The 70,231-nt window shown below is 48.5% G+C and overlaps 2 protein-coding genes, 1 long non-coding RNA gene and 1 pseudogene across 12 annotated transcripts in view; 2 read left to right on the plus strand and 2 right to left on the minus strand.

Annotated features, from left to right (window-relative positions):
- Positions 1–4,601: 4,601 nt before the first annotated feature.
- Positions 4,602–18,067, minus strand: LOC120500214. Its single transcript, XR_005627048.1, has 3 exons — positions 18,001–18,067; positions 5,253–5,345; positions 4,602–4,793 (listed from the first exon to the last, which is right to left on the minus strand). It is a non-coding gene; the product is annotated as an uncharacterized LOC120500214 (long non-coding RNA).
- An 8,083-nt stretch (positions 18,068–26,150) lies between these two features.
- VSX2 (visual system homeobox 2) lies at positions 26,151–47,611 on the plus strand. Its single transcript, XM_039705459.1, has 5 exons — positions 26,151–26,589; positions 27,752–27,836; positions 30,630–30,753; positions 45,917–46,097; positions 47,065–47,611. The coding sequence occupies exons 1-5, from the start codon at positions 26,151–26,153 to the stop codon at positions 47,394–47,396; spliced, it is 1,161 nt and encodes a 386-aa protein (XP_039561393.1). The 3' UTR covers positions 47,397–47,611.
- A 3,492-nt stretch (positions 47,612–51,103) lies between these two features.
- Positions 51,104–70,231, minus strand: part of ABCD4 (ATP binding cassette subfamily D member 4) — a 28,188-nt gene continuing 9,060 nt past the window's right edge. For 2 of the 10 annotated variants that reach the window (XM_039705032.1, XM_039705033.1), the window contains 11 exons: positions 69,998–70,119; positions 69,058–69,149; positions 68,778–68,867; positions 68,305–68,513; positions 67,922–68,013; positions 67,709–67,745; positions 66,579–66,628; positions 66,245–66,297; positions 65,824–65,900; positions 64,565–64,680; positions 63,731–64,422 (listed from right to left, as the gene is read on the minus strand). In XM_039705032.1, the coding sequence (XP_039560966.1) occupies positions 64,330–64,422; positions 64,565–64,680; positions 65,824–65,900; positions 66,245–66,297; positions 66,579–66,628; positions 67,709–67,745; positions 67,922–68,013; positions 68,305–68,513; positions 68,778–68,867; positions 69,058–69,149; positions 69,998–70,119 (1,031 nt within the window). In that variant the 3' untranslated portion in view covers positions 63,731–64,329. Of the gene's footprint in view, positions 51,438–52,658; positions 52,864–63,728; positions 64,423–64,564; positions 64,731–65,823; positions 65,901–66,244; positions 66,298–66,578; positions 66,629–67,708; positions 67,746–67,921; positions 68,014–68,304; positions 68,514–68,777; positions 68,868–69,057; positions 69,150–69,997; positions 70,120–70,231 lie in introns of those variants that run through there. The other 8 variants (XR_005627067.1, XM_039705034.1, XM_039705028.1 and 5 more) reach the window with 8 other exon arrangements.
- LOC120500322 lies at positions 51,594–63,300 on the plus strand (annotated as a pseudogene).

Below are 70,231 nucleotides of genomic sequence, written 5' to 3' on the forward strand. Positions count from 1 at the left end.
GCCCCTCCCTGCAAAGGGTGTCATCGGCTGGTGTGAGAGGCTGCGGAGCTGCCGTGCTGGGGAACAAGTGGGATCCTGGCAGCTGGTTTGACCCCGAGGGATTAGAGACTGCCCCACCTTCCCAGCTCACATGGTGGCACATGCTGCAGCCCAAGAAGCCCCTTTTTTATTCCTGCCTGCCCTGTTCTCAGTCAAGCGCTTATTGCTGCAGCAGGAGGCTTGGGCAGGGACCCCTCTGCACACATAATGCAAGAGCCATGAGATGCTGAGGTGCTCACTGTCCCCTCTGTCCCCTTGCCAAAGCCACTGTTTTCCAGAGCTTCTCCTGCACCTGCCATCTTAGGGAATCACCAGATCCTTCTGGGGGAAAACCTCCTTTTTTTAGGAATCGGGAACTCCAATATCCTCACTTCCTTCATTTATGAGTGTTGTTTTTCCAGACCCCTTTCTGCATCACGCGTCTTCCTTTGGCTGAAGCACTGATTCCCGTCTTTGGGGTCCATCAGCGCATTCACGAGGACCAGGCTGGAAGGGATGCACTGCATGATGGTGTCAGGGATGGTGACATGAGCTGCTGGCAAACAGCACTCTCCAGCAGTTCCCTGCTTGTTTGCCAGCATGCTGCACACTGGTTTCACCTGCTCATTCCCAATCAGAGCTGGAGTGCTCACATCAAGGCTGACTACCCATTTCTACTATTAGCGGCCTTCTTAATCATTCATAACTCTTTTGGCTGGGGAGTGTGAAGTTCTTGAGATCTGCTCTCTATCCATAGAAGCAATGGTTGCTTTGACTGTGCTGTGTTTGAACAGAAATGGCCCAGGGATTTATGACTTTAAGTGCCCAAGCCACAGAATCCTTATCCCATTATAAACCAAAACTCTATGTTCATGGAAATTAAAGAAAAAACCCCAAAACAACAGACAAGCAGGCAGTAGAATTTTGTTAGGACTAAAATGATGAAGCAACTTTCAATGATCCATTGAAAATCCATTACAACAAGGGCTGAGTTGTTACAGTTAAAGAGATGGTGCTGAGAGAGGCAGTGTTACTGCTGCTGGGGTGCTGCTGCTGCTGCCTGGAAACCTGCTTGCTGAAGGGACTGCATGGTGAGCAAGTGTGCAAGGCACCTTACAGTAGAATGCTGCCCCACGGGGAAGCCAGGGGCTTGGCTGGGACTGCACATGGCCACCTCTTACGGGAGCACACCTGGAGCCTGGCTGCAGAGCTACGTTTGGAGAGGAAGAGGAGGGGTACAGGGGCAGGGGCAGAGCTGATCAGAAGAGTCCAGCGGCTAGTTCAAGCTGGAAAAAGATATCCATTCCTATCTCTGACACTGTTTGAACTTGACTGGCCACTCAGCTGTATCAGACTATGCTGTCCTGCAGGTAGTGCCCCAGCTGGGAAAATGCTCTTCTCTTCCTTGGCACTGTTATAACAAACACCAAAAAAGGCTGGGTAAGCAGTGAAGCTGTGCCATTCTCTGAGTTTGAAAAAGCAAAAGCTATAACTATTTCATTAATTATTTTGGCCAATGAGTTGGAAACAACAGCAGGGAATTCACAATCACTCGCCTGTCATTCTGTCTGTACACAATACTGTTTGCAAGGATCATGGCCACCATCTCATTTACTTTGTGCAATGCCGTAACATTGAGGCTGCCCATGTTTTGCTTTGGTCATTCCTTATTGCACTGCCTTGGCAAGCAGCAGGAGTAGTTTGAGGGGAAGGCACTGAAGCTCTAAACAGGAATTTCTACAAAAGCCATGAGCTTCTCTGGACTTAACAGCTAAGTGGAGCAAGGTGGAGAGTGAGATCTTCCTGACCAATCCTTCTGTGTAGCTCTACTCCAAAAAATATAAATAAAGGACTCAGGTTAGAAAGTACTTACAGCATGCATAAGTGTTTAAACATTCTCCTGCATGTGTTCATTACAACACAATCTGCAGTCACAGATCTCTAGTGTTGCAGTCTCTTCCTGGCCACGCATGAAACCAACTTCAGTAACATCTGGGTAACCACTGAAAACAGCAGCCCCTCCCCAAGGCCAAGGGTTTTGGGCTAACCTCGAGCAGGCTGCCTTTCCATGGGGCCCAGGCTGCCTGCTTGCCCTAGGCCCCATGGAAAGGTACACAGCAGCCTGTCAACATCAGGATTTAAGAAACGCATGAAGGAAAGTTACAATCAGTTCCTGCTTGCCCTGGGCCCCATGGAAAGGTACACAGCAGCCTGTCAACATCAGGATTTAAGAAAAGCATGAAGGAAAGTCACAAATTTCAGAGCTGTTCAGTGTCACACCTGGCGAAAGCCTCATCCCGCATGAAGGAAAGTTACAAATTTCAGAGCTGTTTTCAGTGTCACACCTGGCGAAAGCCTCATCCTGGCACTGAGAGTGTGCACACACGAACACGTGCAAGTCTGCTTTACAAGGTGCAAGCATGTAACTGGGCAGGCATCCCAGGGTCTAGGAGCAGCTGTGCCCAAGCCAGGAGCTTTGAGGGTGACCAAGACAAGAGGCTGGGTGTGGAGATGCTCCGTCACAGCTCCATGCTGCCAGGAAAGAGAGACAGCTACCAGGCAGAGCAAGCCACATCTGTCCCTGCTTGTCTGTGTAGACACACACTGAATAACCGCGGCTGCTTCCCAGAGTGAGTTTCTAGGCTTCATTATATTTTTACTTGTCTTGCAAGGGACAGAGCAAGCACTCTGATAAATGAAGAGAAAGGGCTGCTTGCTTTGCAGGAGATTTATGTGACAGTCTCTCTCGCTCTCTCAGCCCAAGAAATCCTGTGCTGTTCCTCACAGTTGTCATCCCTAGACAGCTGCAGACAGGGTGCACTGCACTTGGGGAGCCAGCAGATGATCACACTGTCATTGCCCCTGCACTCCAACCAGCAGCGTTCACCTGCTGGGTCTGGGTGCTACTGAAAGGCACACTGTGCTGGTTTGTTCCCAGTGTTGCTCCAGTGACCTGAGCTAGCCTTCACAACCCAGGTGGCTTCAGGAGACCCTTGTATGTATTCAGGAGACCCTTTGCATCACTGTCAATGCCTGTGAGCATGGATGCTGCACAATCCCTGCGTATGTCAGTCCCTCACCCACTGAGGATGCTGAAAAAGCTGCGAGTGTTGGTAGGTTCACGATGCTGGATGGGGACACACTGCTAAGGAGGCAGAGGGCACAGATGGCCCTGGGCCAGGGGCTGTGCACAGGAAGGCAGCAGTGGGTCCAGGGTGTGCTGCCCAGCGTGCAGAGACTGTGGTGGGCAGCAAGCAGGGACCATATGGAAGGTGCTGCCAAACGAGGCCGTTGAAGCAAAGGCTGCAAATGAGTTTAGCAGACAGATATTTTGAGGAGGGGGAGGCAGAGGGAGTGGAGGAGAGCAGGAGAAAGGGAGAGCTCAACACCACAACCAAGAGGGGCCTGCCAGGGCCACACAGGCCTGGTGGACATTGCTCCATCTTCCCTCACCACACACCTTTTCCCAGTGCCTTAAGATCCCTCAAAGGAAAGAGGGGACCATCCAGTGCCTTAACTTTAAGATCCCTCAAAGGAAAGAGGGGACCAAGGTGTTGTGGCCCCTTCTTTGTTTTTAATTACTTCTCATTTTAATCTTGATTTGCATGTAGATCTCTCAGAACTGGGCCAGGGACTCTACAAAGCCCTCGTCAGCAACTCCCCCAATAATAAACAGGAAAAGGCTTAAGGGGCAAATCACTTGCATGTTAATGAGACTGTTTGCTGGAGTCAAGAGAGAAAACAGCAAACAAACAAATGGACTGAATTCCAGCGGCAGCTGTTTGCTCCTTAATCTCGGCTTGTCAGAGCTGCCCTTTGATGGGACACAATCTACACAAACGATTGTGCTAAATCTTCTAATCTACGTCCTCATTATTACATCCCTTCTTACGCATGTAAATCAGGGACAAACTCATTTTAATATTTAGATAGATTATGGAAGGGAAGGGGAGGGGATTGGAGGGGAAAGGAGCTGCTGGTGGTGTCTGCTCCTGCCGGTTAGGAGGGGTGTTAATAAGGAGCACAGGGAGGGGAACTGTCTGCATAGAGCCCAGGGCAGCAGCAGCAGCAGGAGGAGCACCTGTTGTCAAGGCAAAATGGGGAGCATAAAGGGGCAAGGTCACCAAAACTGGGATTCTGGAGAAGACATGGGCATGGGGCAAAGTTGGCAAGGTGATGTGACAGGGCGCTGAGCAGGACCTCACCCTGGCATTCCCCAAGCCCTTACCCATGCACTCAGCCCCTGCTTTGTCGAGGTGGGATGCTGGAGGAAGGTTTGGTGTTGTACCTGGGGGCTTAGTGGTGGCATAGTGAGAGGTGACAGGGCCCACTGTGGGGGCACACCAGCGCTGTGGCATTATCCCTGGGTACCTTGCAGTGCAGGGCCTCCTTGCAGCACAGCACTGTTGTCTCTCACCCCTCCTCAAGCTGCCCTCACTGTTAGTGAGCTGAGCATCAGATCAACCACCAGGCTGGAGAAGCAGGCTAACACCTCACTGTAGAATTCAAGGATGCAGCCTCGCTGCCTCCACATAAATATCATCAGAGCTGTGGTTATGTTATTTAATAATGCTCAAAATAATTGCCGTTACAACAAGTACAACTGTGGGGAAAAGAGCTCTCCTGCATTTCCTTGCCTCTGGCATCTCCTAATCAATTGTCAACCTACAACCTGCCCCTTAACCTTCTTCTTCAACTGCAGCAAACTCATGATACACCAGCCTTATTTCTCTGAGCCCCTCATCTTCCTCTGCTCCAGGAGGGGCTGTCATATCCTAAAATAGGAAAAAAAATTAAAACAATCTGGTTAGTTCACAAATTTGCCATTGACCTCACACCTGTGAAGGAAGGTGCAGAAGATAAGCAATAGCTTGGTGTACAAAAGGTGAGTACAGAAGAACAGCAGAGGCAAGCTGAAATATAATCAAAAAGGCCAAGCATAAAATAAGTTTGTAAGTAGCAGGATAATCAAAGGGAACAAGAAATCATTCTGCAAATTCATTAGTAGCTCTGTAAATTCATTAGTAGCAAGAGGAAGACTAAGCAAAATATTGGATCTCTGCTCAACAGGGAGTGAAAATTATTGACAGAGGATAATATTAGAGAAACTAATAACAGTGATAAAGCAGTAAAATCTTGGCATAGAATAAGAAAAGTGTATGGGAGAGGTAGTGTTATTGAGTTAGGTGCATTCAGATTTATTTGGCATAACGAGTTTCCTTGAAGGTGCTTACAAATTTGGCTACAGCAGTCTCAGAGTCAGTAGTGGCTGTCTTCCAGAACCTGTTGAGATGTAGTGGAGTACAGGAAAATCACAGGCATTGCTCCTACAGAAGTGAAGGAAAGGGTGATGGGTAATTATACACCAATCAGCTTAATTCCCTTTCTCATTAAAATTCTGAAAAAATTACCTAGTTATCTCTAAATATCAAAGGCTAAAATGAGGCAATTGTTTTCAGTGTGAATTTGTCAAGGATCAGTCCCTTTCAGTCACTCTAATTTCTTGCCTGTAGCAAGGCAACAGGTCTTATGGATAAAGAACGAACAGAAGAGGTTGAGTATTTTTACTTCTATAGACTGTTTAGGCTCCATTTCAAAAGCTATCCTTGTGAGTAAACTAGGGAAATATAAATTAGCAGTAACTAACGTTAGATAGATGAAAAATTAGTGGAAAAACTGTGCTCAGCAAATAGTCCTCAATGGTTTACTATCAAAATAAAGGCTGTAGTGAGAATAGCTTCATGAAGATCTGTTCTGAATCTGGTTCTGCTCGCTGGATGAATTAACAACATGGATAACAAAAGAGGGAGTGGCCACATCAGGAAGACACAGACCTGGAAGGCACTTTAAGTACACTGAAGGACAGACTTAGCATTCAAAATCATCTTAGCAATTTCAGAAAGTAGTTGAAAAAACGTAGATGCAAATCAGTAAGAAACCATGCAAAGAATCTCAGTGATGCAGAAAGAATGAAATGCATAAACGGGGTTGGAAAACAACTTGCTATGCAGCAATTCTTCCAAAAAAGCAGTAGGGGTTAGAAGGGATTACAAGCACTGTCACAAACAGTACAGTGTTGCAAATAAATCAAACCTCCTACTGTAAAGAATGGATAAGACTACAACTGTCAAGACCACTGGAGATTTCCTTATATTCAGAATTGGTGAGAGTTTTGTTGGTGTATTGAGCCCAGTTTTGGAATTGCCTTTCTAAATGGACTGATTGGAGAGTGCCTAATGGAGGGCAATAAGAATAATCACAGATCTGACACACGTCCTGCAAAGAAAAACCTGAAAGAAGTGTTGCTGTGTAACTTGAAGAGGGAAGACAGAGAGAGGGTAAAAGAAAATCCCCATGAAAGCAGTATAGGAAGAAGGAAAAAAGCTGCCCTCTGTGCCCATGGCACAGGAAATTGTAGCAGGATAGGTCTGTGTTAGACACTAGGAGCAAAACAGACTGCAAGGGAGACACTGGAAGAAATTACTTAGATGCTTGTCCCTCTGTCAGGAATGAGATGGGTATAACTGGTCATGGCACAGGGTAGAAGGGACAAAGAGACAGCTTCTCTGGGTTCCCACTAGTCCTAGTTTTCTAGCAATCCATCTCCTGATTTGACATCCACCATCTAACCCTCAGCAGTGTTTGAGATGCAAGCACACAGAGAGCGATGAGGCATAAGGAAGTGACACAGGTTCACTGAACACATCACTCTCTCTTCACCCACACCCCACTGTATCCTTACTAACCAGGAATGATGACAGGATGGAGACCTGAAAAATGATGGAAACCCGAGAGCTGACCGAACTCTGGAGATGGACAAAGAACTGGCCCTTACCATCTTCTGGGGTGTGGCTAAAGGAAAAGGGCAGGGTGTACCACCCAGATCACTGCCGTGTGAGCCCATGATTGATTGAGCATTGCTGTGAGAGTCAGAAGAGTGGTGTGAGCATCTGCTTCCCTGTCACCACCAGATAACCAACGTGACTGCTGGTCCCACTCCTCTCTGCTAGGAAAACTATATCAAGTGGTGCCTTGAAGACTTAAAATAAACTGTCTATATACCTTAATAGAAATATCTATTTCTGCAGCATTTCCTTTGGGAAATCTAGCAAGGTTGTAAATGTATGAGGTTGGCATGAGTATCCACCACAAGTAATGGAATTTCAAGTAAAGACTGGAAAATTTTCCTTTACCCTTTCTCTCTATTCCCAGCTATTTTCAATCTGTATCACTGTCGTTCATCACCTTCTTTCCTTGGACCCATGGAATAGAAATAAAGGACCATTTAGGTTGGAAAAGACCTTTAATATCATTTAATCCAACCATTTACCCAGCACTGAACCATGCCCCTAAAACCCACATCTACATGTCTTAAAAATATTTCCAGGGGTATACTCAACCACTTCCCTGGGCATCCTGTTCCAGTGCTTGGCAACCCTTTCTGCGAAGAAATTGTTTCTAATATTCAGTCTAAACCTCCCCTGGCACAACTTGGGACCATTTCCCTTTGTCCTATTCCTTGTTACTTGGTAGAAGAGACTGAACATCACCTGGCTACAACCTCCTTTCAGGTAGCTGTAGAGAAATAAGTTTCCTCCTGAGCCCCTTTTGCCCCGGGCTAAACAACCCCAGTTCCCTCAGGCACTCCTCACTGGACTTGTGCTCCAGACCCTTCACCAGCTCTGTTGCCCTTCTCTGGATATGCCCCAGCACCTCAATGTCCTTCTTGAAGTGAGGAGCCCAGAACTGAATACAAGATCCAAGGTGAGACCTCACCAGTGCCAAAACAGGGGACAATCACTGCCCTGGTCCTGCTGGACACGCTGTTTCTGACGCAAGCCAGGATGTTTGTATCATACACTTGTATCACACTTGGTGCTCCACACACCCTTGTCTGTCTGAGGAGCACAAACCTTTTCATTTGAGATGAGGGACAGACCATGAGAGGATAATGGTCCCTTAGCCAGATGGGCCTTGGACTTATATCCACTATATCTGGGATTAAAGGTGGACACATTCTCAGGATCCATCTTTGAGTCAATACAGCAGCTCACTGTTGTATTCTAGATGTTGTGCTGATTCTCAGGTTGCATTGTCTGCCAAGGCAGGATATTAGCTCTGGTCTTCAAAGCTCTCTCAGAGTCAATTATGTCTGAGTCTGCATTTTCATCACAGCCCACCTGCTCATTTGGAAAAACGCAGTGGCCTTAGTCCATGATGAAGCAAGGGAAACTGGAGATGAAATGGAGATAAATGTCAATGAGGTTTGGCTACTGAATAAGATTGAGCACCACAGTGCTCCCTTTCTCATGAAGCTTTTTCACCGCAACAGAAAAGAGGGGTTAATGTCAAAGGAAATACAACACCCCAGACTGGATATGTTTAGGACATATCGCAGTGCTCCCTTTCTCATGAAGCTTTTTCACCGTAACAGAAAAGAGGGGTTAATGTTATAAAATATTATTAAAACAAGCAAGCAAATGCAACAGTCCCTTCTTAACTGACTATATAACCAATTACCAAACTGGTTTAATAGTCCTTAGGAAAACTGGTTTAAAACCATAAGACATATAGCAGCCCCCAATATGCTCAAGGGAAGGCAGCATCAGAAAAGACACAGAGTATGCAGCAGATTGCAGGAAAACACGTCAAAGAGGTTGGGATGGGACATAGTACATTATGTAGGAGTTTCCTGCCTCCACTGGGATTTATATGAGCCAAGCAGGAGGATGCAAGGAGTCAGCAGCATTGCACAGCTCCTGTGTCTTGCAGTGGTGGCTACAACCAGCAAGAGGGCAAATGTGTGAGAGTGAAAACATCTAATTTATTAAATGTTCCCCATCACAGGGCTCCCATAGTCCTACCAGTTACTCTGGGGAAATGGCTACACTTTAACATCATCCTTTCCCTCTGAATGCTCACCTTTATCCTGTGCATAGGTGACCTGTGATCTGCCTTCCACTTAGTGACCAGTACTCCTCTTCCTGCTGCTAGCCCAAATCTTAATCCTTCTCATCAGATTCTGCACCTTTCAGGTACAGAAAGCTGAGGGATTCCTATTCCTCTCTCTTCACTTATCACTTTAGTCAGACACATCTCTGCATGGCTCACACACCAAAACCACAAGTTCCCAGGCATTTTCTTTCCTCTTTTCTACACTCTGTTCCATTTATCAGTATTACCTTAAAAAAAAACAAAATTGCAAAACTGCACAGAAAATTTGAGTTTTAATATTGGAGAAATACAACATTAATAGACTGCTCCATAATGTCATGTTTGTGAATGTGGAGTTGTCTCAATCCTTTTTAGAGCTTTGTCATATTGCAAATGTACACTGTGAGAATATCAAACTATTATACCCAGCTGTTTTCACTGTCCTACTGTCTGTCTCTGAGGCACATTTTTTGGGTCTGCAACTTTTCCCTTTAAACAGGTTGCTGAATTGACTCCCACCTATGTGCTCCAGGCTGCAGCACTCTGGTTTTCTTCTGCTCATGGGCATAAATTCTTCCAACTCAGTATCCTGCAAATGGCATTAATACACACCTCGGTCACCTTTCTTTGTTGGTTATAAAGACTTGAAGAAGGGCTGATTTAAACCCTCCTTGATGAGAACTTTTGTCCCAATCTTATGGTTGCAGTCAGTCATATGGCTGCATTCTCATTATCACTGATAACTCCTATCTGAAAAATTCACAATAATTCTTCCAGTGGCAATTTCACATTTTGCTAATTAGACCCTCAGGAATTGATCTGAAAAGGCAATTTTTTAATCAACAAAAAAACCCCTGCAGAGCTGAACAAAGCCCAGTGCATCTCTGACACTGGGCAAGAAGGTCACTTGAACCAGTTTAGTTTCATTTGCATTCTGTTCTTAGCAATTTGACCTGAATTTACTTTGACATACAAATCTTGTGAGTAGTCTTCCCACACACTGAATGCATCTTTGGTGTTCCCTTCCTCCAACAGTTCCATAATACTTCAATGTATTCAATATGCACAGCAAAATTCCTCCGGTTATGATAGAGTGATGGAAATTAGATTTTTGCTGTAGCAATTGAGTTTAGCATTCTTTCCTCCTTTGGAAGATAAATTTATCTGTCATACTTCTTTCTTCAGCACCTAGGTCTGTGGCATCCAAATGTTGTAGAAAAGTAATACAACCACAGCCCAGAACAAGAACTTAATTTTGATCTTCACCTGTTGAGGCAGAGGAATATGCAGTTGTGCTGTTCCACTACAGCAAAGGCAGAGCAATACCTCTCCTCCCTCATAGTGGGATCCATCTTGCTTAACTTTAGATGCCCACACCTGAGCTAGTCCTGGGTCACTTCTCTAGTCAGTATCTATATCATCAATAAAGTCAATGGAGATGCAATTCCCCTAAGCCAGTTTATTTTACCTGTATTAAGGTAAGATAAACCATGTCCCAGGCTCTACTGAGCCTGCTGATCAGAGTCCTCTGGCTACAATGGGAGTATGCCCAAAGTAGACTCCCTACCCTGCAGGTATTCCTGCTGGACCTGATGTATCCCACTGCCACATTTTGTTTTCTGTCCGGACAGTATTGGATTCCATTTCTGCATTTGCTCATTCTGACAGTGCCCATATAGGTGACAAAAAGCCAGAATCTTGGGGCTGTTCTTTCACATTGCTGCTGCCACAATGCTTTAGTCCAGTTCCTCTGTGGTCCTTGGTTACTGCCTTTGATTGCGCAAGACTCTTTGAACAGTCTACCTACATAAGTTTTTCCTGATTCCAAAATTCAGAGTTTGGGACAAGCAATGAAAGATTAGACCATGTCTATCAAAGAGCAGGGAGGCATTTCTGAGGAGTAAGAAATAGGCTCCAGGGTTCCAGTCAGGCCTGCACAAGGTGCTAGGCTTGGCAGCTAGCTGGTGTTCTGAGTTGAAGTGGCTCCTTCACTGCTGCCTCCACCCTATGGTCAGGTCAGTGCAGCTCTGGGGTATCACCCTGTAAATCATTAAGAGATCTGGGTTAGAAACAACCTCTCCCTGGGAGGCAAAGGGCACCTCCAGCTGCTGGTCCGGCCACTGTTTCCAGCCTTCGCAGAAATGATGTTCAATACAGGTTGGTCCCTCAGGTAAAGTGAGATAGGTCAGGCTTGATGGCCTCTTGTATGTGTGTTAATATCCAACACACAATACCCAAATATTCTCAGCATCCCCCTCACACCTGAGTCCTCCCAGGGAGCAAGGGCAGCTTTTGGAGAGTCCTCATTAGGTCACCGGCCCTGGGAGCTGAGATCTCCCCTCCCCCACCTTGGTACACAACTGTTCCTCATTTACATAAATTATCTCTATTCAATTATCTGTCCAGATGTCCGAATTGTGCCACCAATGATCTGTGAATGAATTAAAAATGGAATATAATTTAATAATAACTGATTAGAAGGAGATTAGTTGTTATATAAAAAGCAAAAACCAAGAGATAGCTAGTTGCCCTTAATCCGAGCCAATCCACAGTAATTATAGAAATACAGTCTCGCTTGCTCTCCTTCCCATTTCTCTTCTTCTCCCCCCACATTTTCTCTCTTTCTCCTTTTCCCTTTTCCCTCTGTCCTTTCTTTTCTCTCTCTCTCCCCCCTCTTTCTTTTTTGTTTCTTGGTCTCCATCCCTCCTGTGCCTTCTCTCCACTTTCTCCTCCTGATTATAACTACCTACGTCAACAGTCAAAGCCCCTCCGGCTGCTGAGACACCCGTGTAGCTGGGGATGTCCTGGCAGATCCGACCAGCAATAGCTTTCAGCTGCATTAACATCCTCTCTTTCAAGCCATGTTAATGATGGTGTCTTTATACTCTCACTTTTCTGTTAAACGTATCTGGAATCACTGCTTTTTTCCCTAGATTCATAAGGCAGGCTCTTTAAAAGGTTTCCCTCTTCTTGTCTTTTGGAGTCATGCAGAACAATTTCTACACTGTCCTGGATGTTTTAAAGTCATATGCAACACAGAGGTTCTGCTCCTCCTCTTGCACCAGGAAGAACCAGCAGCAAGTCCCTGAGCCCCTGTGGTGTCTCTTCTGCAAAAGAGCACCCAGACTTTTGCAGGAAACTTGCCATGGATTTTCTTTCAGTGATATTTTCTCCTCCTCCAGTCATACAGCCAAAATACCCTGACCAGGCTGAGAAAGTGCCACACTTAGTACAGGAGGCAGAAAAAATTGGAGAGAAAAATACAGCACCTTGTTATCAGAATGCTCCATGGGGGTCCCCCGCCCTGTCTAACAGAGCTCACTCCCTCCCTCCTGCTGCCCCCACCTGTGTCAGCTGGGACTTCTGGTGCAAACCTCCACCACTCACTGTGATCTGCAATGGCACGAAGCTGAATAACTAAAAACTAATAATAGTTTATTTGTATTCCTCTTGTAAATTAGAACAGGAAAAAAATCATTTGCTGATGTTTGTGGACAATTTATTTCAGGTAATTTCATAACATGATTTGGAAACTATCAGCCAGAAACAGCCTAAGTGAAATTTCCCCACTAGTTCAACATGGGGCTTGTCAGACACGGACAGTGATGATTAGGGATATTGCTTGCAGACACACACTTAGAAGAAAAATGAAGCTGAAACAGATATATTCACTGTCACAGACTCACCTCCCTGTACTAAGATACCAGGTATTTAAAATCTCCAATGTCTTGGCTTGCTATGTGAATGCAGCCTTTCTGAATTAAAAGCTCTGCTTTCCCTTCATACATGACCCTTAAGAGCAGTGCTCACAGCAGCACTTTTTGCCTTTTCTAGGCACTAAGCCACCTGCAGTTGGTTTCCTCTACCAAGGTGGAGCAGAAATCAGAGAAACTGAAGGTCTAAGGCCCAGAGAGCAAACCTACATGATGTAATACTACACAGATCATTTTGATGAGCTCACTAATGATGCTGTGATGGTAGTTGGAAGTTATTTTAACCTTTAATGCACCTTCTATTTCTTTAAAAGAGAAGGATATTTGTAGACATAAAGGATGTAGTTAAAGCTATATGTAGTTAAAGCTTCACCAAGAAGCAGCAAAATAAATTTTGAGAATGTTAGCATCAAAAACCCCCAACCATTTCAAAAGCAGTAGAAATTAATTACTACAAAATGTGTAAAGTTTTGAATACCCAGTCATTCAGCCCCTTTCATTAGCACAAATGAAAATGTGAAGGTTTACTTTGTCATTCCATTAATATGCAGTTTGGGTAAATTCTCTTGGTTTTTTCTGTGGAAATACCAGCCTGACCTTCAAAAATATTTATGACGGTTTATTCTGGTAAGCTAGTTTGTGTAAGTGCTGGAAGCACACAGGATTTTTCCCCTGTTTAGTTGGTAACTCCAGAATGGACCACCAGTTCCAAAGGAAGATGATCAAGAGCTAGTTAAGGTAACATGTCTCATTTACAGGTCACTGCAACTAAAATTCTTCATTAACTGTAATTTCTGTGTTGCAAATGTTACAAGGCTGCCTTACATATCACTATATTTGTGCTTTTCATGAAGACTTCTAAGAATTAAGAGTACAAGAAAATTTCAACTTTTATTAAAAAGCACTGCTGGTGCAAAAGGTTTGACACCAATTGGAACCATTTTACTGCAGAAAAAACTAAAAGAAGTTTAATACATTATTTAAAACCTTCTACAATTTTGAACCTAATATATTTAATTTTTATGGACTTAATTCAAAAACTTTGGACTCTTGGGCTTTTGCAGTGAGCATTTTTATATTTTGATAATTAAAATGTTATCGCTCTGTGACTAGAAGATGTGTTCAGCAGACTTTGAAGGATATTATTTACATATGATTTGGCTTTGATAGTCTTATTTTTTTGAGTAACATTTTACTCACAAGTAGTTCAATTGGCTTCTATGAGTATTATTCAATATGATAATGTGAGGAGAGGTAGAAAATCTGTCCCCAAGGTTAGTGTAAGACAAGCTATAGTTACTGAAGGTAGATTAATGATTTCTGGTTTGAAAAAAGTGTTTTGTTCTGTTTTATACATCCATCACTAAAGCCCACATGAAAACATTTTGCATTTTGGTATTTCTGTTGCAGAGGTTCAAAGTTAAAGGAATTACTGAAATGTTTATTTATTGTTAATTTTCCCAGGTTTAGAGTTATGTTAGAGGATGTGTCAACTGTAATCATCAAACCCTTAACACATGTTACCTTTTTATTCTCCCTCTTTTTGCATTGTTTCTATCAGGGTTTTGGCATTGGTTTTCTTGTGTTCATAATCCTCTAAATCAGCCTTAGTTTGAAGTTGTTTTTCTTGATTGTTTTGGGGATCTTCAGGAAAAGGATGTTAATTTAAAACAAATCAAAGAACAAATTGCAATGTTTAGTTTCATTTTTTAGTCCAGGTTTTGTTAGAAGTCTGAAAACAAAGGGCAGTGCCATGGCATGAGTGGAGGGACCAAGAGCACTGCAGTCCAGTCCTCCCATAACTTCATCAGATGACAGAGGGTTTTAGCACACCAAAGCCAAGTGACTTCTGCAGACCACCCCACGTGCAGGACTTTCTCCAGGTGATGCTCCTGCATGTCACCCACGAGGAGCAGTGGCACCACCCTGTGCCAATGGCTTTGCCCAGTCTCATCCCTGGGCACCAAGCACCACTTTCTTTCCAGGGCCTGTAAACACCTTAGTTCAGTTCTGAGTGCTTCCTTATCCCTTTAACCCGTTCCATCTAACAAACATGCATGGCTCATCTCCCTGGGCTCCACCTCTGCCTCACAAACCAAACCCCTGGCAGCTGGCCCCGAGCCAGCTTTGCCTGTGCTGTGCCACACAAGAGCAGCAGCAATGACAGAGGCTTCTCTCATCCCAGACTGTCAAAATGCTCTTTAAAGTCATCTAAGTTCAACTGTAAAGTGTCTGTGGAGTGAGACTGTGGCATTTTCAAGAATCCACGCTGATCTGAAGGTGGCCTGCTCAGCTCCACACAAGGATGAAGGCAGAGATGTGTTGCTAAACAGAGACTATTTTGCAACAGAACAGGACAAGTCTTCCAACAAAATGGGATGCACATTGGAAGGTATGTGAAGATGCAAGACTAGAAAGAGGCCCAGGAGTGTTCATAAACAATGGACCTATCCTGAGCAACCCAAAGTCGGGATACACATGAGATATCCCAGCTGCTAATACAGACTCCAAGGAAACAAAGGGCACCCTGGGCTCGTTTTGCCTCCTCTGTCCTTTGGTTCACCAGGAGGGAAGTGAAGGGACGGTGGGACTCCAGTGGTTCAGATCCAAGTGGTGTAAGTGACACCTGCTGGCACCTGCCTGGGCAGCCAGAGCACAGCCTCCTCCTTGCTGCAGGAGCAGGGATGGCACGGGCCACACTGAGCCTCCACAGAGCCCCAGCTCCATCGAGTCATAGAATATACCCTGAGCTGGAAGGGACCAACAGGGATCACCACAGTCCAGCTCCTGGCTTGGGAACGTTACCTGGTTAGATCCAACTAGGGCTGCCCAGATAGGGAAAACTTCTGACTCCATCCCTTCACCCTGATCCCCCATTACTGCATTCAGCGGAGGCTCCACGGATTTGTTTTAGACATTTCATGGCCCCAAGTGCCCTGCAGGTTATTAATTCATTGGGGTACACTGGGAGGCACTAAAAACTGTTGTTGCTGAAGACTGGGCACCTCCACTGTAGATGTTTGGGGTGATTTCTTTGGCTCAGCTCTTCTCTGGAGTGAGGACCCATTAGCAGCTGGAAGGTGTTGGAAGTGGGGGCTTGAACCACATCATCTTCCAATCCTGTTTCAGCTGCAAGGACACCAGGCTGAGCCTCCTGTGACCCCTGTGCAACTGAGGCAACCGGGACCTTTGCATCCAGAGAGCAACCTCGATCCAAAAACCACCCTGAATGGGGACAGACCCATTAGTCACCAAGTCTGACCTGAGCCAAGACTGCAAAGTTTGTCTGTGCTGGAGCAGGTATTTTAGAAGGTCTAAGTGGGAAAGACCATTCCTCAGGTAAACAGTTTTAATGCTGGAATATTAGATATGGCTGTAAGTCAGGTTCTCTCATGCTGTGGGAAATTCCAGCATTTTAAAGTATTTGTCTCCATGGAGAATTAATGTAATTTTAAAATGACAGCAAACAATATATACTGCAGTATACAGACACTGTGATTGACAGTGGAGATAGTGATTCCTAGTTTGTATTTTAAAACTGGTTTTGCAACTGATTCTTTTTTTAACTAGTCTTACAGATCATCAGGAACAGCTGACAGCAAACAATATATACTGCAGTGTACAGACACTGTGATTGACAGTGGAGATAGTGATTCCTAGTTTGTATTTTAAAATCATTACGGTCATCTAAATTTCATGGCACATGAAATATTTCACACTTTTGGCAGCATGAAGATTCTCTGCTATGTTATAACAAAAGGATTTTCCATTAATTTAGTACTCAGTACTATGTAGCAAATGTACTTAACAGTTTGAAAATTAAAATTAAAATAGATTTAAACGATTTTTCATGCTATAATGTGATAGTAGTAGAATAATATAAAATGAAAATGCATAAATTAAGATCAGAAAATACATTTCAGAACAATTTTGTAAAACAAACTGTTTCAAAATATACTGCTCTAAAGATTTCTGTAAGCGAATAGATATTTTTCTGTCAAAAGCCCAAACACTTCCATCCAAAGAAGTTTTTTTTCAACAAGAAGCTGTTTTAAAAATGTCTTGTCTACTCTACTAATTACCTTCACTGTGACAAAATCAGGCCTTATATTAATACCTATATTTAATTAAATTAATTATGAATTAGTTAGCTTTACCTTCTAGTGCTAAATCCTGTTATGCCTTTGTTAATAAATTAAAGAACCTTCCATCCTCTGAAAGTGTCTCTCCTAACTCATAGGTTGTTTATGAAGTTCTCATCTGAATAATTTCCAGTTCTTTGGTGTTTTTTATTGAAAATGTAGACACCAGAAGTGGACACAGTTTGAGTCTGTTATGATCTTGAGATGCCAAGACCACCCTCATTCTGCTAGGTAACGTTTCTTGCTGAGAGATGCAGAAATGGCATAGCTCTGATAGAGCAGATTACACCAAACATCCATGCTTAGTTTTTGTTATCTGTCACACCTCCTCCATCCTCCTCAGAGCCACTGCTTCCCATGACAGCAGCCTGTGACCTTCATTTTCTGTTCTGAGATATATAGGCTTGCATTTGGCTATATTAAAATCACATATTGTTCAAATGAGCGGAGCCTGCCAAGCGATCCAGATTGCTCAGTATAACTGACCTACTCCCATCATTATTTATCACTCCACCAATTTTTATGTCAAGTTGAAATCATTACCTGCATTGATTTTGTATTTTCTTCTGAGTCACCACAAAGATATTGCATGGTATGGACCAAGAACTGATCTCTAGACAACACACCTTCAAAATTTCTCTGGCAGTGGATGATTCCCCAGTGAATTTGTCAGAACCACTAATTAGTCAGCTTTTAATTCATTTAACACGTGTAATTCCGTTTCCACCTCAAGCTAATTTTTCACCAAGGAAGTGACGGAGTGCCAAGCGAGGTGCTGGCGCGGCACCCAACCGCGCTGTGCCCGCGGCTGCCCCCGCAGCGCTCTCCTCCCTCCCGCCAAGGCACTGTCCAAATGAGGTTCCCCAGGGAGCGCCCCTCCCCGGGATCGCTGGGGGTGGATCGGGCGCTGCGCACCCCCGGCAGCGGCGGCGGCGCGGCCCGGGAGCCGCGGGTCCCCGCGCTGCGAGCGCTGCGCGGCCGGCGGCGGAGCTGCCGCCGGTAATTAGCGGCATTAGCGGAAGGAAAGTTGCCTGCTCTGATCTCCCGTCCCGAGGCCACAAGGTCCCCGGGCGTCCCCATCCCTCCCCAGCCCTTCCCTTTCCTTTCCGCACTGCTCTATCGCAGGCCGGCGCGGCCGCCCCCTTCTCCCCTTCCCTCCCCGCCAGCCGGGGGAGGCTCCCGCTTGTATTTACCAGCAAATGATTAATTGTTGCTCGGCGCTGGCTGCTAATGCTGCTAATCCGGGCGGCTGCGTGTTCGGCCGCCCGCCCGGTGCCAGGCCCCGCGGGCGGAGGGCGCAGCGCCGCGGCGGGCGGGGGCCGGGCTGCGCCCCCGCCTGTAATTACTGCCCAGACAAATCTCTGCCAACCCAGGAGCGGGGAAATCTCTGCCCATATTGCAAGGGGCTCCGGCCCCCACCCGCGGAATAATTTTGAGACTCAAATCCCAGCAAAGACCTGCTACAAATTGCTGCAAATTAAGCTGATTTTGCCCCGAATGAGGGATTTTCTGCTGCAGATCAGCCCTTCCCGGAGCTGATGAGGTGGGGATTAGAGAAGGGACTGAAATCAAAGGGACAGGATGGTGCGGGAGGGGGGAGCCCGAGAGGGGAGCCCAGCAGTGAAAGTCCTGGAGCATTAACACTTATTGATTTCTACTTTGCTGACATTTTATTCTATTACCAAGTTTACGATTAGCCTAAACTAGGATCCGTGACAGCCAGGGCAGGGTGCGGAGCCCCGAGGGATGAGGGGCTCTCACTTCTTGGGTTTGCACCCCACCAGCCCTGCAAGCATCTGCTCTGAGCAAATGCCACCTTCCAGGGCTGCCTGGCTCCTGGCACTGGAAGGGTTCTGATGTGAACTGAGTTTGCGACCCTGGGCAGGCTGCATTCTTTTTGCTCACCACGAAGATGCTGGTGATTTTGAGGAGAGGGAGTTTTCTCCAAATTCTATATCCTTATCAACCCCCAAATCTTTCCTATTACCTGTGGTGGGAATAGTCAGCTCACCCCCTTTTCAACATCCGTCTGTCCATCTCTCCATCCCTTCTTCTCTCCCTCTGCCTTCCCTCTGGATCCTCATTTCCATCTGTTTAAACAGCAACAGCAATGTCTGTTGCAGGTATTTCAAATTGCACCATTAAAGATTTTATGTTGTGGATGTTAAAATTAAAAAGATATATGTGCAAATAGTCACTATGAATTTAATCAACTTGATTTAATACTAATAGGAAACAGCAAATGGAATTTATGACTCAAAAAGAAGTGAATTTTTTAAATAAATACAAGTACTTTGTGAAAAACAGGAAAAAAAATCCCAATCTGAAGAGTTTATTAGAGTCTAATCCCCCAACAACTGAAACCGGGGCTGCCCACCCAATAATCCTGGCTGCCATTAAAATATTAAAGATAAATCTAATCGTCTCTTTATCCAAAATAAGCGACTTTTATGTGGAGAGAAAATGTCTAACCCTTTGGGAAGAGAATTACTCCTAATGCATCAAATGGAATTCAGTCAGGATGGCAAAACTAGGTTTAAAAGCAAATGAGATGGTAATAGAGATAAAGGCCAGTATAACAAATTAAAAATACTCATTTACACGAATTAAAATCACTCCTGAAAGCGTTCTGAGTAAGGAGGCCACTGGATGGTCTTGGCCCTTCTTGGTTTGCATGGGTTTAATGTGGCCTCTCAGGACACGAGGGAAGGCAGGATGTGGTGCTGAGTGTCTGTGGGGAAGAAGATCTGTTCCTGACCGTTCCTGACCCCACCTCTCTGAGGCAGTTTTTCCCCATATCCTACAGTGGCCCCAAACCCATGCACAGAAGAAGTTTTTTGTCCGTGGGAACACTGTTGAGGATGAAAGTCCCCAGGAAGCTCACCCAGATGGGGCAAAATCACCTCTGGGACCTGGAAAATGATCTTGCTCCATGCCAGGAGGAGCTGCACCTGAGTGGTGTGTAAGAACAGAACCCCGTGCAGAGGTCTGGGAGCTGGGAACTTCCTCTCCTTTCCTGCCACCTGAGAAGCTTAAAAGGAGTGGGAAAAGGCAGAGAGGAAACCTGTGGGCACTGCTGCCTTCCCAAGCCCTGTGCCTGGACAGACCCAGCATCCCAGCCACAGTGCCCCTGCCCTTCCCACAGCTTCACACCCTGAACATGGGAAACATCTTCCAGGCACAACCTGCTTTCTGGACCTGCAGGAGGGTCAGACTCCCATGGCAAGGACATGGATGTGGGCAAGGGCAGCACCACAGCTGCTGATGGGTGCTGGGGTGGGGGCTGCTGCAGCATCCTGCCTCCACACACATCCCCATGGGCACTGAAGAAGGTCTTAGCTGGTTCCACTACCTTGTTAAATCACTTTGAGATTGCCTGTGTGCCCCACTTTTGAAAACCCAAACCAATGTGAGGGTGCACTGGAGGAAAAATCCCACTGGAATGCTTCTTCCAAAACCCAGCCCAGGACACACTCACAGGCAAGGTGCCATTTGCAATGGGGAAATATAGCCTTGCTTATAGGCAAGCACGTGTGCCAAAACCGGGAAGACACCGAGATCCCTCACAACCAACTTCATGAAAGGCATCTGGTAAATCAATAGAACACACCTTTACCTGCTCAGACATCTCCTTCCATGCATGAAATGCAAACGTGGTGCCAAAGAGAGAAAGTGAAACAATGAAATTGGAAATGTCCTCACTGGCAATATGTGGCATGAGTAAGAACAGTTCTTTATAACATCAGAGTTTCAGGTTGCTTAGATTCCCTAGCATCATTTTGGGTTCACTTTGCAGTTTTAAGATTATTGATGCAATTTTATAGGGAAATTTTTTTTTGCTGTAGTTAATGATTAGGATTTGGAAAGCAAGAGTGCTTTCTTTGGGGAAAAAGCCGCTTGTCTTCCCAAATACTCAAACCAATCATGTGAGATGTGTGTAACCTGTCCTTAAACCTATGCAGTGAAGTTTCTCCAAGATAGGCATCCTATCCTAATGCCTGCCCTAAAGAGGATCAGCATCCTGTCCTGACACCTTCCTAACTGTTAAGGAGTTTCTCCTACTGCCTTGCTACAGACAGAGCCATCTGCTGTAGTGCTTCTGGTCTATCTGCTATGCTCAGTAGATATAGTGGACAATTTTGGAAGACCACCACTGCTACATTTTTTAGAATGTATTTGAAGACTTGTTGGCATCTCACTTCAGTCATCTTCTCTGTAGACCAAAGAAATGTATGCTTTCTAGATGTCTCATGGCTTTTCTGCTGTCCCTCACCAATCAGCCCAGATCTGTCCTGAAGCTCAGGATGCAGAGCAGGCAGAGCAGAGTGCAACCCGGGCCATGGACTGGCTAGAAAGCTGCTCTAGATACTTCATCTTGTATATTGTCCCCAGAACAGGTACTCACCCATGGAGAGAAGTTGAATCTAGTAATATTTTCCTATATATTTATTTTCCTTAAAGATTCCATACCTTGTAATAAAACTAGATCTCCCTGGGATTTGCCCCCTGACACAAACACATACTTTTCTTTAAAAAAGGCAGAGTATTTTATTATCTGATGATGGAAAGAACATGAAATTGATTCCCAAATTTCCTCTTTCTCACAAACTAAGAAAAGGGAACACCTAATATAGTTAAATGAAAATGCATCAGACAAACCCCTTTGATACAACGTATAATTAACCTGAAGTATTCATGTGCCAAAGCATTATTTAGAAGTGAGCAGGACATCCTCAGCCAAAAATTATACTATAATTAATTATTATAATTAAATGGTAATGAGGTGGCCAGCATTCATGGTGAATCAAGTAAATCTTTATATACATTTATGGCAGCTTCATTTAGGATGTCCCAGTCAAACATTGTTACTTTCTTATGCCACACTTTAGCTGACTTTAAAATGATATCTGCTGAACAGATTTTAGTCCACACAGTCCATGTCTTCCTGCTGTGTTACTTTCTAACAAATCAACATGGAACTCTTTAAACTGGTTGAACAAAAATAAGTTCAGTTGCTCCAGGAGAATTAAATCATGTCTACATATGGCTCTAGCTTGCTATAAAAATAATTTATAGTAAGCTTCTTTAAAATGGAGATATAAACATTTATCCATTGAATAATATTCTCTTCTGTTTCAGGAGTTGGAAAAGAGTGGCAATAAACCTCTGGAGCTGCCCCATCCAGCAGTGCCCAGAGAGAGGAAGTGAACCAGATGTGATGGGACTCTGACATGCAGCACCCACTCCGGACTGGCCCAAAGGGTTACATTCTTCTCCTCTGATTTCCAGGCAACTGGAAGTTACTGATATATTCAGCTAACAGAAAGCCTTGATATCCATCCCTTAACTGCTCAGCAGCCCCATGCAGAAAAGGTTTTGTTTAACCCCTTGTCATAAGCAGAGCAGAGCCAGCCAACACCTCAAGCTGAAGGTGCCAGAGGACAGGTATCCTGAGTGGCTCTGACCTTGCTACAGGAAAGTGCAGGACAGAGGAACTGCCTGTGGTGCAGCATGGCTGAGTCCTAGCAGCTGGATGTTCCACGTGGCATGAATGGAGGTGCTCAGCCACAGAGAAAATACAAGAAATATGGATGCATCTGTGTCAGGAGAGAAAGAGAGGTATAATGGGAAAAAAAGGAAAATGTCAGAAGTGCTAAGCAAAGTGAAATCTGAGCTCTGTTAAATGTCAGTGACCAAGGTCCTGCTGTCTTCAGCAGGATGAAGATTTTACCCAGGGGTTGAGAGGTGCAGCTCAAAACTACCAGGATGATTCAGAGAGGTCTGCTCAGGGCTGCAGTAACTCAGCCAGCAGCTGCCAGCTGGGAGCATTTGGCCATGGGCATGACAGGTGCCATAATCTCCTGTCATCATGTACTTTGTATCTTTGATTATTTAGAGATCGATAGACTGACATGTAAAGAAAAATATATGTTCAATAGGACACTTGACATCAGAAGCTTCTTATATGGGAAGGCTTTTCTATAGAGAGAACATCCCTATCAGACACTATGAGCTCCATGGAATTCAAGATTTTAGGGCCTGAAGGGAACATTACAACCTTCTAGCCTGAACTTTGAGATAAAATAGACTACAAAACCAAATAATTTCTGCATCAGGCCAATATCTTCTGGATGAGTTATAGATCATCTCTTACAAACTTCCAGCCTTGGTTTGAAGACTTTATATGATCGACAGAATTTAAAACATCTGTAGGTAGATAGCTCTGGTCAGTCTTCGTGTCTCAGCCGTTCTGATTAATACAGCAAGTGTCTCTTCTTGTAATATTAGCATTATCATGTCTTATATCCATCTACAGTGCAACATATGGTGGAAGGATAATGTAAAAATGTCCAGTGATTGTGACTTCAGTGGATCACCAGTGCTCCCCAAAGTTTAAGAACATAGCTAAAATAAAAACATATTAGGAAAGACTTTTATTGAAAGTATTTTTACATATGTAAGTTTTGAAAGGAGACAGGTAGGAGCTGCATGCACTTGCACTGCAGAGGAGACCAGGATAACTGATGGGAAGAACCCAAAAGCCATTGTAGAGGAGATGGAAGAGCCCAGGGAGAGCAGGTCTGACCTATCTGTTTGAATCATCAGAGATCACACAATGTTTTGGGTCAAAAAGGACCTTAAATATCATGTAGTTCTAACCCCTCTGCCATGAGTAGGGATGTCACCCACTAGATCAGGTTGCTTTAAGCCCCATCCAGCCTGGCCTTGGACACTTCCAAGGGTGGGGCATCCACAACTTTTCTGAGCGACCTGTTCAGTGCCTCACTACTCCCTGAGTAAAGAATTTCTTCCTAACATCTTACCTAAATCTCTCCTTATTCCATTTAAAACTGTTCCCCCTTGTCCTCTCCCTGTCCACCCATGTAAAAAGTTGCCCTCCATATTTTTTAAGGCACTTTTGTCCACTGGGATCTGTCTAGACAAGGACAGCTTTGAACCCAGTGCTGGCAGAGACAACAAAGAGCGCGCTTCTGTAATAGAAATGGAGAAGTAACACTTCTTTAGAGACTAAGGGGTTAACAACAAACATTGCTCCTACTGGGATTCAAGTTTTCCAGGACACAGAAGGCTGAAGTAAAGCTAAAACTGAGGAAAGAACCAAGTCAGCCCAATACGTGTGCCTGGGTGAAGGATAGATTTGCAAACAAATGGGAGAAGTGGAAAAGTTCAGCCCCAAGGATAAGACAGATGAACTATGGAAAAGGAAAAAGGATGAGCTGGATCAGAAAAATGTGAGAGAATTCAAGGTTTGTAATGTTTCTCTCCCCAGGAAACCATCTGAGTCATGTAGCTGAGGAAAGCTTACATAAAGCCAGAATTTTTTCTGGTGAAGACAGGGTAAAAATATTGCCAGAAATTAGTTAGAGAGGTATTGAGTAATACAAGTAAATGCTGATATATAAGAAACTTCAGTATACATGAGCAAAGCCCCTATGTCTGTACCTTTATATCCTGACAGTGGTCAGAGCATTAACTTTGTATGAATTATTTCTAATCACCCGTCAAGGAGGCTAAAAATGATAAAGGTGACACATGCTGTAGAGTGGACCTCAGGCTGATAAACTCTGTTGGGCTTGTCAAATTGGCCTTTGTGTATAGCTTGAGCTGGAGCACCCAAATGACCCACACCCTGTCCTTGGGCAGGGATGCAGAGCTGGGTCTGAAGGAAAAGGAGAAATTGTGGTGCACAAAGAGCTGTCAGAACATGGGCTCAAGTTGAGAAGCAGCCCCCATGCACACCCACACCCTCTGTGAGCTCTGGGCAGTTCTTTAGGCAGAAGAACAGTGTGCACCTCCTCACACTGATGCTGGTACCAAACAAAGGCAGTTACAACATTTCAGAGGGCTTAAGACCTTCAGAGCCATTTGGCTCCCAGCTTCCTGTGTCTTAGAAAGCAGCTGGCCACCCCAGGGCCCTGGCAGTCTTCATTCACTTCTTCTGAACCATTTCCATCTCTGTGGAGATACGAGTTTCTTTAAAATAATGGTTGGGAGTATGACCACCTTGCTGCTCCAACATGAGACAGTCTCAGCAGTCCTGCCATCACAGTGGAGGTGCCCTTGGTTTGCTCAGGGAAGGCATGATTTTCAGTATCTGCAGCAGCCCCAATTCTTTGGCTGGCCAAGACTCTAAATCAGGATTTCCCAAGTATGCAGGACATGGCCTTTGGGCAGTCCAGAACACTTGTGGCCATCCTGGACAGATACCACATATTTCAGAGACGGTCCCTGCCCTTGTTTCACCATGCACCTGGCACTGGACTGCCTTCTCCAGAGACCAGGAGGACAGGTTTCCCCTGGGACGGGTTCCCCTTCATGGGAAGACTGGAGCCCTTTAGCCTGATGAACCACCCCAGAGGCCTGCAAAATGGAGAAGAGAAGCAATAGGGAGCTGCTTCTCCTTGAAGCTGAGGCAGAAGATGGGTTTTTCATGCTGATGTGGAGCTGCAGCCCAGCCCCAGTTTGGTGTCCTGCTGGTTAGTGTCCCCATGAGCAGGCTGTAGGAGCTGTGCTGCGGGCTGTTGAGCGCTGTCGCAGGACATGCGCTGGTGGAGCGCTTGCCTCGGCTTGAGAGAACAGGGGAAGTCTTATGGTTTCTCTTAGTTTAGTGTCTTTGAGGTAATGCTGGCAGGGATGAGTGTGTGGTGTCTTGCCCACAGATGATAAAAGGCAAGTTAACAAGAAACTGTGTGGTTCAGAAACCCTGCTCATGAGTATGGGTGTCCATGGAGTCCAACCGTTTCACTTCCTCTGATGGCACACTTCTGCAACGTGCAAACCTTCCAACTCAGTATTTTTAAGGGACATTGCTCAGTTTTAATTCTTAGCTTACCTACATGGGCCCTAATTTCTGTTCTGACCTCTTATCTCAGAATATCGGATGAGCAAGAAAGCCAGAGAGCCCGTGGTTTCCCTACACGTAAGCCTTGCGCATCTCTCCTCCAAGGCCGGTGCCCCACGCCGTGCGTGTTTATGAAAGCAGGGATGCCTCCATCCATCCTTCCCTCCCTCCCTTCCTAACCCCACCTCCCCAGCACGGCTGGAGGCGAGCGGGGCCGGGGCCTGCGGGGCCGGGCCGGCCCTCCCTAGCGCAGGGGCGGGCGGCAGCCCCAGTCCGCGGCGGGCACCGGCCCCAGCCCGCCGAGCAGCGGCCCCGCCGCCGCCGGTGCCGGCTTTTTGGCATCCCTAATCGCGGCTGGCCCCTGTGATTGGCTGCGCGGCTCTGACCCCGCTCGGGCTCCCGGCTGGGCGGATAAAAGGGGCCTGAGCCGGGGGCTCCCAGGCATTCCCGGAGCGGGCACCAGGGACCGCTGGCCGCAGCATGACGGGCAAAGCGGGCGCGGCGCTGGCCCCCAGCCTGCCCGGCAAGCCCAAGCCCGACGGCGCGGCCGCCGCCCCCGCCGCCCCGCCACTGCCTCCGCCGCCCCCCGCTGCTGGGGTCAAGTCCAACTCTGGGCCCACCCCTCCCCGCTGCACCGGCTTCGGCATCCAGGAGATCCTGGGCTTGAACAAGGAGCCGCCGTCGCACCCTCGGGCCGCCCTGGACTCTCTGCCCGCCGGGCACCTGCTGGCGGCCCGCTCCGTCCTCAGTCCCGCCGGGGTGGGCGGCGTGGGCATGGGGCTGCTGGGGGCCAGCGGCATCCCCGGCTTTTACACCCAGCCCACCTTCCTAGAGGTGCTCTCCGACCCCCAGAGCGTCCACCTGCAGCCGCTGGCCCGGGCCCCCGGGCAGCTGGACAGCAGCCAGACGGCCAGCTCAGGTAGGCACGGCCCCGGCCCCCGGGACCCGCTGCGCCCCGCCAGCACCGCCGCCCGCAGCCAGCCGCCGCCCGCACCCCGTGTCCCGGCGGGAGGCCCCTTGCTCGGCGGTGGAAGGGAGATTTCGTTTCGATCCCGAGAATGAGGAGAAGGGCGGGCGGGACCATATTTTTCCCCGTCCGGGACTGCGGCCGCGGTCTGATGGCGTGGCCCCGGGCGCCCGGCCTAGGGATGCGCAGAGCCCCGTCGGAGCGGCCCCCGCGACCCCGTGTTGCCGGATAATTAGGGGGTTTTCGGCATCCTTTGCCTAGACGGCAGCAGCCTCCCATAACTCTGCCTGCAGGCCCCGTTCCACGGCCGCTTCGGGTCCCTCAGAGCGGCCGGCAGCAGCGCCGGACCCGGGCTCCGGGGGCAATTCCCGGCCTCTCTCCGGCAGCGGCGCCCGTCCCGGGCCGTGCCCGCCGCCCCCGCCGCCGGGCAGCACGGGCCCGGGCCCGGGCCGGTGGCGCAGCGCCGCGGGCAGCACTGGCACCGGGGCGCGCATCGAAATACGGGGAAATACGGATCCGTGCCCCGGTTGCTCCTTCGGGGCAAAGGCAGAGGCGTCCTGCCCTCAACACCCCCGGGCCGTGGCATCCCTGGGGAGCCGGGGGCGGCGGAAGGCAGCAGCTCCTCCCGGGGCTGGTTTTTTCTGGTAGCTCCATAAACCTCAATTTCTGCCTCCTCGCTCCGGTGTTTCTGGGGCGCAGTTCGGGATCCCCGGGCTGGGCAGGCGGTCGCGGTTGCCCGGCCGCGGAGCGGGGGTTGCAGCTTTCCCGTTTCCTGCGCTTTGGTTGAGCTCGCCGGGCTCTGCGTTTTAGCAGCGAGGCAGCAGCAGCCTCAACAAACGACTCCGGCGGAGAGAGGCGAGAGCTAGAGCCCGGTCCCGGCCCGCAGCCTTCCCTGGCTGGGGCGCATCGCCCCGAGCTGCCCGGCCCGCAGCGGGAGCGGCGCTGGTGCCGCGCTGCAGGGAGCAGCCGGCGTCGGGCCCCGTCCGCCGCGCCGCCGCAACGAAATCTCCGGCCCGAGCCGGCGGAGGGAGCGGGGCCGCGGGCCTGGCCCTACCCGGCAGGACTCTGGCGGGGAGCGAGCCCCAGCCCACAGCCGCTGCCTGTCTTTCCGCAGATTCCGAGGATGTCTCCTCCAGCGACCGAAAAATGTCCAAATCCTCCCTAAATCAGAGCAAGAAACGAAAGAAGAGGCGGCACAGGTAAGACAGCGGCGGCCACCCCGCCCGCGCCTCAGTCCCCGGGGAAGCGGCCACCGGCGAGCCCTGCCCGCCCCGCGGGGACGGCCCGCTCCGGCCTGGAGCGAAACATTCCTCCGGCACCGGCCGCCCGAGCGCCCCGGCGGCTTCTCCAGCGCGTCCTTGCCTTTATTCTTTCTCCCCGTCCAAAATAAATCGGATATAGGGACGTGCCGATGGGGAGTGGGGGATTCGACCAGAGGTGTCATTTTATTGAATTTTTTCTGGTTGCGGATCCAGGTATCCCGGGTCGCAATCTGTGCAGCCCATGTGCTGCGGTGGAATGCCGATCATCAGTGTTTGGAAGGGAAAATCATCAAACTGTCAGAAATAATAAAAGCCGTTTTCAGCTCCACATACAGCAATCTTAATATTGGCTGTCAGGAAGACAGAATTTCTATCAATAATTTAAATATTTTATTACTTAGAAATAAATATTTTGCTAATAGATTAAATAATTGGGAATCAGAGACAGCCTGCAAAGAAGCTGAAGAAGCTGGGAAAATGTTTAAGGAAACGAAGATCCACTTTGGGATTTGGTTTCCTACGAGCACGGTCAGGGTAATAGACTTTGCCTGACTTCTCCCACAGTTAAAATGGAGTTGGTTTGTTTGCGCTTTATAACTGAAACGAAAAATCCCGTGCTGGGTTCTGGCATTGCTGTGGCCAGAGCGCCAGGACAAAGAAAGGCCAAACACCATCCAGGGTGATTTAGGAATAATTAAATCAATCCTGCCACGATGCAGGAAAGGTGGATTAAAAGACGCTCCAGTGAAAGCTTAGCAGGATGCGGGGTGGAAGGAGACTGACTATCCCGGGAGGCATCCTGCTATGTGTGCAACAGGAGGCTCGGTCTGGAGGGCTGCTTTCCAAAGCCGGACCCCTCCCCAGGCAAATGTTCTCAGTTTGGGCGCTCTGGAGTAAGTACGAGTTCATTTCCTTTGCACCCCAGGCGGGGCTGGGTGGTAACAGCTGGGACTGGTATACAGGTCCCGATCTGGATGAGAGATAGGAAACGAAATTCAGATTTGTTTTGTTTTCAGTTCTAGACAGAAACAGACCTGCAACATTTGTCCGTGGTTGAATATTCTGTTGTAAACAGTTAAGATCTCTAATTGTACCAAGGAAGGGCTGGAAGATGACTGGCCAATAGCCCGCAAATAGCTGCAGGATGGAAACACCAAAAGGGGTTGTGAACTGCAAAAGGGACGGGGACTACCCGGGCATGAGCTAAAACGGGGAAACTTCAGCTGAATGTCAGCGAAACCCTCCCGCCCGTGAGCCTGGACAGGCTCCCGTGCTCTTGTGGGAGGAAGATGGAGGGGAATGCTTGAAATCTAAACTGGATCAAAATTGAAATAATTTTTCCTGTGGTCGCAGAGAGAGAAAATACACGATTCGGTGTGCCTCTGCTGTCCCCAGAGTTCACAGATTTGTTATAGTTGAAGAAAAACTGTTTGAAAAGAGAATGGATTTAAGAGTGAATTTAAAGAAGGGTCTGATTGCAGGCAGGTCCCTTGCATTTGCATCCTGCTTTTGTTAGTATTATTATCGATCTGGTGGAATCCTTTTCATTTTGAATAGCAGAGGATGTTTCTGATATTTTGTGTTTATGCTCTCTGGAAATGAAAGGCTTTTCTGAAATTTGGGTGTATTTTAGAAAAAGACTCTATTTCCTCTTTCCTTCTGGGAGATACATGGTTTTTAGTTGATGGTAAATTTACACATTTACTTTGCACAAGGGCTGCAGTTCGTTGTTGGGTTGAGGATTGTTTTATTTTGGTTTGGTTTTTTGGTAGAGGTTTTTTGTTTGATTTGGCTTTTTGGTTGATTTTTTTGTTTTGTTTTTGTTTTGGTTCGGGTTTTTTGTTTGTTTGTTGGTTGGGGTTTTTTTTTGCCATTGCAGTATTTTTAGCTTTTATCAAAAATTGCGCTTTCTGTACTGGAGGAGTTGAAAGGTGGGAGTTTTAACCCTCAGGGAGTGGAAGTGGTCCGAGACTTCTCATCCATCTGCTAGGGAAAGGCTTTCATCTGTCTCGGCTTTCCAGCTGCTGATTTTTCAATTTGGTTGTCCCAAACTGAGAAGCGGCTGCGTGGAGGCAGGTTGGGCTGCTGCCTGCCCAGGGCGGTCCAGGAGGATTTCTAAAGGATAATGGGCTAATGCAAACTGGCAGGGAGCAGCTAACGAGATACTGGAGTGGAAGCAGCCCGGGTAAAGGCAGAGGAAGGGAGCTGGTCCTGGCTCTCATGGGGAAGAACTGGTGAAAAGTGGTGGGTTAGGGTGGAGAAAATATTTGGAGAATTTGTCCCAAGACTGAGACTCAAGGTGAAGGATTATTTTCTCTTGGAGATTGAAGAGGCTAAGGAGCAGCAGCTGGGAAAGGGCTCAGCACCTCTCCAGACGGGGTGCTGAGCAGATGCTGCCTGCTCTCGGTGTGCTGATCCTCACAGGAGGCGGCAGAGCCCGAGATCAGCTGCCAGCACTGCGGGTGCTTGCTGCTGGGGAGGCACTGTCTCCAGAGGCAAGTCCCTGAAAGGGAAGGTGATTTGTAACTGTTAAAAATGCTGTCTTCTGGCATTTTCTGGTTCTCCCTTCACCCTGGCACTTGACCTTTTGTGCACAGAAGCAGAGGAGGTGGGGAAAAGCTACGTATTAGCCAGTCACCCAGGTTTCAATGTCTTCAGTGTCCATTTCTCTGACTCTTCATCATCTTTGCTGCTTCTTGTGTTTTGATCAAAGAGTTTTACTCCCCTCAGGACAATCTTCACATCCTATCAACTGGAAGAGCTGGAAAAAGCCTTCAATGAGGCCCACTATCCTGACGTATATGCTAGAGAGATGTTGGCCATGAAAACAGAGTTGCCAGAAGACAGGATACAGGTAATCATATCTCTTGGACCCCCTTATTGTTCTGCTCTCAGCCATGTTCATCCCTCCATGAAGAAAAGGCAGCAGCATGGGAAAGCTGACATTTTTCTGAATAAACTTCCCCAGGCTGTCCACTCTCCTGCTTTTGATGGCAGGCAGATCAGATATTCTTGGCAGATTTGTATTTGGTGTTTGTATGTGGACGTGTGCTGTGCATGGTGTGTGGTACCAGTGATTTTGGGGGTGTGTAACAGGGGGGATCTGAATTCAGAGAAGGACAACAGGCACTCAAAAAAAGACAGTGTTTCAAGGTCTTGGTAAAAGCAAGAAGAGAGCTTCCCAGAGACCACATCTGGGTAGGCATTGCTGAAGGGAAAGAGCTCATCTCTGCTCCTTTGGCCACAGAAGGATGCACAGGGATGGCGTGGGCAGCTAGTACAGCTGTGGGTGGGATGCAGTGTGGGAATGATGGGTGAGTCCCAGCAAGATGTTTGTACCGCATCTGCACTTTGACTGTATTTGCCTCCTCAAGTGACATTTCCCTGAAAGTTTCTGGGGATAACTCTTTTTTTTTTTTTTGTTAATCTGTTAAATTTTATTAACAGCTTTTAACATTAAGGTTTGAGCTTCATGTCAGTCCTGTCATGCTACTGTGAGGAGGTAGAACAAGGGGGTGTGGAATACCACTGCTGTGTGGTGAATCCTCCAGCAGGAAGGAGCAGCCTGAGCTGCAGGGCTGGGCCAGGACCAGCCTTTGGCATGCATTACAGCCAGAAAGCTGGAGAAGACTTAAGAGCTGCTTTTTCCAGTGTGGGAGGCACACTGGACAGAGTTAAGGTGATGTTCACAAGGGTGGGCTGCAGCAGCTTCTTTTGCCTTGCTTTACTCCATGGTTTACTCTCATCAGGTTTCTACACAAGGCACAGGATTGTAATGGCCAAGCCTTGAGCAGGTGGAGTTCTGATCTGGCTGGAAGTTAACCTGTCCTGGTTCTCCACACAGTGGCAGTGGCTGGCCTCTGTGACTGGTGCACAGCAGTTTCTACAAGACATGTTGTCCTATGTGCCATGTGGTATTGGGAAGGTCCTGATTTCCCTGGTTCCTCCTTCTGCTCATCCCTCATGCATGCCCAGCACCCACCAAGCTGTGTCTTGAGCTTCTGCTCTTTCCTTGCTGAAGAGATGGCCCAGGAAGCTGCTCCCTTGTGGGTTTGGAATGTAGCTCAGAGGGCACTTAGCAGGATAACACCGATGCTGGAAGCTGCTGAGGTATGACCCCATGCAGGGACAGGAAGATCCTCCAAAACAAAAGTGTAGCCTTTTTTCCCTCTGTCCTGAGCCTTCCTCACCACCCTTATCCTTGTGCTCAATCAAAAATTCCATTTTTATAAAAGCAGTTCATGCTTCTTATCCCATTGACCTGGCAGGACTCCTGCTGATCCAACAGCTTGTAGATTACCTGTGTGCTAACAGGATTTCCACCAGTCTTCAGAAATAATGGCCCACCATCTCAAATCCTACCTGATGCACTAGGATTTTGCTCTGAGAAACAAACCCTGATGCTTTGCCTTTAGGAGGAGTGAAATGGAGGATGGTCACTTCTCCACTTGTGATCCTGCAGGACATCAGGTCAAGAGAGGAGGGATTGTTGGGAGTTTATTGTTGTCCACAGCCACAGTTTTGTTCTGGGCTGGAAAGAAGATCCTTTGATTTCCCATAAAAGACCTTTCCAAGGAAGAGGTTCATCTAGTGGCACAGTGTATGTGGAATTCCTGAGGCCCCATTTCTCTGGCCAGAGCTGAGAGCATTCACTCTGTGTGAGGTGGAGTGAGATGTGGCAGACAGCGTAGAGCTGACACAGCTTGTAAGGCTTCAGCACCTGGAACACCCTTCTAGTGCTGAGTGTTTTAACTGATTTGGAATGAAATAGCAGGTAAATATCTTGGCTGTCACTGACTGGTCTGCCCTGTAATTCTGCAGCTGGCTAATGAACAACTGCTTACTCTTCCTGTATTGCAGCTTTTAAACCCAGGAGGGCTCCTTACTGTGACCCCTCTGCTCTGAGATCAGGTTAGACTTGGGCAGCAGAAGCACCCCAATGCATGGCTGTTCTGAACACCAGGTGTAACTAATGGCATGTGTATTCCAGAAAAAAGGGATTGTGAATAACAGTTTTGCTGATGATGAAAGAGGAAATAATGAGAAACAGCAGAATTTCTGCAGCATCTGTTGAGCACCTTGCCAGGGTAGCATCAGGCTGACATAGGAGTCCTGAGCACCACTGCTCTTTCCAATAGGTCAGCAATCCATTGTCCCTTACCACACATTCCATGAAATCTCCTTGTCCATATTTCTTGTGTGTGACAAGCCATGGCAAGGTGATTCCCAACTCTGATCATACTTCTTGATATTTTACCTTGTATTCCTTTTCAACTTTGTGCCTTTTTGTTATGAGCCTAATTCTTTCCCCTTGGCTATAAAGTTCATGCTCTTTAAATAAATACAAGATATTTCTTCTCCTGGCTGTCACTTTTAGTTTTCATCATTGCTTAAGTAAGTTGCAAAGATCTTTCCTTAAATCATCCTTCATAAATCAGATGCTCATCTCTTAATCATGTGGTTGTTCTTACATGAAGCCCATCCTGTCTGTCAGCCTTCCTGGAGATAAGGGACCCCATGCCTACAGCTGCATGCTGGGTGTGTCCACACCAGTTCAGCTGGACTTGTGGTCCTTTGCAGAAGTAGTCTTGGATTAGCACTGGTCTGATTGCTTCCTTATTTATTTCCATTTATCTAATTCAATCACTTCAAACTTCTTTTAGACAGATTTTATTTTATGCTCAGGATTTTCCCTTCTGTGTTCTGGGTTTCATATGGAATTTTGTTAACTTTGGCTGACAAGCATCAAACAGCCCTACCAGCTCTGACAGTGGCAAGAGGTGGGTGCTACACAGGGCAGCTATCCAGTGATACTGTGCACTTTGTCAGTCTCCTGGGATTTTGAATACATGTAAATGTCTTAATATCCTGTGGCAAGAAGTTCTGCAGCAGAACTGCCTGAGTGCAGCAGATCTTGCTTTGAATCTCTCACCGTCATTTAATGCCCCTTGGAAGAGACAGCTTACAATGAATCTGCACTCCCATCTTCATAATATTTATAATTTCACATCACATTTTTTTCGTTGCATGAGTTTCCAGCTGCCTGAGGGAGCTCTATAGTTTTGCATTTCCATTGTAGCTTGTGGTTCCTCTCATCTTTCAGCAATGCTCTCTCCCTCCTGTAGGTCATTAATGAAAGTGTTTTCTAATATTGTTGTGAGCATCACATGTTGGGACTTCTGCAGCATTTCATGTGGTTTCCCACTGGATCCTCACCTAAGACTGATATCTGCCCCTTATTTTCATTCATGGAATTATTTCTCAGGAGGTATTAGTCAAAGAGAAAGTAAATCACCTATGAAATTTGATGTGAAAGTGAAATTCAAAGAGGGCAATTGAAAGAATGATATATAGGAACTGTTTGCAGATAAAGCCTTCAGCAGAACACTACAAATAGCCATCAGAGACCAAGAAAGTTACTGGTTTAAGAGAACATTGAGTCCAGGAAAAAAATATTCAAGCCCTCCATTTAAAGAGGATATGAAAGTGAATTTTTTTTCCCAAGGCAGACACACACTCTGTGTCTTACTCCCACACTGAGCTGGCTGCTTCTGGAAGGAAAACGAGCATCCTCCCATTGGGCAGCATGGGGAAATAATTTTTTATAATAGTGAGATACTATGCACAAGTCACATCAGATGTCACTGTGGCCATTTTGCAAGATACTTGAAAAAGACCACATTAATCAATGTATTTGAAAGAATATTCGTAGGACTTGAAGTGCCAGTATTGGAATAAACCCAGACTGTTCTGTAAAATCCAAGAGAGGTAAGTAGATTCCTGTACTTCCTGGGAAGTAGATCCTTTATAAACATTATGAAGTATTAAAAATGTCCTGAGGCAGACAAATACTGCGACATCTGACTTAAACTTCTCTTTCTCATAACAAATCTCTTAAGTGTAACATGTAGATTTTAGATTGAATTTATTAATACATAACAGTTCCAAAATTTAAACTGAGTAGTTACAATATGAAAGTTCAGTAACAGTTTGGTTTGGGGATTATTGAATTGATTGTGTATGTTTGTCCTTAAAGTATGTTTCCTACTGATCAAACAAATTGATTAATCAGTATTTCAAAAAAATAAGATCCTGACTGCTATTGTAGGGACATTAGAGTCACCTTTTAAGGGAAGTAATCAATTAAAAAAGGTAATAAAACTGCTAAAAAATTGTCAGTTCTTGTTGTTAAAAGATTGCATGGTAATCTTTTATTGGATTATTGGATGACAATTTTTGGGACAAATAAAATTGCTTACATAAGCAAAAGGAATCCCAAGAAGAGGCTGGCACTGAGTGCAGAGTGGGGATTGTCTGTGCATCCAGCAAGCTTTGTCAGGCAGCTAAGAGGCCAATTTTGGCTAAAAACAAAACAAGGTCAATTAAATCTCTAATTGAAAAAGTCTTGGTTTAGCTATCAGATTAGCACATTTCGGTATCACTGGGAAGCCCTTTAGGAGTTGAACAGGGGTGGAGGAATCAGGAGGAATAATCATTGAGAGGGAAGCAAGTACCAAGAGTATTTTGCAAGGACAGAGGCTTACCTTCCTTCAGTTTTGCAAAAAGGTTCTCTGTTTAGGGATGAACATAATCTGCCTGAGGAACCTGTACTGCACTGAGCGTGAGCTCAGGAGGGAACCCACTGAGTCCCCTCAAAAACATGATAGAAAGCATGAAGGAAAAATTAGTTGTATTCAGCTTTAGCAGCCGTGGCTTCTCCCTGTCCTGCCAGATTTTCCTGCCTGTTGCAGAGTGCTGAGGTATAGTCTGAATCCCACGGTGTGAGTATGGAATGCTGTGACTGCTCCATGCAGCCAGTGACCTTTCCTGAATGTGTGCCTGGAGTGGCCTCCAGAGCATTACTCAGTGCTGCAGAAAGTGGTGCTTGTGGATTTTCTAAGCTTATCACTATTACTCTAAGAAGTGAGGACCTGTCTGCTTTTGTTAAAATGCTGGGTGACTCTCACACACAGAACAGAGCAAGGCCAGCCTGAGGCACACTGTGGGTTCCTCTGTGCAGCACATTCACAGGGACCACGTAGCTGGAAGGAAACTGCCACAGTGGTTAGGGCTGTTGGAGGTAGATTACCAAGGTGAAGGACCAGCCAAAAGTGTTGCTGTTGTGTGAGCCAACCATTTCAAAATATATAAGTTTTAAGAGCCCTGCAAGCTGTTAATCGTGAAATGGAGTTGAGCAGCTAGTGCTGGCTACCTTTGCCAATAATTCGTGAGCACTGGGGCAAGCCATCACTCTGTGATACCAGATAAGTGTCATAAACTTCCCCTATGCTTCTAGAAATGTAGAAAGTATACAAGTGAGAGTAATAAAACTAATCAAACTTAGTGGCTTACTGAGAATATTATTATGAGTTTTTCTCATGGCATATGGTGCATCTCTGCCTCCATGTCTTTAATTGGTATGTTAGGAGTTCATCCACTTTTCTGCCTCTTCAATAACATGCTTGTTTAGTTGATCTAAATTCATATTCATTTCCATTTTTCAATTAAGAGTTGTTTAATTTGGCCCTTTCTCTAATGGATTGTTTTCATTACCCTTTATCTATGGCCTGTTTTCAGCCCATGTGCTAGAACTTCGTTTACAAGTTAATTACCAGAGCTGCAAACAGAGGGGCTGGGTGATGGGCAAGAGCAGGGGCCCAGGCAAGCCTTTCCAAAGGGATCCTTGTCTGAAAAGTCTTACACTACATGCTTTTGGACAGAGAAAGAAAATGTGGTAGGAGAAAAGAAGGAAAATGGAGGGCTGGGAATGACACTTTAGTTTAATGAAGTGGGGGCTCTCCTGCTTGTTGCTAGACCATGCAGATTGCCTGCTTATCTTGTGGGATTTTACCCTGCTACAGCTGGGGCTGCTAGGTGCACTTTTAAAAGGTCTTTTTGGTGGAGAGGTGAAGGTATAGAGTTATGAATATTTTCTTTACCCAGGTACTGCTTTATCCCTCTATGTTCAGTCCCTGGGTTGCTTTAGCCACTGATCAATTTTCTAAATTTAACAGAAAAACAAATAAAAGCAAACTTGCATCTTCTTGCCTTCTGCTCTGTTCTTGCAAGATGTTTATGGCTGTCCCAGGATAAGGGACTGGGAATTTGATGTGCTTCTCCACAGAACTGGGAGGAAAACAGGGCCCTTTACAGTGACTCTGCTTGTTCTCTCCATGGTTTGGAGACACTGTCAGCAAGGATCTGACACCTTCAACACTGAGTCACACGAATTCCCTGTGAGAGGAAAGACAGGCGGGCAACAAAACATGGTGAAGCCCATTTCTCTGGAGGGCCTTGGTAAAGGCTTTCCCCATCATCTCCAAGAGAATCAGGAACGGCTCTGCAGCCATGATGCCAGGCTGTGACAGCTCTTCCCTGCACTCATCCTCCCATTTTCTTAAACAACAGAGGTTTAAGGCTAACACTTCTCTGAGTTAGCTTGGGCTTGCAGTTCCTCAGTCACTTTAGCTCTTCTGGAAATACTATCCTGAATCCCTGTGCTGGGAACACTTGTGTTCACTTCTCCACTTAATGATGAACTTTCTTTTCTCTCTTCTGATACCACTACAGTTTTTAATATCTGATTTTTAAAAATAATTGGTCATCCCAGCAATTTCAGTAGTTAATTCCTCTCCAGCCTTATGACACCTGGCAGAGGGAACAGCTGATGGTTGCGTTCATGTTTTCCTTTAATGACCCTTTATTACAAAGTTTTCCTCCTTTCCTGGCTTTGAATAGAGATTTTTCTAACAGTTCAATAACACAGGCACTTTAGACACTCAGTTAATTTACTCTCCCCTTTATTTCTTAATGGATCTATTTCTCTCTGTAGTGTTTTTCTTTTACCCTGATAGATCTCAAGTCTTCTGATTCTTCTCTGGAAGCACAAACCTGCTCTCCTTTTCATTGCCCTTCTCTGTGGGTGTTCTGTGAGCCAGGTTTTGCCCAGGCACTGCAGAGCAGTCCAGTCCTCAGCAGACATACCAAGAACCTCAATCTCCATGTGCATGAGATTGGCAAGTCCTTCTGTGAAGCAGAAAAGAGGAACTGAGCTGTGAAACAAACTGTTTCTACAGTATCTTACAACAAAGATGCCTTCCAGAGTGTGCTTTATTGGAGGCTGTGACAAAGCATTAGGTGCTCTTCTGTCTACCCTGACTGCTACTGTCCTGGGAGCAGCAGTGACATGTTCAGTTTAGGACCTGCCTGGCGTGAGAATTACATTTGCTCCCTACTTTCTCTCTCAGCAGGTATCTGGTAGGCTCCCAAATGTCTGAGCAAAGGCAGAGCTGAAACTATGGCTGCCACATAGTTATTAGAGGTTTCAGCTGTAGCTTTCTCTTCAAAATTGTAGCAGGGGAATGCAAGCCAAGCATTGCTTGTAGTGGTAGCCTTTCTGTGAGTTATAGAAATGCTCATGCCATGCATGTTGCACACTCATAAACACAGGGGTATGTCCCTTCCTTGAGCTAGAAGTAGCCTAGTGACTGACTCGTGCCTGGCTGCTGTAGCTGGCCTGCTCAATGTGGATAAGCATCCTGTGCTCTTCAGGCAGGCAGCACAGGCAGGCTGCCCACCCCTGCCTCTGGGCAGCTCTGCCTCACCTGCAGCTTTGGGATCCACGTGGCAAAATACTTTCTCGCTGTGCTACCCCTTCCTTTCTAAAGACACTGCTCGGCTAATCCAGAGGGAGGGCTGAACTGTGAGTGTCATTGAGAAAAACAAATTCTTGGAAGGATCTAGCCATCCCATCCATGTGAACATGCATGACAAATACCTGTGCCAGACACTGCTCACAGCCAGATGTGCCAGTGATGTCCATTCCAAGACAACTTGCTTTATGTCCACCACATCTTTCTAATATCTCTGGGTCCCTTCACAGTGTCCCAAGTCAGAGTGCCCCATCACTGTCACTACAACTGCCATTTGTTATTTCACTGGATCAGCTTCTTCAGCTTACATGATGACCATGACTGAGATCAAGGCTCAGTGTCCAAGTGGCAGCTAAGGGAGGGTCCTGGCCTGAGATACCTGGGACTGTGCTGGCGAGCTCAGGTGTGCTGTCCTGTGCGAGCAGCGCTCCGGGCCAGCCTGCGTGTCACCAGCTCTGCAGTCACACCATCAGCTGTGCTGTGCCCGAGCTGGTGGTGTCAGCCACAGCTGTCAGCAGCAGCCAGTGCCTGGAGAATCAGTTCTCTGCAGCTGGAAGATGTCATGTGAAAACCCCTGGGGTTGTGAATTGCCCAAAGAAGGTTAAGGGTACACAGAGCTGAGGAACAAGTAGAGCCAGGAGCAGACAGGTAGGAGCAGTGTGCTGAAGGCCCACCCAAGCTGGTGCATGGAAACTGATTACATCTTACAGCATTTTATAAAATGTCATGTTTGCATAGATATCTTCTGGCTAATGCTTCCACGCTTCAAGGGTGCAGTGCATTGGTAAGCGTGTACTGTACCCCTTGGGGACTTTGCAGACTGTCCCCATGCATGTAAGGCTTGAGCCTTATCTCAGGGAGCACTGGGCACCAGTAGTACTGCAGGCACCACCTCTTGCTGGTGCACAGCCTCTGGGGCCTATGTTTTTTTCTGGAGAGGGTCAGAGAGCACCTGTGCCCTTTGCCCAGTGTCTGCTGAAGAAGGGCAGGGCACCAGGGAGCTGATGCTGGCATGCAGGGGGCAGTCCAGAGCCCAGGCAGTGCTCCACAGCCTCAGAGCAATGCTGGCATCCCATGCTCTGATTTCATGGCATTCAAAGGCATTGTGAAGGGGATGTGACATTTCTCCTCTGACTGTCCTGACTCACCTTCTCTAGCATGAAAGTGATAATGTGGTGTGCCCCTGCATGACTACAGAGTGCATTACTTACAGATGTTTATGAAGATCTATGATATGGTTTCCTCTGTGCTAGAGGACCTGCAGAGCAGTGTTAGTGGGGGAAAAGAAGGCAAAATCAAATAATTCAGGCAGGATAGCAGCTTGGATAATGGAGTCAGGTACTGTGATCACCTAAAGGATGGATGTGCACTATCACTGTTTGTGACAATGACAGATGTCTCCCTGGGTTCCTGTGGATTAGGATGATGACTACACTCTTGTCAGCTTTCTTGTGACTGTCATGCATCTATGGCCCTGATGTTTTTCTTGTTTTTCACTCAGCATGTTAGGAAAAGAGGGGTTTGGGTGTTGATCTGCCAGGTCCCAGTATATGGGAGCCTATTCTGTAGTGCCAGCTAAGCCACAGGTCAGTGGGAATCACAGTGTGGCCACGGTGAAGTCAATGTCTCAGAGATGCATTTGCTGTGCAGATGTGATGCACACACAGGCTGAGTGTGTGCTGACCCACTGATCTCACTGTACTGACCCTGCACATTGTGTGCACTCTTGTTTTCCTTTGGGGAAGATGGGATCCCTGCAGCAAATAAAGCTCTTTGCTTTTGAAAGGCTACAGGAAGTGAAAAAAACGTGTTGCTACATGAGACCAGGTGAAAACCCCAAATTTACCAAGGGGACACAGTTTAAGACATGTTTCCTAGTGAAGAGGGATTTTATAGGTTTGGTGCATAAGTCAGATAAACTGTAACAAATGTTATTCTTGGCCCATGTAGTGCTTTTAAGAGCAGGATTCAGAGACAGGACTAGCCCACAGGACTGGTGGCATGGTAGCATCATGTGCATTTTTGCTGGGTGCCCATGAAGCCCATATTCAATGAGAGCCCTGTTACTCTTCTAGCTTAGAGGAGACCCAAGCATGATGCACCACCGTGTCCTCACCCAAGAGGGATGAGTGCTGTCTCACAGCTCATCTTGTGTCCCTGGTTGGACCTGTTAGCCAAGTGAGCCGGACACAACTCCAGCTTTTATCAGGAAGGGAGCTTGCTATGCTGTGTACAGGAATAGCCCTTCCTAAAGTGAGTTCAGCAAGCTCTTTCCCAGTGTTTAGCAAGAAGAGGGATGATGAGTCCTTTGATCAGCCATGCAGCCCATGTGCACCTTTACTGCTCTCATTTAACTTCATAACCACTTTACACCAGCCATAGAAAGTGATGTACCATAAACACAACCAATAACTTTGACGTTACATTTGAAAAGACAGCAATAAACTGTTTCCAGGCTTACACAAGTGGTGCCGTCTCCACCAGCAGTCGGGAAGCTTTTCTGTAGTGATTGCTAAAGCAGAGGGATTTGAGGAAGCCCCAGGGCACAGGCAGACCTCACGCTCTCATGGCAGTCCATTATACAGCCCCAGTACTCGTGGGTATGGGTGGGGACATGCTCCAAGCAAGATATGAGGCCACTCTTTGCAGTGTCCACATCTTCAGATTGAACTCAGCCAGGGCTACAGGTCCTGTCTGACATGAGGATGAGGACATCACTGTTTTATCGGAGGAGGTTTTCATTCTGAGCACTATCATTGTTTAGTCTTGGGTTGGAGAGGGAGGAGGTAGAAAGGGAGAGGTGTATTTGTCAGGAGAAACTGGGTACTGAGATAGCAGCAGGGGCCTGGATGTGGAGGGCAGCTGGAGGTGTTGGCTCGGCCCCCCAGAGTGCTTCAAGGGGGGAAGTGGCAGAGAGAGAGCACCCACCTGCCTGTCCCTGTGCTGGGGACACGGCCGCAGCGTGGCTCGGGGCTCTCGGGATTCTGCCCCCTGCTTCAGGGGCTGCTCTGCCAACAGCTGTGCCCAGCTGCTCCTGCAGCCCGGCAGAGGCAGGCGCTGGAGTGTCCGTGTCCGTGTGTCCGTGTCCGTGTGTCCGCGGGTCCATCTGCCTGCGGCCCTCTAGCGGACACTCAGCTCGCGCTGCTCGGGGCTGGCACCGGCTGGGGCTCCAGGAACCTCGCTCCTTGAAATGCCCTGTTGGAATGCCGTACCAAAGGCAGCACGAGAGAATTGCTGAAGCAAAATCGCACAATTATCAAGCCTGTAATTTTCCTTTAATAGATGAGGAATGCTTGGGCAGGGAAAATATATATATTTTTATATTAATAAGAAAAAAAATTCCAATGTAAATTTTCCTGTCTTTTTACCCTAGCTTGGAAAGTAGCTGCCAAGAAAATGAGTGTAACCAGTGGAAAATTTCAGGTTGAAAAAAACCAGAAAAAATACATAGGAACACCACAGATGTTTTAAAATATCCCTTCCCTAATTCAGATTTCTGAATTATGGCTAACCTCAGGGAGATTTCTCTCTTCAGCAGACAATGTTTCAGACACTGATTTGGTAAACAAACTAATATGATGAATGTGGATAACAAGGATGTGTCAAGTCTTATGTCCCCTTGCAAAATGAGAGATTTCTCCTCCTACAATTTGCTCTTCTACACCATCAATAATCTGAAGAAGTATCAGTTGTCATTTGTGATTCAGAGGAGGAAATTGTTGAGATTATCCTTGCCAGTCTTGACTCCAAAATTCCCACTCCAAAACCCTATAGTCAAGTACAGAGTGCCTGAACTTTTATTGCTTTGGGCAGTGGGCACTGGAGGTGAGTATTAGGTGATGGTTAAAGTTAGAAATATTCCCACTTTTTGCAATACTGCAAGACAAACCTGTCCCCTTTTCTCTGTTGTCCGTTTTTGGAGAATAGGCTTCCTGGAGCAAGCTTACCAGATTTCACAAAGGGTGTTTGTGTGAAAATAGAGGTGTGAAACTTTTTGGGGTGCAACACATTGGTCCAAAAGACACCTCTGCACATCACGTCATGACAACTTTGCACAAACATGCTTCAGTCTAAAATTAATCAGGTTTCACCACTGCCCAGGAGATGTGGAAGCAGAAGCACAGTCTTTACACCATACCCTGGGCTGTGCAACAGAGAACCGGATGAAAACAAGTGAGAAGAAGGTGCAGGATCCAGAGCAACATCAGTAAAGCATTTCACAAAGCTGAGCCAATCCCTGGGTGGGAAGGGGAAAGAGGAAACATGGACAAACTTAGACATTGTCTGAAGCAGACCAAATCTTTCGGAGTCAGAGGAAGCTGTAGAGTAGATATCTCCAAGCAAGGACATTAAACAGCCAAAGAACACCAAAACCACAAGAGATGTGTAAGGTGAGTAAAGTGTAAGGGGGAAACCCTCTCCTGGAAAAGTGAGGTGCCAATAATAAATAACTGCATATTTGGATATTGTGACTGATGTATCAACACAGCTGAAAATAGCTCTGAGTTACTAAAATCACCGTGCAATTCAGCTCAGAATCAAGGCATGTGAAAATTTTGATAACACTTTGATACATTTGAAGAAATCACTGAGAGCTTCTCGTAAATGAAAGCCCCACTGATGGAGCCATCTGAATGAGGACAAAATCATGAAAACAGGACATGGGACAATCCTGCTGATTTGAAATGGCATGAGGGCTGCCAGTGCCATGCTGCAGCTCGTCACTCAATGCTCCTCACAATGAACTTGTGACAGAGATGCTTGATTGGGATCTGATCCCAGCAATACACAGTACTGAGCACCATTGGATTCACTTCATTTCATGCTCCAGATGAAGAAATGGTTCCTACTATTAAAGTCTTCCTGATTTCCGTTCTGCTAAACATTCTGGGATTTCAAACTTTCATTTTTCCTAATCAAAACAAGGAGGAAATTCCCATCAAATGACAAAAATTGGTTTTGGAAATCTCAGAATGATCTTACTGAGATGTTGATGCAATTTTGATTTTCTCATTTGGCTTTAAAGCATAGATTTTGCATGTCTTAGGCAGCTGAGATTAAAATACGGCATTCAGAAGAAAGTTATAGATAATTTTGATTACACTTCCACTGGCTGGCCACAGTTTTTCCTGTGTGATTGAATCAGCATTTTTTGATTGAAGATTTTCTACCAGCTCTAGTCAAAATTGGGCTGCCAGCTGGCAAAGCTTCTGCTGCCTCCAGTGTTTGTGTAACACCGCCGTGGAAAAGGGGATGCTCCAGGGTAGCAGGCTGAGTGGCACTGGGCAGTGCTGGGGCAGGCTGAGACCCAGCCAGGGAGAAAGAGGAGCATGAGGCAGGCAGGAGTACGATAGGGGCATCAGGGTGGGAGGGAAGAGAAAAGGCAAGTGGTAAAGGCACCAGTAAAGAGGCACCTGCAGCTCTGCACCCTGTGCTCTGGGAATGGGAGGATTGCATGGCCTGGAGTGAGACCCTCTGCCAGCATCCTGCTGGCTGCACAGCCATGCCAACCCATGTTTCACACAGGCATGGAGGAGAGAGCAACGAGAGGAAGCTCTGCATTCCTGAGGGTCTTTGCTTACACCCTGGAGGATTTGCAACCCTTGCAGTGCAGGGGTTACAGGCCGGCAGTATGAAAGTGTAAATCACACTGTTTTTCATGCAGAGGTGACATGTGGTGAGGCAGCCTCCTTCTTTTGCCTGGTAAAATCCTCTCTGACATGCACAGAGTGTCTTCTGCTGGGAGAAGCTGGGATCACAGCCAGTGGGACCATCATCCCCGCCATTCCACAGAGCTGTCTGGGGGAGCAGGCTGGCTGGGCTCCTGGGAATGGCCAACAGTGGCTGTCATCAGTGCTAGCAAGCCACCCATCTGCCTAGCCTGCAGCTCTGTCCCTACCATAAGGTTTCAGTGCTCTGCACAGGTAGAAGAGATGATATTGCCTTGCCACCTGAGACCAGGACATCACTCAGTGGCATCAGTCTCATGGTCCCCATGGCAGAGCTGGGGGACTGGCAGAGACCCCCAGGGCTCCCCACGGCAGCTCGAGCTCCCCTACAGCTACGAGTAGTGGGGACAAGAGAGGGTTAAGCTGTCAGCTCTGTAATGTTAAACAGGTGTCAAAGGCACCTCCATATATCTGCAGATTGAAATCAAATTCTTTGCAGTATAAAAAGATAAATTACCCAGGCGATTCCCGCCTCATCCCACTCATCAGGCCAGCGCCAGACGGCAAGCAATTTTTTTTTTTAATGTGCTAACGACCTAATCAAGCAATCAAGTCGGAGAAGATTGCGGAGTGACCCCGAGCATCCATCTGCCAGCGAGACCCCGACATTCATTTCCATTCTGCCGTGTACTTTCCGGGAAAGGGAGGGAAAAAATAGAAAAGAAAAAAAATCCTAAACAAATTAACACCCAATTTTCTGTGAGTCTAATTAGTTAAATGAGGAGGTGTTTGGGGTGTCCACGGGGAGGGAGGGACTGCCTCTCGGAGAGGGGCCTGGTAACTCCATGGCATTAATTAGCGCAGGTCAATGGCGTGGTTCCCTGGGGACCAGCTGCTTTAATTTCCCGTGATATTTCAGTGCCTGAGGCCCATCGATTCAAACTGAAATTAACTTATTTTTCAATCAGGCCTGGGCTGCCCCTGGGGCTGACTCTTCCTTTGCCTCCTTCTGAATAGACCTCAAGCAATTTTTCATCTAAAGCTGATGCCTCTGCTCGGGGGGAGAAGGGAGGGGAGCCGGGGAGGGAGGAGGGTGAGGGAGACAAGAGGAATGGAAATTGGAGAGAGAGCACTAATAGATTTCTGCGTGTATCACCCCCTCCCTGCCACTGCTGCCTGCCTCCCTGCTCACTGCCCCCCAGGTCACAGCTCAGAGATTATTCTGCCAATTTTCTGAGAAGATGAGGGGTTTTTCAAACTGGGAATTCAGGGCAAAGCGCACAGAGCAGCTTCCCCCTTCTTTCGAGCATCCGCCCCCATCCCAGCCCTCCCTGCAGGCACCGCTGCCTGCAGCCCTGTACTGCTGCTCAGACACACAGCAAATAATAAAAGAAAATCCCAGGCACGAGAGCCAAAAGCCAGTAGAAAAAAGATGTTGCAATGGCAAATTAATTACATCCTGTGGAGAGGGATGGGACCTGCTTTCACACTTGGCCCTCTCCACTGCTTCAAGGCAGGGAGGGAGAGATACCCAATGTCTGTTGCATGGGGGAAGAGGTTGTATTGCCTTTGGGATAAACAACCACCCTTCTGCTTTCATCATGCTGCAGAAGTAAATGCATGTTCCACGTGGGAAGGGGCCTGGCATGCCTTCTCCATGCACAAAACCCATGTCCCTCCTTGTTGCTCGCTCCAGGTTTGGTTCCAGAACCGCCGGGCCAAATGGCGGAAGAGGGAGAAGTGCTGGGGCAGGAGCAGTGTGATGGCTGAGTACGGGCTCTACGGTGCCATGGTGCGTCACTCCATCCCGCTGCCTGAATCCATCCTCAAGTCTGCCAAGGATGGCATCATGGAGTCCTGTGCCCCTTGGCTCCTGGGTAAGAGAGCAGCCAGCTTCATGGGGGATGGCACATGGGCAGAGACAGGGGGATGCAGGCAAGAAATCAGAGTCCTGTTGAAAACAGGTGAGGGGCAGCAGGGCAAGGTCCCTCCATCCTGCCACCCTCGATGCCTCCATCTGACAACAACACTTGTCAATAGGGTTTGACCACTCATCCCAAATTCCTGCTGGACCTTGGATCATGACCTGCAGAATCTGGCTGGGACACCAATTTGCCCACATGCTCAGGCTGGTGCTCACCTCCCCTCCCCATGGCTCAAGCATATTTCAAGACCAGCTCTGGAGCAGGGGCTCCAATCCTTGCCCAAGCCAGGAGGTCATCCCAGTCTCACTCCTCCAGCCCTGTGATGCTGGATGGGGTGCTAGGATTCCCAAATGCTCTGTCTTTGCCCAAGTTTCACTCAGTTTTCTGTGCAGATGTGGAGGTAGCAGCTACCCTGTCACACTCCTGCTCTTTGCTTTACTCTTTCTGAACTTCCAGGCTGGTTCTGCCCCAAAACTAGTATCTGGCATCTTGACAATGGGCTGTCCTGTCCTTCTGTCTGTATGAAATGGAGAGAGGCAAAAGGGTGGTTGTGGTTTGACACAGAAATAGAAATATCCCTCCTAATGAGGGATCTCTCTCCCCAGTCTCAGTGAAGCTCAGGCAGCTATGCTGCTGTCTGAGACCCTCATCTCCATACAGGAACAAGTTAGCTTCAGGTTCACAGAGAGAAATGAAGGGGAGAGTAATTACAGACCTTTGGGACCAGCCACAGTCCACAGATGCTGGGCTGCCCTTGTGCGGGGGCCAGAGCGAGTGGCTCACCATGACTGCTGTGTGAAGCAAGGGTTTCTGCTTTTCCTTAATTCTGGCCTCTCTTTATCTTTGCTGTTTTCAGTTCAAGATGGCTTTCCCATGCCCAGGCGCTTTTCTAAACCCGAATACCAACAATTCTTTTTAGGGATGCACAAAAAGTCTCTGGAGGCAGCGGCTGAGGCGGGGAGGAAGACAGAGGTGGAGCGCCAGGCCCTGCCCAAGCTTGACAAAGGTGACAAAGAAGAAAGGGGTCCTGATCCCAAAACCACCATTTCCCAGGAGGAACTGAGAGAAAACAGCATTGCTGCCCTCAGGGCCAAAGCTCAGGAGCACAGCACCAAAGTCCTGGGGACCATTGCCGGGGACACCCCAGCCCCAGGCAGGAAGGCGGAGACAGGGGAGGAGGCGGCAGTGGCGGAGGACGAGAGACAGACGGAGAAATTGAACTCATCGCAGAAGGAGGAGAAGTTGATCTAGGGGGAACAGAGGTGGCGGAAGCCAGCCCCGACAGACACTGTGTCCTCTGGGGGCCATGTTCCCCCTTGGACTGCCAGGTGTCCCTGGCCACCCCTGCCAGGGAGAGGGGCCCTGGTCTCTGTGTTTGGGGCTGCCTGGCAGGGGTGCCCACTGCCTGCTGCCCTTGAGCATACCCCTGCCCCTCGCTCCTCCACCCCACCAGGCCTTCCTCACCCCCCACCCCTTCCTTTTGGGGGACCGGGAAGTGTCACATCATCACTGCCACCAATGACACTAAGGCTCTGGTCCCTTCAGCCTCACAACTGGCTCTGGGGCTTTCTCCTTCTGCTGCAGCCCCCAACCCCATTTACCCTCCTAAAGCAAGCCTATTCCCTCTCTCCTTGGTGCACATCTCTGCCCAGTGCTGCCCAGGCCCCTTCCCCTTGTGCCCTGTCCCACCGTGCCCCAGGCAGACATGCCACCTTCTGCTGGCCATCACCTCTGCCTGTGGCCCAGGCTGCAGCAGGACAAGCCCGTGGCAGTGCTTGCATGAAACGATGACCATCCTCCTAGGGTGGTTTGCACCTTCCACCCATCTCTCCCTGCTCCCATCTCTGCTGGGAAGGGACTGCAGCTCAAGAGCAGTTATGTTCTGCCTCTCTTTGGCAGGGAGAGGCAGGTTTAGCCCACAGGCACGACACCCTGGTCCCACCTGGCACCCTGAGCTGACCCCAGCCCATTTCACTGGCTCCTGCAGGGCTGGGTCTGACTCTGCCCTAAACACCAAAACCCTACACCCCTGCAGAGGGGATGAATGGTGAATTTATTTATTGAATACATTATTTCAGGTGAGACAACATCCACCTAATGTATTTATTGAATTAAATTTGTCCAGCACACCCTCTGAGTGTTAAAGGGAATGACAGCCATGCACATCCACCCTGATACACCCTGTAACGTGTACATACATCCCATAGGAGCACACGCAGACCCACACAGCCAAGCTCACTCCATGGTACCATCACCTTCCCATCCCAGTAAAGCACTGTTCCCCCTCCGAAAGCCATAGGACAGTGACTCCCAGGTGACCCTTTCTGTCCTGCTTTCAGCTGTGAGCACCCTTTCCCCAGAGCTACTGTTTTAATTCCATCAAAGGTTAAGCCCAGTCATCCAACCCATTTGTCTTTGTCCCCCAATCGTTTGACGTGTTAGATGATAGCCCATGGAGTGTAAATAATGTATATACAGTGAGAAAATAATTCAGTATTGAGGTGTTTGAGATATGGAGCTGTAACAACTTCTAGTCATCCAGCATCTGTGATTTATGTGCCATTTTCTGTAAAGATATGAAGAAGAATAAAACTAAACAGGAATACTGTGTATGAGTCCAGTTACCAATGTTCAAGGAGGGCGAGTTCAGCCAAAGCTGAGAGGGAGCTGGATGTCATGTTGTAGCCAGAGAGAGGCAAGAGATCCAAAGCAGCCCAGAGGTCTGCACTTTCATCCCCACCAAGGCACAGAAAAGATGGGCTTGGGTCTCTCTCTGCAGTGAAATACAAAACTGAAAGGGGTGTGCTTGTACTTGGAGCAGAAATCACGGCATACAACTGGTGAAAGAACAAGTCACCTCAGCACCCAGAGCAGCCCTGGTGCCTTGGGTCATCCCATATCACACGTGCCCTGGTGTTAAGAGAGTTGGACAGATAGGACAGACCTCCAGGCAGGCTCAGCCTCTGCCAGGAACGGGCTGCAGGGCCCCGCTGGCCCGAGGAGCTGAGGCAGCAGCCACACACTACAAGTGCAGGGGAGCTGGTTGAGAGGGAAGGGCACCCAGGGACTTACAGCTAGGTGAGCTCCAATTCGAGAGCAATGGAAGCCTACTCTGGGTCACCAGGTGTAGTGGGTTTAGTGCTGGCCAAACACCAATGCATCCACTAGAATTATTTACTCATTTCCTGCTGCGAGATAGATTAGGAGGAGGGCAAAACAGGCTCAAAACTTTAAAGGGTATAATGAAAACTTTATTAACAGAATTAAAACAAAAATATAAAAAGAAAATCAGAATAAACCTTCAGAACACTTCTCCCCCCATACCCTCTTTTCTTTCCCACTGAAAACATAAAGAGACAAAACCTGGGACTTTAAGTCAGTTTGCGACCTCTGAAACAGTCTTTCTTCAGTTCTCTTAGGGAGAGGAGTCTCTCTTGCCATGCCATGGAGACTTCCTTTCAAGAAACAGTTCTCTTGTGGTTTTTAATTTCCACATATAGCAGCTACCCAGAAACTTGCAATTGTGAAGTCCCTCCCATCTCTTGCAGCCTTCCCACAGCTGTATTCATGGGCCATGTCAACTTATGGGGAATTATTTTAAGGATGAGCTGTTCCAGTATAAAAGCAAAAGTTCTTTTCATCCATCTCTGGGAACAGAGGTTTTCTTCTTTCTTTCTTTCTATTCCTGGGCAAGGTTTCCCCTCTCTCTCATCTCTCTCTGTTCAAGCTTTTCATTGGATCACAGCAGCTGCAACATGGATGTTTCTGCTCACGGCTGTGGTTAGAACGCTACATTCCCCCCAATGCATTCCACGACTTACAGGGAAAAAACAAAGTCTGATATATCAAATATATCTTCATCATAGCCTTACAAAATAATTTCAGCCTAAAACTAAGGCATCTCCTCAATCCCCTCCTGTCTAAAATTTGACTCCTTCTTCACTGACCTCAGTGTCCTATGTTTTTTTCTCTACATATCTTCACTCTTTCCTTTTCCTGATTCAGGAGAAGGAAAGTGTTTGTAGGCTCATTTGTTCTCAAGTTTAATCAATTGAAACAGTTTTTATGGAGCTCTGCAGCACTGAAAGGCTGATCTCATCCAGACTCTGCATCAAAGAGCTCGCTCGCCGTGCCTCTTGCTGCTGGCCATGCGGTCTCCACCGACACCATGCGAGCTGTGCCGGCCGCTGGCTCTCAGTGCTTTTCTTCATGTGGAGCACCAAAAAACAGGAAAACCTGCTGCAGCCTTTTTATGTCCTTCTGTCCAGCATGGCTGGCTAAAAGCGGCTAAACAAAGTTCATTGTGAGCCATGCCAATGCAGCCATGGCTGTGTGTCGCTGTCCTGGTTGTGCCGATTTTGGCAGCGCAGTCCCGGCCATGTGGCCACTCCTGGCCTCAGCTGCTCCTGGCCCCGGGGCTGCCCCCAATGTCGACCATGGGGCCGCTCCCAGCTCTGCTCCCGGTCTCACAGTTGTACCCAGCGTTGGGATGGCTCCCAGTGGCACGGCCCAGCGGCACCACTGGCAAAAAAGGACCAGCAGGCTCTGCCAGGAAGGGGCCAGCGTCAAGCAGAGCCCAGCACGGCCCAGCCCAGGCACACGCCCGCTCAAAGGCCGAAAGCCAAAACAGCTTCTCTGGGCCTTCGCTCGCTTTTAAACCTGCTCTGCCACAGGGGCGCGTGCGACTCCTCTGGAGTGGTTTAACCAGGTGTCAATCTTCAAAACTAGCCAGCTGATTGGCTGTCCAGGTCCACAGGGACACGCCCCTAGGGCTGGTGGGCTCCTCCCCAAGGGAAAGGCCGACTTTGTTAAAGCAGGACACGGGGTAAGGAGTCACCTGCCCTGCCGAGAGTCTGGGAATGGTCTGCTGCAAACACCTAATGTCTTCCAGGGACAGGAAAAATGATGAGGTGCACAGGAAATAAGAGATTTGCGGAACAATGAGGCTGCTTGGCTAGAGACACTGAGACACTGGAGGCCCAAAGGTCTGTGTGTCCCCAGAGGGACAGGGCCCTTGGACGTTCCCACCAAGCTCGGGGTGCCTTTGACACAAAACAGGTGTGTGGTCTGGGATGAGCGCACCTGATGGGAAATAGCGGCTGTCTCCCACACTGGTGTCCAGCCTGTCCACCAAACACACCAGCTCCATAGACTCTGAGTGGTGTTGCACTTTGAAGAGCAAAGAGGAGCTCTACTACTCCTGTCATCTCTACTGTTGATTCCTTAGGTGTCCCTGGCTGAGAACAACCCTGCTTGCAGGGAGAGCTTTTCTCTGCTCTTCTCTTGTGCCCCCTAGGAAGAGAAGGGAATTTGGTCAATGACATTAAGGAATCCTGCAAATTTTGCCTTAAAAAAACTACCTATATAGGCCCTGAAGGAAAGGAAGGCAGAAAAAAACCCCACATTTGGAGGCAGGGAGGCAGCTGAGCTCTGCTGTGGTGGGTGGTGGGAGGTCTCAGCGTGAGGAGATGGACAGCAATGCTTCATGCCAAACCACCCCCAGCTGCTCCACCGTGGCCTCACTGAATGCTCCCAGCCCAGCTGGTGGGTGGTGCAGCCATTCTGTACTGCTTGGGAGGAGGCAGAGAGCCCAGCCCCACCTGCCAGAGGGACAGCTCTGACAGCCACCCAGCAAGGTGGGTGGGATGGGATGCAATATTCCCTTCCTGCAGCCGACAGCTATGTGAGAAAAACCTTCCCTGGCCCACCACAGCCTAGTGCTCTGCCAGAAATGGGCATTAATTCTGGCCATGACTCATGACTAGCATGGGGGTGACCCTAAGATTTACAGGGACTTGCCCCAAGGTGCCTTTGTGGCCAGCAGAGGATGGGGGGATGCAGTGGGGGTGCTGTGGCAAGGGAGGGGGTGGAGGTGTGAGGGAGGCGAGTGGGGATGAAACAGATGGCTCTGGGGATGCAGTGCAGCCCTAGGAGAGAAGGAGCAGGCTCTTGGAGCATGGCCCAGGCACCTTGGTCCCTGAGGAGAGCCCAGGCACACGTTTAACCTGGCTCCTGTTCAAGAACTGCTGTCAGGACTCAGATTAGCATGAAGGTTATTTTCAGACAAATATTTCTACAGCCCAGCCCTTTTCCCTCCCTTAGAGTGATTTGATTTCTTTTTTCCCACAGTGCTCTGCAAGAAAGGAGGAGAGGAACAAGGCAGGGCAGAAGGGGTGCCCGGGCTCCCTGTGTGAGGGATCTGCCTTGTGTCCAGCCAGCCCAGGCCAACGTAGCCCCACCTTCCACAGAGGCCTGAGTCCTGCCTGGACCAGGTGTCCTGAGCAGCTGAGGGCTGCAGGTATCCATCTCCCCAGTGAGAGGCAGAGACCCTGCAGTGATGGCCAGGCTGCTGGCCAGGACCTGCTGCTTCAAAGCTCTTTCTCAGGCTCCCAGACACCCTTCTGGGCTGGTGGCTGCCAGACCCTGGAGCCACGGACCTCTCACTGCCTACATGCCTGAAGCCATCGCCTTCTCCAGACGCAAGGACCACCAAGATTTGTACAAGGTGTCAGTGGAGCAGAGTGACACCTTCTGGGGAGCACTAGGAAGGAGCCGCCTCACCTGGATCACTCCCTTCCACTCCGTCCAGGACTGTGACTTGTGCCAGGGCAGAGTCTCCTGGTTCCTGGGGGGCAGCTGAATGTGACAGGTAAGGAAGGAGATGGACCTGGGATTGCACCAAGTGCTTGCAGGTGCTTCTATGTGTGTGACTTCAGCCCTGGGAATGGATCAGAAGAGCACAGAGTTAAAGGTCTGGAGAGAAGGGGATCCCCAAAAGTCCAGCTGGTCCTGCAGTGGCTGCAGTGTAAGGTTGTGGCTGACCCTAAGGAAGCAGCTGGGTTTCATTGGAGAGGTTGCACTGGATTGGTGTGTGCTGGGAGCTGCTCTCCCTCAGCCCCCGTGGATCACACCACAGTGCAGTAGCTCTGTCCTGCAGGACCATAGGCACTAACACTGAAACCCTGTGCATTCAGCAGGCAGGGTTGCTCTAGGGCATTCCTGCTCAGAGGAGGCAGGATGTAGCTGTAGAAAGCAAAATACAGGAGAAATGAGCCATACTGTCACCACTGTAGTGGGAGGCTTTTCTGTGGACTGGGGCTATTGCCTTAGGGGGGCCTATCAGAGGAGGACACAGAGTGGTGACACTGTCCTGCTCACAGTGCTGTTGGTCCCTGTGTTCAAAATACAAGACAGACCTCTGAGAAAACCAGATCTTATGCATCTATTTGGGGGAAAAAAAACCCAAAAAACAGGAGTTATTTCTCTTTGGGATTTGACATATTACTTTTCCTCCTTTTATATGCATTTCTTTCTCTCCTGGAAAACTACAAATGGTCGGGAGAAAAAAGTTGGTGTGCAAACTGGGGCTGCTGCATAATCCAACAACTTTAGCAGGTTTAAGGAAAACAGAGAGTGGAACAAGGCTTTTGAGGAAACTTCAGCTGCCAGTAATGTGGGAAACTACATGGAAGAACTGCAGCCAAAGCCTCAGCTTACAATGTCCCTGGAAAGCCAGGAGCTCTGCACTCTGTATTTGCCCTGGCTCTTTTCCATCTTGGACAAATGCACTCTGCAGCCTTCCAGTGCAGAGTTTCACTTTGTCCTACATTTGTTATTTAGGAGCACCACCACTAAAAACTGCCCTAGTTCACCCCGGAGGCAGCTGCAAGGCAGTGCTGGGTGGAGTGACAGCTTAGTTAATGTTTGTCAGCACTCTGAGGGCACTGGGGATGTGACCTCCAAAGGGACTTTGGGTGTTTTCTGCTCGGGACTGCATGAGGTCACAGTTAAGGAGGAAGCTGATAGTGGGGATTGGCAGGTATTGGACTGGTGAGGAGCATAACAGGCTTGGGATGGTGCTTGTGATCTCCTGGCTGGTATCCACAAAGGTTACCCAAGGCTAATGCTGAGAAGACTCGCACACAGTCCTGACTTTGACTTGAAAATGGGACAGCCAGTGCTGGCTTTATGAGAGGTAAGAGGTACTGAGGGTTGCTCTGTCCATTTTACTGGGTTTTCCTTTCCAGTGAATTGTCTGGACCGTCACGTCCATGTAGCCCCAGACAAAGTGGCCTTAATGTGGGAGAAGGATGAACCTGGAGAGGAGGTACAGGTGACATACAGGTCAGTAATTACCTCTGAACATATGAGAGGCATATTGTAGCATGTATGAACACTGCACAGGGCTGATCTGCTGATGGCTGTCATGTGAGGGAATGCAGCATCCCTTCACACAGATCCAGAGTATGGTAGCTGTTGGTTTGCTTTTGCTGATCTGAAACTTCAGCCTACCCCCTGATTAAATCTCCTGGGCCCTGAGGAGTCCCTGCCCAGCTGGGGAGGCAGACATAAGCCCCTTGGGGTAGCACTGTAGGTAAGACACACAGGAAAGTCACACGTGTGCCTTCCCACCCAGATTCCTGTTATCTAAACTTCTGGGTAAGTGGTCTGCAAGGAAGGCAAATTCACAGCTGCAAATGCATTGAGAAATCCCACACTCATCCTCATGTCAGCAGTGCTGCTGGATTTGGCTCTCTGGGGTGGCTGCATGTCCAGCCCTGCTAGGCTGGTCTGGGGCCTCCCACCTTCCAGCTTACATTGCCTGCTCTCTGAGTCACTGCCACAGAATTCACTTAAACCCCTCTGCACACCAAACAGTCCCTCTGTCCTCTCTGACTTCAGGCCAGACACGACAAATATGACCAGCCACTCCTGCCAATCCCTGTGCATGGAGAGCCCTTCCATAAAATGACTCACTGACAGCCAGGCTGTGGTTTCTGGGAGGGACATCTCTGGGGGAGACATCTTTCTGCTCACTGCTTTCCTACAGCTGCTATTGCTTGACCTCAGCTTTAGTTAAGCAAGGAACCCTGTTTTGGGGGAAGATATCTAACTTCTCACATGTAACCTCCAGATGTGCAGGGTAGTGTGTCACACTGGTTGTACAGGTTGGTAAGAAATGTGGAGGCTGTCATTGAGAAAGTCAGCTGAGGTGTTGTGGGTTTGCTGAGCCAGAGAAATTGCCAGTGGCTGTTGTTGTACAGAAATTCTAATTTATGTCTTTTCCATAAATAGCAGTCTATGTTAGAGACTCTCTTGTTTCCTTCCCATGATTTTTACAGCTCTATCATGGTCTTCCAGAGTGAGAAGGGTTAGGGTAGGTAGGGATATAAGCTGTGTCCTTGTGACTCTGAGGCCCCCCATCTTTACACATGCAGGTAAGATCTGCAAGAAAGCCTCTAACTGTGTCATTGCTTCTTTGGCAGGGAACTGCTGGAGCTGACGTGCCGCCTGGGAAATACCTTGAAATGGCAAGGGGTGAAGCAGGGTGACAGGGTGACAATCTACATGCCCCCGTGCCCACTGCATCGGGGCCGTGCACGCCGTGGTGTTTGCTGCCTTCAGTGCAGAGTCTCTCACTGACAGGATCCAGGATGGTAAGAGGCACTGGGTAACAGTGACATATTTCCCTTGTGGGGACAGTGCTGAGCTGGTTGGTTCAGCTGCTCAGGGGGACTCAGGGCTGTGTGGATGGCAAAGGTTTTCTGAGTGAGACTCCCTGCGCTCTCTGAGAGTGTCCTGACATAATGCATAGTCATGGAGCAGGTATGAGCAACCCAATAAATGGCATGAGCTCACTAAAGACATTCCAGCCCATGGGATGAACAGGTTTTCTCTTTCATCCATGGGGCTGAAGAATTGGGATACAATGTCCCTGTAAGGGGATGCAACACAGGCAGAAATGAATGGAAAACCAAGATGCAAAGCTGCTGTTTTTGTTAAGTGAAGGACATGAGTACTAAGGCCTGGGAGACAGAGAGAGAGATGAAAGGTCATGGTAGAGCCAAACTGCTCTGTGACTGGTAGAGAGGGGAAGAGTTGCTTATGTGGCTCTTCTGTCTTCTGCAGCCCAGTCAGAGACAGTGATTACAGTGAACCAGGCGCTAAGAGGTGGCAAGATTATTGAGCTAAAGAAGACTGTGGACCAGGCTGTGAAGCAGTGCCCTGGAGTGAAACAGGTTCTGGTTTCCATGAGGACCACCAGCAAGGTTCCCATGACAGCTCTAGATGTGCCCCTGGAGGAGGTGAGAGGCTGCCCAGTGATTTTGCCACTTCTCCTGGGCAAAGTGCTTGCTCTGGGTACAGGGACACTGGGTGGAGAGGATCTCACCTGGCCATGGCAGTTTTGCCGGCATTGACAGAATTTGGGACATTGTCCCATAGCAGCAGTGGCAGTCAGAGCTGCACACAAGCTCAGGACAGTCCTAGTAGCCATCAGAATGGGCCACTGGTATGTGTTCCCACACTACCAGCCCTGGACTGTCAGGGGCAGGTAGTGCAAGCCAGAGTACATAGCAGGGCGGACAGCGGCCTACAAACACACAAGACATGGGCTGCTACTACACTGTCACACAGGGGTCTGCTGGCAGACCTGGCATGTGCCAATTATCCACAGCACACAGGGTGGCTAGGCTGCCAGCACGGAGCACAGCTTCTGAACAGGTGAGCTGCTGCCACGCATTTCTTCTGAAAGATGTTTGTAGGGAGCAGGGTGCTCCCTACCAGTGCTCAGAGGGAGGGAGACTTGGGAGAGAGGTGCACAACCATGTGTGGGGATGACACAGGGGAGGCTGTGAGACCCTGAGAGAACTGCTGTACTCTTTCCTGCAGGAGATGATGAAGGAGGATGCATACTGTGAGCCTGCTGTCATGGACTGTTGTTTCTTCTCTACACCTCAGGCAGTACTGGCAAACCCAAGGGCTTGGTTCATTCCCAAGCTGGTTACTTGCTGTTTGCTGCTCTCACACACAAGGTAATGGATCCCAGCCACAAAGCGCTCATGAGCCAGCAGTGCAGGGAAGATAAGTGCTCCTTGTTGCAATACAAGCTCAACTTTATCCAGTGCAAAGCCTCTGGGAAGCCCTCCAAGCCCCAGCAGACCATATCTGGCTACAGGTAGTGCTCCATAGCAGAGTTTCCCAAATACATACTGCTCTGAGCTACCTTCTTGGCTTTCTTCTTTCATTGTCCTATACTAAACAGAACCATTGGATAGGATTCTCAGCCTTGCAAGAGTAATTTTATATTACTGGGTTAGGAGGAAAAAGCCAACTGGTTCCTAGAAACTGGCTTTTCCTAAGTGTAACTACCCCAGCTCAGGTGGGACATCAAAGGCAATGCTGCTGAGAGGAGCACATCTGACAATACCTGTACAAGCTGGTGAGTGCCCTCACGACAAAGGGTCTATATCTGAAGAGTGTAGGTCATCTTCAGGAAGAGGAAAACTTTTAACCATAACACATACCCAAAACAGACCTAGAACTGGATAAAAGGGCACTGAGCTCAGCACAACGATGTCTTTGGCTGTAGGAGTGGTTGAAAGGAGCATTCCTATGACATAATATGAGGTTCCATGTAAGAGGGAGTTCTTACCTGAACAGTCCCTTAGCTTTGGATCTCGCTCTTCCTGAGTGTGACTGCAGTTCCAGTAGTGCCTCAGACCACACACCCTGTGACAAAGCAAGCTCAGGGCTGGCTGGTCTTCTCTGTGAGTGCTGAAGGCCATACCTCCTGGGGTGTGTGCCAGAGGTGTGGAAGCCCTTGGCCTTCCTGTGAGCTAAGCTGTGCTCAGTGTGATGGGTGATCCTCTCAATACCATCAGAGGTTTGCAAGAGCCAGGGCTGTCATTCCAGAATGGCAAAGCAGGGGGTGAGCAGCGTGTGGCCATGTTAGCTCCCAGGAGCACTGGAAACCTGGACACAGAGCTGACACACTTAGATCCCTCAGCTGGGAGAGGCAGACTGCTGCTACCATAACTCACTGCTCCACTAAAAAGAGAAAGAAGAACTAAAAGAAGCTTCCATTATGGCACTTCTGAACACCTGAGGCCCCAGAGTCCCCAGATCAAAGTCAGCCGGGAGCTGCAGGAAGAAATGAGTGGGGTCTGAAATCACAGAAAGATTTCCCAGGCGGCACGTCAGAAACAGCAAGAAGTGATAGGCTAGTGGGAGAGTGGCCCTTAGGAAGTGTTCCTGGAACTGAGTAAATGAAATGAAGAAGAGTGCTTTAGGAATCTGGCTGTGTTGCTGCCAATATGACAGCACTCAGCTCTGCCCTGCACAGGGTAGTCATCATTCCTTCATGTTCCAGCCTTGCAGCCAAGGGTCTCATGAGGAATAAATGGGGCAGTGGGAAGAAGAGTTTGTTTTGCTTTCTGCCTGCAGGCACAGCACTGCGTTCACCCAGCTGAGATGGAGAGATTCCAACTCTTGTGGGCAGGCTGGGGTTGCTCTGGGCCAAGGCATCACATGGTCCCTCTGCTTGCTGCCTCACTGCTCTTGTGCTGGGCTCCTTGCTGAGCTCAGGGGGTTTTGAGTGTTTACTGTCCTTCTGGAGTCCAGCAGTGCCTACAGGAGCTCATGGAGTCCTCTGCCACTTTGTCCTTGCCTACAACTCCTCTCCTTCCACATGGTCATGTAGGTACAGAGGCACCTTTCTTACCCAGAAGGTTCTGGGTATTTCAGGATACTTGGATCAGTCTTGTCTAGATACCAGCAAAAGGAAAGAAAGGCTGTATCTCTGACCATTGGAAAAGAGAAAATTTGTAGGTGGGGTTTTTTTAAGTGTCTGTCTCCTGCATCTTCACAGTTTTGGGGTTTTTATAACTTCAATTTTATTTAAATAACTAATTTTTTTTTATGATTTAAAAAAAAACAAACAAACAAACAAACTCTTTGCAGGAAGAAGGTGTCCCTGCAGGGTTGGTAGGAAGACAGAACACAGTACAGTTAGGGCTGACAGAGAGTACACTGCTCCCTGTTGTGCCCCTTGCCAGGAGTGCAGGCCCAGGTGGAACCCCTCACTGCCTCTCTTTTCTTGTTCAGTATGTGTTCGACTACCAGGATGGGGACATCTTTGGCTGTGTGGCAGACATTGGCTGGATCACAGGACACACCTATGTGGTCTACAGCCCTCTCTGCAATGGTGGTACCACTGTCCACTTTGAAAGCACTCCTGTCTATCCTAACCCTGGTGAGTGAGGTGACTCAGCGGAGCTGGGCCATTCCACAGCACCCTGAGATCCACAGCAGGCAGGGAGCTGGCAGCTTGAAGAGCTGGGACATTCCACAGCAGGCAGGGAGCTGGCAGCTTGACGCCAGGACATGAGCAGCAAAGGCTCTGTTGCCTCAGCAGCAGCCCATGGGCTGCAAGGGGAAGTCCTTTCCTCTGCTTAGGAAAGCAGCAGTCCTTGCCACTGCTGCTTCTCCAGGGGTGGAGGTGTTAATCCCTCTCCCTCCCTGCAGAAGGAATGATAGCAGAGCTAGGTGATGTGAAGAAAAAGGGGCTGCTGCTCCTGAACTGCTTCCATCCTTCCTGCCAGGACATGAGCAGCAAAGGCTCTTTTGTCTCAGCAGCAGCCCGTGGGCTGCATGGGGAAGTATTTTCCTCTGCTTAGGAAGCCACTGCTTCTTCTCCAGGGGTGGAGGTGTTAATCCCTCTCCCTCCCTGCAGAAGGAATGATAGCAGAGCTAGGTGATGTGAAGAAAAAGGGGCTGCTGCTCCTGAACTGCTTCCATCCTTCCCACCATATGATTAACTTGGCTGAGGATCCTGGTGCTGCTGGAGAGCCTTTGTTCTCACCTCTTCCTTCTCTGCCTTGGTGTTGGGCTGGGAGGACCTGTGTGGATGCTTACCGGCCCTGTTTCCATTCCAGGCCGCTACTGGGAAGCCGTACAGAGGTTAAGAATTAACCAGTTCTATGGGGCGCCCACCGCCATCCGCCTGCTCCTGAGATACGGCGATGAATGGGTGACCAAGTATGACCGCTCCTCCCTTAAACTGCTTGGCTCAGGTAAGTGCTCAAAATGGGCTGGGCCAGCAAATCCTTGGACATCACATTGTGTCTCTTCACACAAATGCCAAGAGTAGCAGCACGTCAGACCCCAGAGTCAGGAGACTGCACTATTTCTGCTCTGCCCCATTGTTTTTCCCCTTGCAGTGGGGGAACCCATCAACAAGGAGGCATGGGAATGGTACTTCCGTGTGGTCGGCGAGACACGATGCCCAGTAGTGGACACTTGGTGGCAAACTGGTGAGATGCATATGATTCCTTGTTCCAGCTTCTGCTCACCCGGGCTTTAGGAGTGAACTGCTGCTTTTCTGGCCAAGTGATAGTGGTTGTTGCTCAGTCTTGTATGAGCAAGGCTGTAAGGGCCCTTGAGCACCCAAACATAAAAGAGAAAAATGGCCTTCCTTTAAAGCTAACCTAGATAAACATGGGGATTTGAGGGTACATCTCAACAGATCCCTGCTGAACTAAATGAGTGTAATCATCCTTCTGCAAAGTTCCTTCCCCAGCTCTCTGGCAAAGTCAGCCTCAGCCTGTGCAGTGTGTAGTAAGGGACAGGGCAAAGGCTGTTGGCCAAGCAGTGCTACTTGGCATTCCTTTTGTCCTTGGCTTTGATGACCATTACAGTTTCTTTTCCTTCAGAAACAGGAGGCATCTGTATCTCACCCCGTCCTTCTAATCCTGGAGCTGAAATTCTTCCAGGCATGGCTATGAGACCCTTTTTTGGGATCAGCCCCTCTCTCTTGGATGACAAGGTATGTTTATAACCTGCAGTCCAGGCACTGGCTCAGCCCCCTTTCCCCCAGGTGCTTGCCCTGTGTACTTGCCGATGGGAGTGGAAATCTGTAAGCATGTCATTCCTGTTCATCTCTGCTAGACACCAACATTCCTTACTGGAAAGGGACAAACAGGGAAGCTGTTCTTCCAGCTAGTGCAGAAGTTAAGTTGTTGTCCAGCTTGCACTGTCCTGACAAGAGAAGCTGTGTTTGAGCTCCCTGGCCCATCTTTCCAGGAAGGACAGGGCTGGGCAGGGACAGCCAGTCTCCCTGGAGGGGCTTTGCATCCCACCATGGGAGGCATTTTGTTGCAGGCATATGCTGGGAGAGACTAAGGCTGTCCTGTTGAAGTGAGGCACACAGGACCCTCCTCACTGCCCTCCCTGACATTTCCACCACAGCGCTGTTAAACAGACAGTACCTAAACATCCCAAGTATCTTCAGCCACAGTTACTAAAAGGTAGCTATTTTACAGGGAAAAGTCCTTCTGGAAAATGATGTCTCAGGAGCTCTTTGTATCTCACAAGCCTGGCCCGGTATGGCACGAACCATTTATAATGACCACAAGAGATTTCTGAAAGTTACCTGACTTCTTATCCAGGTAAGGAAAACATGTGGCAAGACACTTGCACACGTTTGGTTGGGTCCATGTGCTGGCTTTCTGTATGGGGCAGGATTCAGGAGAGCTGGTACTGCTTCTCTGTTCTTCCAGAGTCCCTACACAGTCCTGAAGCCTTTCATCTCCCCAGGTCTGATATCACAGGACTGCCCCTCACCAATTGTTCTTCCAGAGTCCCTACACAGAGTCCCTGAAGCCTTTCATCTCCCCAGGTCTGATATCACAGGACTGCCCCTCACCAACCTTCCCAACTGGATCACACATTGTTTTAAGGCAGTGGATTTGTCCTTCTGCCCCCAGTCCCCTTGAACACAGACCTCTTGCTCCATCTCTTGCAAACCCTGTCAGCCTCTGTGACTCACCCAGAGCACTGAGCAAGCCCAAGAGTGTGTGTCTGTCTTGATGTAATGTGAAGAGAAGCAGCAAGATCACAGGCACCTGCACTGGAGCCAAGTGCCCCCAGCACATGGTGATGAGACAGGCACAGCATTAGCCAGTACACTGCAGAGTGAGGATAGGAGCCTGATGATAGAGCAGGTACCAACACAGGCAGAAGACTAACAAGGAAGGTAGGCACATTTACCCTGAGCAGTTGAGGAAGAAGCAGAGTACCTGGGCCCTGAAGCCAACAGAGAGGAGGAAGGGAAATGTGAGAGTATGCTGCTGAGCAGCTCACATGCTCCCTCCAACAAGTGACTATGGCATGGTTCTGGCTCCTGCAGGATTTTTCTTCACTGGGGATGGTGCGTATCGTACGTGAGGGCTACTACCAGCTAACAGGACGGCTGGATGACATCATTAGCATCAGTGGACACCGGCTGGGCTCTGCAGAGGTGGAGAATGTTGTGGTAAGAGATGTGCATGGGAGGTAAAACCATCCAAACTAAAGCAGTCAGGGGCAGGAGGAAAAGATCAGTGCTTGCAGACCTAGTGAGGCAGGAAGGAAAAAGGGCAAGGCCATCTGAGGTCCTTCCTTAACTCCCTGCTGATGCAGGATGGGATGCAGCTGCCAAGTCAGGTCAGGGCAGCTCCAGGGGGCAGCCAGCCTGCCAAAAGCACTGAGTCAAACCCCTTCCCTGTTCTCTTCCAGAATCACCACGTGGCAGTGGCAGAGTCTGCTGTCGTTGGCTACCCACATGAGATCAAGGGAGAAGGTAAGATGCTTTCTTTCCTGCTCCAAAACATCTCCTGGGGCTGTGGCACTGCAGTGGGAAGTGGGACTGGTAGCAGTGCTGTGTCCACACCACACATCATATTAATGGGGATCTCAGCACATCCACCACAACCTGCACCTGCCCACCAACCAGCTCTAAGGTGGCAGCAGCATAGGGTGGCAGCAGCAGTTCTTCTGTGTGGCCAAAAGCATGCAGTTTTGGCTACAGAGAATCCCCTGAGGCTACCAGCAGAGAGGGGCTCTCCTGGCACTAGGTCCAGGCAGGTCTCAGGGGCATGGTATGCACCGTGCTCAGTAACCTGGCAGCCCTTCTGCCAGGAGCCTATGTGTTTATTGTGCTGAAGAAGAAGGACAGTGGCTACACACAGGAGACTCTTGCTGCCGAGCTACAGGAGCTCATCTCAAAGAAGATTGCTAAGTATGCAGCTCCAGATTATGTTCAGGTAACACAAGCAAACTGGTCCAACACCCACACTGGCAGATTGGCCAAGCCCTTTCTCTCAGCCTTCACTGTGCTCCTCCCCATCACAGGTCACACACCAGCTGCCCAAGACTCGCTCGGGTAAGATTATGCGTCGGGTGCTATGGAAGATTGTGGAGGACAAGGCCAGTGAGCTTGGGGACCTAACCACCCTGGATGACCATGAGGCTGTGCAGCAGATCATAGAGGGACACAAGCACCTTGTGGAGTGGCAGAAGGGCCACTAGCTTGACTCTGCCGCAGCCACCTCCTCCTCCTTCACTGCAGGAAAACCAGGGAAACATCCAAAAAAGCCACTAAGCAAGTGGTGCCCAGTAAGTTCTCAGATCACACCTCCACTGCAGTCTTGAAGTGACCTCTCCACAACACAAGAGACCCTCAAAACCTGTCTCTATACACCCGTGTGGACAGAGAGAGAACATGACTCATCATAGGCAAAAGAGTAAGGGAAGATAAGCTATTTCATTCCATGAAAGCAGAGGGCAGAAATCCCTCCTTGAGGTTCCTTGTGCCTTGCAGTAGCAGCAGAGGTAGCAGCAGGCAGGATGTCCAGCCCTGGATAGGGATACTACTCCTACCTCTGCTTTGCTCTTTTGCAATAGTCTTGTACAGGACCATTGCCAATATACAAGCATCTCCTCCAAAGCAAAGCCCAAAGAAAACACGCAACAGTCCTGTTAAGAAATATTGACTCTTCTCCATAAAACCAGTTTGAAAATAGGCCCCAGATTTTAATACAAAAATGTTCTTTTCACCTGTAGCCATGTGTTATAAAGACAGCAGAGACATGCCCTGTGCTATCATTCTCCTCCCCTTGTCTCCTGCTGGAAAACACAATTCTCAACAGAGCCAAAAGGCACATATATCTGTTCTGCAGAGCTGTGTATCAAGACAGAGCTCCTTGCAAGGCACAGAGGGCAGAAAAGGAGGCTGCATTCTAGCCTCACACCAATGTATTCCAGACAAAGTGGAGGTTTCTCTGGCTGTTGTTCCTACAAGACCCATGAGGCAGCATCTTCTCTCAGGGCGGCCTAGGAGCTCAGCTCCTTTCTCTTGTGAGAGCCAGGGAGGCAGAAGGAGGATGGGAGAAGGGTGGCATAGTTGTGTCTACTCTTGGCAGAATTCCACACCATGAGTTCAGACATACTCTGTGTCCATCAGCAAAATCCAGACGTGGTCTTGCACTGTTTGACACAGCTGCTGGCTTGGCAGCTCCATGTCTGCTAGTGAGAGCTCTTCCACACATGTGCAGGTTCTGTGGCTGGCCAGACACAGGTATGTTCTTCAGTATTCCTCAGAGGGGAGCCGCTTCATCTTCTCACATCGAATGAGCTCCCACCTTCCCTCCCCATGAAGTTTCAAAATCCAGCTGTGGAACTGCAATTCAATAGCACATTGAGGGATGTCTCTACAAGGACACAGTCCACCCACAGTGAGGTCCTCCAGCCTTAGTCACTCCCCTCTGCTTGCCAGAGACCCTCTCTACCTCACCACTGCAAGGGAGGCCTCCCTGTCTCACCTTTTCCAGGCTGGGTCTGTGTCCCACACTGATCAGTGTCATGCCCAGCTGAAGGCACATACGGTACAGTTCATGCTCCACTTCTTCTGTCAAGGCGCTGGTGGCTTCATCTAACACTGAAAGAAAAGCCATAAGCCCCACAAATCCTCTCCCAACCAGACATCTCCTGTAGGCAAGAACAGCAACTCTCAAGAACATTTCACATATTAACTGGAGCTCACCAAGAGCATCTGCAGAAAGCAAGTGAGGAAAAACCTAAGAACTCTGGTATTCCTCTGGCACAGCTGGTGACAGGCAAGTAGGAAAGCTGTCTTTCCCCTTAAGTACTTGAATCCATCCAAACCACACTGTTCACCTCATTCCTCTCCCTCAACAGCTACCCACCACTGCCTCATCCCCATCATGGCAAAAAGCCAAGACATGACCTTCTCCAGGCAGATCACATGCCAGAGTGCCAGGCCAAGCAGCAGTCTTCTAGCACAGACCCTACATGGAGCATGTAGGATGGCCTGTGGCACCTTCCTGACTATTAAGGGTAAATACTTCAGACCTGGAGCAAATAAATTCAAATAATCTCTACAGCTTTTACTTTGCAATCCACAGGTTCCTTCTGCTGAGACATCACTTAGCTGTGCCCCAGGCCTCAGAGGAAAGAGAGGAACTTACATGTAGCTACCTGCTACTGAAACTGGCTCTGTTCACCCACATCCAACCTGGCCTTCATGGCAAGTCCTCCAACAGCTCAAGCCCCCAGCAGAGCCTAAGGAATTGGCCCCATTAGCTAATCACAGATGTTCTGTGGTCTCTCAGGACTGTTTTTCCCACTGCTCCTTGTCTTCTTTTGCCACATCGGGGCTAAACTTTCCATACTGCCCCACAACCATACAGATGCTGGAGAGCTTCAGATATGACAGCTGCTGCCACACTCCCCAACACATGCACTTCTTTGCATAGAAGCTGGTGAGCAGGCTAACAGAGCTCTTCTTCTGGTGCCACTGGACGTGGACCCTGAACATTAATCACCAGTTCCCCAAGAAGAAAATGTCTTATGTACAGCCTCTTGATTTACCACAGTCCACACAAATAATGAAACATTTTCACATTTCACAAATGGATCCTCTGTGTGCTATGCTGCTAAAATAATGGCCAAGAAAAAGCATGTTCCTAGCACAAAAGAGATTTCACAAGCTGGCTCTGTACCAGCTTTGCTATACACTAAAGGCCTGGTCTTTTTTTCTCCCCTCTTTGTAGTCACTCACCTGCATATTTTGGCTGGAGGTAGAAGAGCCGTGCAAATGAGAGCCTCTGCATCTCCCCTGGGGACAGGATGTCATACCTGCAGCAGGGTTGAGATTCAACACCTTCCTCAAGAAAGAGAGCTTGTTTGCTGAAAATCTTATGGCTTCTGATATTGGAGACCAGCAAACAACTGTCCTTGTGTGTCCCTTGTGCTCCCCTCCATACTGCAACTGGCTCTGCACCCCTGTACACAGTCAGCTGTCTGCAGAACAGCTCGTGACTGTTGGCATAGATGCTTGGGCCATGAAGGCTTTGCTCCTGTGCAGTGTCCACGTCTCACAGAACACAGATGGACACAGATAAATCCAGCAGCAATGTGCATCTGCTTAGAAGTGTTCCCCACTCAGAAATCACCCAAATACATACAGTGAGCTCCCTTACCAGTTCCAGTCCACCTGTTCATCCAGTCCTCCAGCCCTTGCCAGCAAATCAGTCTACAGAGAGCACAGCAGACTTGTGAACACAGTCCCCAACCCTGTCAGCCTATGGCCCTGAGCATAACCACACGCTTTTTACCAGTCTCCCTTTCCCCACTTGAGCTGAAGTTGTACCCCATTTCTCTTCCTTTTTCCCATAGACAGTTGTGTCCCAGGCACAGACAATGTCCCCACCTAAGTTCAGCACACAATCATGCTGTGCTGCCACAAAAAAAGCATCCCTTCTTCCCTCACTGGTGGCACCAGGAAGGAAGGCAGCAGTGCTGTCAGTGACTCACCAGCCCAGCCAGCTCCAGGAATCGCACAATCCTCTCATCATCTGCAGACCCTAGGGAGAAAGCCATACAGCATAAGGAAAGGCAGTGTGTGCTGAGGCCACTGCTGAATGAAGGAGTTGGTGAGGCAAGGGGGAAGAAGTGGAGCACCTCCTGAGGCTCAATGTAGTTGACCTGACCACTTAGTTATACTTGAGCTTTGGCAGAGATAGCCCCAAAGACTGACCTTCCTTGAAAGTGTTAACCATGCCTGTGAGCAGCATACCAGGAGGTAGCTGGGCTCCACAAATACACCTGAGATTTGCCTCAGTTCACAGCCACAGCCAGAATACAAGGATCCAGGCTTCAACTGCCAAGGCCCTGCCCAACAGTTGCTCTCTTAGAGCTGAGACTGCACACTACAAGTAGTGGAGTCATGGGAATGGGGTTCAGCTAAGAGCAGCAAAAGGACCCTGTGTGGAAGAGAAATACCTCAGGGCGAGTCAGCTGTGGAGCAGAACACACACTTCAGCTGGTACAGTTAGCATCTATGGAAGTTGAGAGGAAGGGTTGTGCATCTGCCACGGACCTCTCTGAAGCTGCTGGAGAGCCACAACAGCAGCTGAGGGCTGTAGTTACTCTCAGCAAGATTGTGACTCCCAAGCTACAGCACAGCACATGTGGTCTGGCTTTGGAAGAGGGAAGGGGAGAGAAAGGATCCATATATTCTGACCACAACAGTGTGCAAAGCCCTGGGACATCATTTTGAAAAAGTGGAAAAGTAAAACATAGAGGTGGATGGAAAATAAGAGTAAGGCAAACATGGCTTGCTGAAAGTCAGGCTGTACCAAAAAAATCAGATGTATCCCAATAGCAACATATATTGTGTCTAGCACAGCAGGAAGAGCATGGCCAACTTGTCCTCATTATACTAAGAGAGCAAGTTCTTATCAACTGAGTATGCTCCCTCACAAAAGGAGGGGGACACAGAATTGACCTTAACACACACAAATCTTCTAGGGAACACCAGAACAACAAAAGCAAAATGGATGAGTGTTCCTGATGGGCTACAGCAGGGAAGAAGCTGCACTAGGTACAAGACAGTGAGGCAATACCACAGCATTGGTTAATTGCTCTAATGAATTTTCACAAACCTGAAAGTGGATAGATCTCCTTCAGGGGATAGATCACCTGTTTAACAGAGCAAAAGAAACCATGTCAGAGGGAGCTGGACACTGTCCATCAGAGATGCAACAACATGAACTCAGGCACAAGGGAAGGAGCAGCCACAGGTATCCTCCTTCTGCAGGGTTTGCAGGGCATGACCACAGCTGGGAGGCCACAGCAAAGCCAGACCCTGGGCTCACCTGCTCACGCAGGCTTCCATCAGTGAAGAAGGGTCTCTGTGGCAGGAACACCACTCCTCGGGGGCCAAAGCAGGTCAGCATCCTGATGCTCCCTGTACAGAGACACTCATCACATCTGCAGTATCAGGCAGGAACTTCCCACTGCCCCATGTAGTCCTGTCCCATGAAGTAACCAACAAGTCACCACAAAAGTGTGTTTGCAACACAGGGCAAAGCAATGAGAGCCAATCACTGTGACAAGAATTGGGTGGCTCAAATCAGTGTATCAGTGACACATTCACCATCACATGGTGGCACTGGCCTCACAAACTGCCACACTGCCACCTTGAAAACTCAGGGTAGCCTTGGTTGAGAAGAAGGCTGAGACAAGTAGCAGTCCTCACCCCGTGTGCTCTCCCAGAGTCCTCCGAGGACCCTCAGGAGAGATGTCTTCCCTGTACCAGTGTTTCCCACAATCATCACACTGTTTCCTTGTGAGATGCTGAGGCTCAAGTCCTTGATGAGCAGCTTGCCAGAGGATGGTACTGAGAGTGTCACTCGCTCCAGAAGGAAAGCTGTGTCCCTTGGCACTGGGTCCTCCCCAGAATGGCTGCTGGGCCACCACCAAGACAAAGAACGAGAGATCCGGGGGTAAGTGACCATGCTGAGACTGGCAAAAATCAGACACCTTAGACCTCCTGTGCCTCTGTGACAGTAGCTCTGCCCCACACATCCTGGGAATGACAATTGACAGCACTGCCTGCTCCAACCAAATGCATGTAACACACTGTGACACCAAGGGCCACCTCCCTCCCATGGCAACCCCACACTCTGGCACGTAAGCTGCAAGCCAGCCAGCTGCTGAGAGGCGACTCACCCATCCAAATCCCAGCTGGTTTTGGCTTCTGAGTAGTTATCATTTTTTTTATTGCCAAGGCTCAGCAACGTCTCCTGCAGTTCACCAATCCTAGACACATAAGAGGTTGCATGAAAGCCAGGGACAACTTCAGCAGCCTCCTCACAATATCCAAACTTGTCCATGCTTGCACACCAGCAACTGGTTTGTTGGTATTTCTTTTTCCTTTAAGCACAGACCTGGGCAGAGTCTTGTTCTGCACTGCCCTTTCCTCCAGAGATGTGCCCACAGATAAGCTCACCTGTGTGTGTAGCCAGCTACATCAGTCACAGTGCTGGAGAGATCTATGAGCTGGCTGAAGCAGCTAATGAGGTAGATGGAAACAAAGGCATTCTGGGGAGAAATCACATGGCAGAGTAAGGGTCAGTGCTCAGCTGGGGCCCTGACCCTTATTCCATGACTGCAAGGAGGCAGCCAAGGATCCACACAATTGGTCACATCAGCTGTCTCAGCAAGATGAATGAGGAGTGGTGAAGTCACCCAGGTTGGTGGGAGGGAAGATGACAACATCTGAAGGAAGCAGTGTTCCCTGTTCAGTGCAGCAGTTTTTGCCAGGTAGACACATGTCCTGTCACCCAGGGATGGTGTCTACAGAGTGCCTGATGGCCTGCCTAGGGCCCAGCATGCTTGCCCAAGTCACACAGATCCATACCACCACCCCTGCCTCAGCACCGTATATGGCTCAGAGCAGGGTGTCTCAGCCTGCAGTGCCCACTTAGCTATTTTTAGCTCTGCATTCTCTGTCACAAACCAGTTCTGAGTATCTGTAATGAGTCAGGTCAGGAAAGTGAACACAAGCCTGCTCAGCCTCAGGTGGCAAGGCTCACCACAGGCAGTAGCCCAGGGCACAACCCAGACCCACAGCACTGCACAGACCCCATCTCCACCTGCACTGCTGAAAACCAGAGGCTTTCTGACCTCCTGGGTTTTTTTAGACACAGAGGTCTGAGCCAGGAAACACTTACGTCAACGTGTCCTTGACAGTTCTCACGCCCAAGTTAATCACATACCAGCTGGCTACAAGCTCCTGTTTCCATAACACTGTGACTGGGGACAGTCTAACCTGAAGACCAAGTGCTGCAGGTTATCTAGCCCCAGAGCCACCAGCACCACATGAAACCTCCATCCTCAGTGCCTGCTCACCCTCCACAATGGGGTCGCAGAGATTACCCTTAGCTCACCTTGCTGACAAGGGCACTGAGCTCTGTTGGACTCAGGTCACCGTAGACCCCAGAAAAGATGGGAATGGCAATGACCACGTAGCTCAGGATGCTGCCCAGATAATCAAAGGTGTTGATCCCAACTGGGCACAAGCACAGAAAGAAGACAGTGAGTTAAAATAGAAACCTCTGTCTCAGCCAGGTCCAAGTGCTGACCCTGAGCCCAATCAGAGGAAGAGCTGCGTTCTTGCCTCA

The sequence above is a fragment of the Passer montanus genome, unplaced genomic scaffold, assembly GCF_014805655.1.
Source record: "Passer montanus isolate IOZ18808 unplaced genomic scaffold, ASM1480565v1 scaffold18, whole genome shotgun sequence".
NCBI lineage: Eukaryota > Metazoa > Chordata > Aves > Passeriformes > Passeridae > Passer > Passer montanus.

Bases quoted from the DNA above. Each gene is read 5' to 3' on its own strand.
- VSX2 (XM_039705459.1), top strand. From the start codon at position 26,151: ATGACGGGCAAAGCGGGCGCGGCGCTGGCCCCCAGCCTGCCCGGCAAG. The intron at 26,590-27,751 runs GTAGGCACGGCC...GTCTTTCCGCAG, and splicing joins CAGCCAGACGGCCAGCTCAG to ATTCCGAGGATGTCTCCTCC. The intron at 27,837-30,629 runs GTAAGACAGCGG...TACTCCCCTCAG, and splicing joins CGAAAGAAGAGGCGGCACAG to GACAATCTTCACATCCTATC.